General features: G+C 33.7%; 2 protein-coding genes and 1 long non-coding RNA gene across 3 annotated transcripts; 1 reads left to right on the top strand and 2 right to left on the bottom strand.

Moving 5' to 3' along the window:
* Positions 1 to 35721: 35721 nt before the first annotated feature.
* LOC139851544 (uncharacterized) lies at positions 35722 to 40073 on the top strand. The gene is made up of 3 exons (XR_011760648.1): positions 35722 to 36066; positions 37615 to 37852; positions 39193 to 40073. It is a non-coding gene; the product is annotated as an uncharacterized lncRNA (long non-coding RNA).
* Positions 37044 to 40102, bottom strand: LOC139851543 (GDSL esterase/lipase LTL1-like). The gene is made up of 5 exons (XM_071840626.1): positions 39785 to 40102; positions 39556 to 39683; positions 38756 to 38998; positions 37603 to 37855; positions 37044 to 37517 (listed from the first exon to the last, which is right to left on the bottom strand). The coding sequence occupies exons 1-5, from the start codon at positions 40026 to 40028 to the stop codon at positions 37279 to 37281; spliced, it is 1107 nt and encodes a 368-aa protein (XP_071696727.1). The 5' UTR covers positions 40029 to 40102; the 3' UTR covers positions 37044 to 37278.
* A 19948-nt stretch (positions 40103 to 60050) lies between these two features.
* On the bottom strand, positions 60051 to 63619 carry LOC139852426 (GDSL esterase/lipase At5g33370-like). Its single transcript, XM_071841720.1, has 5 exons — positions 63373 to 63619; positions 62800 to 62927; positions 62055 to 62297; positions 61424 to 61676; positions 60051 to 60384 (listed from the first exon to the last, which is right to left on the bottom strand). The coding sequence occupies exons 1-5, from the start codon at positions 63617 to 63619 to the stop codon at positions 60152 to 60154; spliced, it is 1104 nt and encodes a 367-aa protein (XP_071697821.1). The 3' UTR covers positions 60051 to 60151.
* Between the last annotated feature and the right edge of the window lie 8470 nt (positions 63620 to 72089).

Below are 72089 nucleotides of genomic sequence, written 5' to 3'. Positions count from 1 at the left end.
AATGAAAATAATAATAATGAAAATAATAATAATGAAAATAAAGTTGAAAACTACCTTTGAAGTTTTTTTAAAAAGAATATGCCCAAGACGGGACTCGAACCCGAGACCTCTCGCTAATCCGCTAACACTACAAACCATTCTTCCATTTACTTTTTTTCTGTTTTAATACCCATCCTTTATTAATATAACCCATATATATTTCATTTAACTCTATCAATTCGTGTTCCTTCTTCTTCTTCTTCAATTCAAACGACCGGGAAAAAAATCATAACAACACTTAATGGTTTGGATTTGAAACATTAATCTATTCATGATTAACAGAAAACAACAAAACAAAAAATAAATAAAAGAGTGCCTCTGCTGCTGCTGCCGTTGGGTTGGAAAAGAAAAAAAATTGATTACGATTTAGAAAACGTATTAGCTCCTGATTCCTAAATGAAAAAGGTTTTAAATCATTCCTATAAACTTTAGGAATCATCAATTTTAACAAAAACATTAACACGATTACGAATTTCTTGATGAACAAAAACAATTGACTTTTTATTTTGAAACTTTGACTTCGAAATTTGAATTCGTTAGAACGAATTGGGACTTAAAAGTTTGCAGATAGTTTGAGTAATTGATTCCTAACATGATTGCATTTAAGGATTTTTAATTGGATTTCAAAATCGAGCTTTTGAATGTTGAACCAAGAATAGAGGTATGAACCTGTGTTCTTTATTTTTCTAATTTTTCTGTGTTTTTCTTTCACGAATTGCAGTAGGAGATTTATATAATATGTGCAAGTGATCGATTTATTTAACCACAATAATTGTATCGAAGTTGTAGTGGAGTTTATGGTTGACAGAATTCGAATTAAGGATAAAAAAATTAAAAGAAGATCACACGATGGTAATAAAAAATTAAAAGCTGATATATAAAATCTGAAAACAGACATGGAATCACGATGGCTAAAAAAAAATTAATACTCTTGACCTAATTAGGTATGTGTCTCTTTTATTTTTTATTTAATTGATAATTATATTAATAATAATAATTATTATATTAATAATAATAATAATATTAATAATACTAATTATATTAATAATGATTTTTAATAATAATAATGATAATAAGAATGATAATAATAGTATTATTAATGATAATGATAAAAGACTGTATTATTTTTATAATGAAAATAATATTGATATTAATGATAATGATATTTTATTATATTAATGTTCATGTTAAGTATTAACAATAATACTAATAATAATGTTAATGATATATTATGTTAATGATATTACTAACCATCATAATAGATGATAAATAATAATAATAATTTTGATAACAATAATAACAATATTAACAATAGTATTGTTTTTGACAATACTGATAATGATAATTGTAAATGATAATGATAATATTTGTTAAATATAACAATAAAGTAATAATATAACAACAATATCATTTTGTATACAGTTTTACATTTTTAGTTATAATTAAGTCGTATTATATTTCAAGTTTATATATTTATTTAAAATTATTTGTTCGTGAATCGTTGGAATTTGTCGAAGTTTAGATGAAATCATGTAAGGATTTTTGTTTAAATTAACTCAAAAATTTTCGGGTTGTCACACTAAATTTCCTGGGTAGATTGGTCTCTCTAGTCGATCTCCTTAGGTTTTGATTAGGTGGAACATTGCCCTCAAGAGAAGTGGAATTATCCACTGGTGTTGCTGTAGGATCCTTATCACTATCACTATTAGCATCACTACCAGAGTCATTAGTAGGTTGCACAACAGTTGTAGGACTAGGATCACTACTACCTTCACCATCATTTGATTCTCTCTCCTCATCATTGGGTCTTGAGATGTTAAGGTCATCAAAAAACATTTGATCAAAAGAATCTTTATTACTCAGATTGTTTTCATTTTCAATGACACTTGATGAAAATTTTTTGTTTTGGAAGGGAAATACAGTTTCATAAAACTTGACATCTCTTGAAAAAATAACATTTTTGTTTTCAAGGCTGTATAGTTTGTAACCCTTTTTTTGATTTGAGTAACCAACCAAAACACATTGCTCAGATCTATGACTTAATTTATCAAAAGGTTTTAAAATGGTAGCATAGCATAGACAATCAAAACATCTTAAATGAGAGAGATTAGGAGACTTGTTAAACAAAAGTTCATAAGGAGAAGAACCAGAGAGAATGGAAGAGGGAGTCATGTTTATCAAGTAACAACAGTCAAAACACAATCACTCCACATATTTAAGGGTAAACCACCCTAGAACATAAGAGCCCTGGACACATTTAGAAGATGTCTATGTTTCCTTTCAACAATCCCATTCTGTTGAGGCAACAATCCCATTCTGTTGAGGAGTATAGACACATGATGTTTGATGTAGAATGCCCTTATTTTTTACAAAGTCCTCCATTTGATTGTTAATGAATTCAGTACCATTATCAGACCTTATGATCTTGACTTTTGACTCAAATTGTGTTTCAAGAAAGGAAACAAAGGACTTTATTTGACAAAAGACTTCATCTTTAGATTTGATTAAATATATCCAGACAGCCCTTGAATAGTCATCAACAATAGTTAAAAAATATTTGAACTCTTCCCTGGTTTGAACCCTAAAAGGTCCCCAAAGATCAATGTGAACAAGGTCACCAACCATAGTTGACTTGTGATCACTTTCATGAAAGGTTTCTCTAGTTTGTTTAGCCTTGTGAAAGATATCACAAGGTTCAGAGTTAATGATAATGCTAAAAACGAACATAAATTTCATAGCATTATCCCTCAAGAAAGACAAGCTTTTAGTTGCAACTGTTCTATTTACAAGTGATATTCGTTTAAACAATAAAAGGTGAAGACAAAAGACAGATTCGACAAATTGAAGACGCAAACGACCAAAAAGCTCAAAAGTACAAAATACAATCAAAGAGGTTCCAATTATTGATAAGAAACGTCTCGAAATTACAAGAGTACAAGATTCAAAACGCAAAATACAAGATATTAAATTATTCGCAAGGACGTTCAAAAATCCGAAACCGGGACCAGAGTCAACTCTCAACGCTCGACGCAACGGACTAAAAATTACAAGTCAACTATGCACATGAATATAATATAATATATAATTAATTCTTAAAATTAATATATATATTATATTATATTATAAAACCGTCGGTAGAAGAAAACAACCAAATGTGAGCCTCCCCAGCTGGCCATGCGATCGCATGGCCTTGAAGAGCAAAGCTCATGCGATCGCATGAGCTCCTTTTTCAGTTCACAGGCCTATAAATTCGCAGTTTGGTGAACGTAATATATATCCATTAATCCATCCTCTCTATATCTATACGTAATATTTATATTTATAATTTATATTTTAATTTTAATTTTAATTTTAATTTTAATTCTAATAATAAGGGTATGTTAGCGAATGTTGTAAGGGTGTAAGTCGAAATTCTGTCCGTGTAACGCTACGCTATTTTTAATCATTGTAAGTTATGTTCAACCTTTTTAATTTAATGTCTCGTAGCTAAGTTATTATTATGCTTATTTAAAACGAAGTAATCATGATGTTGGGCTAAAAATATTAAAATTGGGTAATTGGGCTTTGTACCATAAATGGGGTTTGGACAAAAGAACGACACTTGTGGAAATGAGACTATGGGATATTAATGGGCTTTATATTTGTTTAACTAAATGATAGTTTGTTAATTTTAATATAAAGATTTACAATTGGACGTCCCTATAAATAACCATATACACTCAATCGGACACGATGGGCGGGATATTTATATGTACGAATAATCGTTCATTTAACCGGACACGGGAATGGATTAATAGCCACTTGAATTATTAAAACAGGGGTGAAATTATGTACAAGGACACTTGGCATTATTGTTAACAAAGTATTAAAACCTTGGGTTACACGCAGTCGATAACCTGGTGTAATTATTAAACAAAGCAATAAAATCTTGTTACAGTTTAAGTCCCCAATTAGTTGGAATATTTAACTTCGGGTATAAGGATAATTTGACGAGGATACTCGCACTTTATATTTATGACTGATGGACTGTTATGGACAAAAACCAGACGGACATATTAAATAATCCAGGACAAAGGACAATTAACCCATGGGCATAAAACTAAAATCAACACGTCAAACATCATGATTACGGAAGTTTAAATAAGCATAATTCTTTTATTTCATATTTAATTTCCTTTATTTTATATTTAATTGCACTTCTAATTATCGCACTTTTATTTATTGTTATTGTATTTAATTGCACTTTTAATTATCGCAAGTTTATTTTATCGCACTTTTATTTATCACAATTTCATTATCGTTATTTACTTTACGCTTTAAATTAAGTCTTGTATTTATTTTTAATATTTTACATTTGGTTTTAACAGCGACTTAAGTTTTTAAAATCGACAAACCGGTCATTAAACGGTAAAAACCCCCCTTTATAATAATAATATTACTTATATATATATTTGTATTTTTATAAAATAAAACTAATATAGCGTTAAGCTTTGATTAAAAGACTCCCTGTGGAACGAACCGGACTTACTAAAAACTACACTACTGTACGATTAGGTACACTGCCTATAATTATTGTAGCAAGGTTTAAGTATATCCATTCTCTAAATAAATAAATATCTTGTGTAAAATTGTATCGTATTTAATAGTATTTCCTAGTAAAATTTAAGCTATTTTATATACACCTCGCATAACATCAAGTATTTTTGGCGCCGCTGCCGGGGAACAAAATCTAGCTTAAAAGCCGGAAGCGCAACGCTAAATATAAAAAAAAAAAGATTTTTAGTTTACTTTTATAAAAAAAATACACTTTTGTAAAAATACGTTTTAAATATTCGAAAATATAAAAAGAAAAAGAAAAATATAAATATTTTTAAGAGTTTGTAAGTTATATAAAAATTTTCTTTATCTTTATTTTATAAAAAAATAAGTTTTATTTAATTTATATAAATATATTACATAATTTTTTATTAAAACGGCAAAACAAAAAAACAAAAAAAATAAAATAAAATAAAATAAAAACACACGAGTCCAAGTACTGTAGCAGCCCAGTGTCTGGCCCGAAACCCTAGCCCATGCGATCGCATGGCAGGGTAACTTAGAACTCATGCGATCGCATGAGCCCTGCAGACACGCCAGAATTGACTGAAAACTGCAATCATTACGGTTTTATTATTAATTATTTATATAAACCCTAATTAGGTTATTCTTAATTTATTAATTAGTTATTAGTTTTATTTAATTTGTATTATTTAGTTAAATTAGTTTAATTAAATTATAAAATTAATAGTTTTATAAAATAAATAATATAAAAATAATATTTTTATAAAAATTGTACTTTTTACAACTTTTAGTATATTTTTATATTTTGTCCCTTTTTATTTGTTTTAGCATAATATTTATATTTTTCGCTCGTATTTAGTTTTAAACTTAGTTTTTGCCATAGTTATTTTTACTTCTAGATTTTTAGGCTTTGCTGTAAAATCCCTTAAGTGCTTTTTCTTTAGACTAAGATTTAGGTGCTTTAGAATTTTGCGACGCCTTTTTAAGTTTTAGTTTCTTTTTAAGTTATTGCCATTTAGGATATAGTTTTACTTTTAAGCTTTAATATTTTTAGACGCAACTTTTAGTTTTTAGTTTTTAGTTCCTTTTTAAGTTTCAACGCGCTACTTTCTTATTTTTATTTTTCGACGCCTTTTACCTATGTATCAATTATCACTCCAATTAGTAATCTCAATTTACAATTTTAATTTTAAGTTAGTGATAGTAATAAGGTTGGGTTAGTCGAGTATTTTAAAGTTTTATAAGTCACTCTTTTTCTTTCTTATTTTTCGACGCCTTTTATTTTTCAATTCTTTTCTTTTTCGATTTTTTTTCGACGCGCTCTTTTTCTTTCTTATTTCTCACTATTCTAGTTTTAGGACATAGATTTTTATTCTACTTCTTATCTAAATTTCTTAAAATTACGAAAATTTATTTTAAGTGGTTAAATTGATAGACATCAAAATTTTCTGGTTCGTAGTAATAGTTGGATTTGTACGTGGACCGGGTTATTGGAGCCAAACAGTCCTCAATTATATTGAGACCAAACGAATCATGCCCCTCTGCTGCATCTTTTGGCTATTCGAAATGTGGGCAAAATCAGAAAAGTCTATTAATTGGATAACTTATATAATTTTTCTTTCCTTTTAAAAACTAATAGGATATTCAGTGAATACACCGAGCAAGACGTTCACCACCTTTTGTACGTTCACCACCTGTAACTAGATCAAGACATCTAGCAAATATTACTGCCGTTGATTTTTCTTTAGAATCATCATCCAGTCGACCAAGTACTCCAATTCAAATTTCCGATAATCCATTTTTTGAAACCGACCTCACAATTGAGAATCCGGAAAATATTCAGGGACGATTCGTAGATCCTGAACCATTAATTTTTCCTCCGGAACCACCAATTATTCAAACAGAGATTGTTGAGAAACGAACCATTAAATCAGAATCCTCTAATTATGCAAATTCAACAAATTCAATTATGGAAGTAACAGAACCTTTAAGTATGGAAGACCGAATGAGAGCTAAACGCACTGGTCAAGGTCACGCAATTACTCATCCAGACATTAATGCGTCAGATTATGAAATCAAAGGACAAATTCTACATATGGTGACTAATCAATGCCAATTTAGTGGTGCGCCGAAGGAAGATCCAAATGAACATCTTCGTACCTTTAATAGGATCTGCACACTATTTAAAATAAGAGAAGTGGAGGATGAACAGATATATCTCATGTTATTTCCCTGGACTTTAAAGGGAGAAGCCAAAGATTGGTTGGAATCGTTACAGAAGGGGCAATTGATACATGGGATGTTTTAGTTGAAAAATTTCTTAAACAATTCTTTCCGGCATCTAAAGCCGTAAGACTTCAAGGATAAGTTGTTACGTTCACACAGAAACCGAATAAAACTTTATATGAGGCGTGGACAAGATTTGGAAAGTTATTAAGAGGATGTCCGCAACATGGTTTAGATACCTGTCAAATAGTACAAATATTCTACCAAGGATGCGACATCACTACAAGGAAAGACATCGATATAGCAGCTGGTGGTTCTATTATGAAGAAAACCGAAACTGATGCTTACAAAATTATTGATAACACTGCTTCCCACTCACATGAGTGGCACCAAGAAAAAGATATCGTTAGATCATCTAAAGCAGCTAGAGCCGATTCTAGCCATGACTTAGATTCCATTTCTGCAAAGATAGATGCTGTTGAGAGACGAATGGAAAAGATGACTAAAGATATCCACTCAATACGAATTAGTTGTGAGCAGTGTGGAGGACCACATTTGACAAAAGATTGTCTCAGTATTGAATTAACAATGGAACAAAGAGAGAATATTTCATACATAAACCAAAGGCCTGGAAATAATTATCAGAATAATTATCAACCGCCAAGACCGATCTACAATCAAAACCAGAATTATAATCGAAATATTCCATACAACAACCAACAAGGTCCTAGCAATCAACAAGTATCCAATAATACTTACAACCAGCAAAGACCTAATTTTCAAAACAAACCACCACAACCCGATGATAAAAAGCCAAATTTAGAAGATATGATGACAAAGCTAGTTGAAACTCAAACGCAGTTTTTCACATCTCAGAAACAAACGAATGAACAAAATGCTCAAGCATTTAGAAATCAACAAGCTTCTATTCAAAATTTGGAACAAGAAGTAAGTAACCTAGCAAGGTTAATAGGTGAAAGAAAACCGGGAAGTTTACCTAGTGATAGAAATGCTAACCCCCGGAATGAAACAGCTAAAGCCATTACCACAAGAAGTGGTACAACACTTAAATCACCTGAAATACCTGTAACTTCTGATGAAACTATTCCTACTCCACAAGAACCACAACCTGATCAAGATAAGGAAAAAGAACCGGTAGTTGAAAAGGTTAATGAAGATAACACAGTTAAGGCTAAACCTTATGTTAAACCATACCAACCACCACTTCTTTACCCGAGTAAAATGAAAAAAGAAAAACTTGAAGCCAAGCAATCCAAATTCTTGGATATGTTTAAACAGATAAATGTAAATCTTCCTTTCATTGATGTGATTTCAGGAATGCCTAGATATGCTAAATTTCTGAAAGATCTAATCACGAATAGAAAGAAAATGGAAGAACTCTCGGCTGTTACTATGAATGCTAATTGTTCAGCAGTGCTGTTGAATAAGATACCAGAAAAACTATCTGATCCAGGAAGTTTCACAATTCCATGTTTTCTGGGTAGTCTTAGTTCAATAGAAGTATTAGCAGACTTAGATGCTAGTATAAATCTAATGCCGTATTCACTATACACTAAACTAGACCTTGGAGAATTGAAACCAACAAGAATAAGTATACAACTAGCCGATAGATCAATAAAATATCCTAGAGGGATAATGGAGAACATGCTAGTTAAAGTTGGTACTTTAGTATTTCCAGTAGATTTTGTTGTTCTGGACATGGAAGAAGATTCTCAAGTTCCTCTCATATTAGGAAGACCATTCTTAAACACGGCTAAAGCAATGATAGACGTGTTTGGTAAAAAAATTGACCCTAAGTACAGAGGACAAGAGTGTTACCTTTTCAGTTGATAGAGCAATGCAACAACCGCAATCTGCAGATGATACATGTTATTATATTCAAACTATAGATTCACATGCAGAATTGTTAGAAGAATTTCCAGAATTACAAGGAACAGGAGAATGTTCTTTAGGAGAAAGTACTGAACCAATTGATGAAGCTGAAATGTTAGCTACACTAATAGCTAATGGATATGAACCAACAACAGAAGAAATTCAAATGCTAAAAGAAGAAGACAGATATCGATATAAATCATCGATAGAAGAACCTCCGACATTAGAGTTAAAGCCACTTCCAAACCATTTGGAATACGCTTATTTACATGGTGAATCTGAATTACCTGTAATAATATCGTCTTCTCTTACTGAAAATGAGAAATCACAGCTCATTTATGTGTTGAAAGCTCATAAACCAGCCATTGCATGGAAGATTCAGGATATTAAAGGAATAAGTCCTTCGTATTGCACACATAAAATCCTTATGGAAGAAGGTCATAAAACGTATGTGCAATGCCAACGAAGACTAAATCCTAATATGCAAGATGTAGTTAAAAAAGAAATAATTAAACTGCTAGATGCAGGTTTAATTTATCCAATTTCTGATAGTCCATGGGTAAGCCCAGTTCAATGCGTGCCTAAGAAGGGTGGCATGACTGTTATCACAAATGAGAAAAATGAGCTTATTCCTACTAGGACTGTAACAGGATGGCGTGTTTGTATTGATTATAGAAAATTAAGTGACGCCACCAGAAAAGATCACTTTCCCTTACCTTTCATTGATCAAATGTTGGAAAGATTAGCCGGAAATAGTTACTATTGTTTTCTTGATGGTTTTTCCGGATATTTTCAAATTCCAATAGCACCCGAGGACCAAGAGAAAACCACGTTCACGTGTCCTTATGGTACTTTTGCTTACAAACGCATGCCATTTGGACTTTGCAACGCCCCTGCAACCTTTCAAAGGTGCATGATGGCGATTTTTCACGACATGATAGAAGAATGCATGAAAGTTTTCATGGATGACTTTTCTGTCTTCGGTGATACATTTGAAACATGTCTAGCTAATCTTGAACGAATGCTTATTAGATGCGAACAATCAAATCTAGTACTTAATTGGGAGAAATGCCATTTCATGGTTAAAGAAGGCATCGTTCTTGGACATAAAATTTCAAAAGAAGGAATTGAAGTGGATAGAGCTAAAGTAGATGTAATTGCTAAACTTCCACATCCCACCAATGTTAGAGGAGTTAGGAGTTTTCTAGGGCATGCCGGTTTTTACCGACGTTTCATAAAAGATTTTTCTAAAATTGCCACTCCTATGAATAAACTCCTAGAAAAGGATGCTCCATTCATCTTTTCAGATGAATGTATCAAATCTTTTAATATTCTTAAAGAGAAACTCACTAATGCGCCGATCATGATAACACCAAATTGGAATCTACCGTTTGAACTTATGTGCGATGCAATTGATTTTGCAATGGGAGCCGTTTTAGGACAAAGGATTGAAAAAAGATTTCAACATATATATTATGCTAGTAAGACGTTACAAGGAGCATAAACGAATTACACAACTACTGAAAAAGAACTCCTTGCTATTGTCTTTGCTTTTGACAAATTTCGTTCATATCTCGTTCTAGCAAAAACGGTGGTCTATACCGACCATTCTGCTCTTAGATACCTATTTTCGAAACAAGATGCCAAATCAAGATTAATCCGTTGGATCTTACTCTTACAAGAGTTCGATATTGAAATCCGAGATAAAAGAGGAGCAGAAAATCTCGCCGCTGATCATCTTTCTCGTCTTGAAAATCCCGGATTAGAAGTTCTAAATGAATCGGCCATACAAGACAACTTTCCTGATGAATATCTATTGAAGATAGATTATAATGAAATTCCATGGTTTGCAGACTATGCAAACTACTTAGTATGTGGATTCCTTGAAAAAGGATTGTCGTACCAAAAACGAAAGAAATTCTTTAGTGATATAAAACATTATTTCTGGGAAGATCCACATCTGTTTAAAAGTTGTCCCGATGGAATAATACGCCGATGTGTATTTGGAGATGAAGCTAGTAAAATCTTAAACCATTGTCACACAGGACCAACAGGAGGGCATTGTGGGCCTCAACTAATAGCAGGAAAAGTTTATGATGCTGGATTCTATTGGCTTACAATTTACAAAGACGCACACCTTCTTTGCAAATCCTGTGATGCTTGTCAAAGGGCCGAAAAAATAAGTCAACGTGATGAAATGCCACAAAATATCATTCAAGTATGTGAATTATTTGACATTTGGGATATTGACTTTATGGGTCCATTTCCAAAATCTCATAATAATTTATACATTCTCGTAGCCATTGATTATGTATCTAAATGGGCGGAAGCACAAGCTCTCCCAACTAACGATGCACGAGTTGTAGTCAACTTTTTAAAACGTCTTTTTGCAAAGTTTGGAACACCGAAAGCTTTAATAAGTGATCGGGGAACTCATTTATGTAATAATCAACTTGAGAAAGTTCTTAAAAGATATGGAGTAACTCATAAAATCTCCACTGCTTATCATCCACAAACAAGTGGACAAGTTGAAAATACCAACCGAGCTTTAAAACGTATTCTAGAAAAAACCGTAGGATCAAATCTGAAGGAATGGTCCATTAAATTGGAGGATGCACTCTGGGCTTTTAGAACAGCCTACAAAGCTCCAATTGGAACCACACCTTTTAAACTCGTCTACGGAAAAGCATGTCATCTTTCAGTAGAAATTGAACACAAAGCATTTTGGGCTTTGAAGACATGTAATCTTGATTTACATGAAAGTGGACGTCTACGGTTAAGTCAACTAAACGAATTAGAAGAATTAAGACATGAAGCATAAGAAAATTCATTAATCTATAAAGAAAGAATGAAGAAATGGCATGATAAAAGAATCAGAAGTTCAAAAGAATTCAAAGAAGGAGACAGAGTTCTTCTTTTCAATTCACGATTCAAGCTATTTCCTGGAAAATTGAAATCAAGATGGTCTGGACCATTCATAGTCAAAAGAGTTTGCCCATACGGAACAGTAGAATTAATAAATTCAAATGGGATTGAATTTAAGGTTAATGGTCACAGAGTTAAACACTACATAGATAGTCCAATGGAAATCGACAACGAAGTAAATCACAATTTCGATACCACAGCTAACTAAGTGTGGGGAGAATCATGTCTTTAAAGGATATTATGTATTTCTGTTAGAGTTAGATTGTCTGTTTTCGTGTAGTTCTTGAAAATGGAACCGGAATGGTCTTTCCCTAGCAGACCCTAAAGAACTAGTCTTCTCCCCCCATTCTGAATTTTTATTTTTTTTAGGAAATGAAGACTTCCTGTGAACTAAACCATGGTCTAATGCTACACGCTTTGATCACTAAACGTAATAATGACACACTTCCGAGTGAACTAGTATCAGTAATCAGAGAAAGATTGGACGGAGTAAGAAAAGAATCCAGATGCGAAGATAATAAGTTAAAATTTGGTAAAGGAAAATCAAAATCCGCTGCGAAAAGAAGAGCACGACACCTAGAAAGATGTCACAAATGCGGAAAATGGTCACATGGAGGTAAATGTTCAAATAATCAAACCTATTCAAACACCGAATTTGTTACTTTATGCAGAGACGGACCGTTCATATGTCTAGAAGAAAAAACACTGAATGCTCGAGGTTACGCCTATGTAGCTATGGAAAACCAATTAAACCGACTATCTTATGAGTGGGATAGATCGTATCACTAAGAATACTATCTCACAGGTAAGTCTGTACAGTTTTTATTTTTTTTATTTTTATTTTTAACCTTTTGATAATAAACGCTAATTTGTTCGCTATAAAGTATTAAATTGGTATTCGATGAAATTAGGTTTGGCGATCGAAATTATTGATATCATTCAAAAATTTATTACATCACTGCGAAATTTAACGTTTATTCTTAAGGTATAAATATCTTTAATCAATCAACCCAAAATATTTCAAAAATTCGTCATGAGTTAAATTAGGTCATGGAACCGAAATTACTTTACCGAAAAGAGGGGCGCATATTTTTGATAATATTTGATTGATTAAAGTGGGATAAAAAGCCAAAAAGTTTTTTAATTTTATTTTTACTTTGTTTTTAAAATTAATATTAAAATAATATTGTAAACTTGTTTAAATTAAATCAATATATTTAAAATTGTAAATATTTGAAAAATTAATATAATTAATATAAGTTTGTATGTATAAAAACAAAAATATAATATAAGTTTGGTGTGAATTTATAATATAAATTTTTAATTAAGTTTGGTGTGAATTTTTAATTTTATGCATTTTAAATTTAAGTTTGATGTGAATTTAAAAACAAAAATTTACTTTATTTTGCTAAGTTAAAAATATGATTTTTAAAATTCGTCGTAAGTTGAAGACTAGGTCTTTGAACCGAAATTGCTTTACCCGAGGGAGGGACGAGAACTTTTATTATCATTATTTTTAATCTTATTGAATTAAAGTATGCCAAAAACATTAACAAACCCAAAAATCTTTACTTTTAAAAACCGCGCTTTAAATTGACAAATTTTAAATTTTTGCCGAGGAACGGACTAGGACAACGATCCGAAACACCCTCGCTCCTAAAGGAAAACAAAATTTTTAGAATTTAATTAATTATAAGTTTTATAAAGTATAAGGTTTTATATAAAAATAAAAAATGCAAAAGTACTGTACCCGGGACTCCATGCGATCGCATGGAGTTAGGCCTTTGTTTCCATGCGATCGCATGGGGAGTAAAATCAGGCCTGATACAAGCAGTCGCCTGTTCTGTTCTTCAACACACAAAACACACAACACATACGAAAACACTTCCAAATCACCTCTAAAATTCGCAATTTTCCACCGTAATTCATTATTTTTCTTGCTCTAATCATGTCTAGATTCTCATTCTTCAGCAAAATGGTAAAAATTACACCCCTAAACTCTATAAATTCCTAGTTTTTGTGATAATTACCAATTTTTTACCTAATGCAATTTTGTTAATTTTTAGTGTAATTAGTATTAAATTGTTAGTATTTTATGCATGTATAACCTAGATTGATGCTATTTAACATGATTTGAAGCCAAAAACTTCAAAAATTTTAGAAATCTAGGGTTTGTGTTCTTGAGCAATTTGGGGCTTTTTGATATAAACAGGTTATGGCCGATTTTCGTCATGAATTATTGCTAAATTGAGTAGTGTAACATGTTTAGGTAGTTAAATGATCCAAACATTGATCCTAAACATGATTTTTGGAGATTAAAGTGGACTTTTTAAGTCCAAAATTCATGAACTTGATTAATTTGATGTAATTGCCATTTGAGACTTGTTTAATTATTAGTAATGACTATTTTGACATGTTATTTGAGTTAAAAGCTTATGAACTTTGTATACATTTTCATATGTGCTTATTTGAAAAGTGTAGAATTGTGAAAAATTGTGAAAATGTGTATAAGTTTAATTTTGATTTAACATGTTATAGTGATTGTTTTAAGTTGTTATTTTGCTAACACTAATGCATATTTGGATGCACAAATTTTGTGTTTAATGTGTTTTGCAGAAAGCCGATACTGGAGGTTCAGGAGCATCATCATCTAGACGACCAGCACCAGCACCAGAACCAGAACCAGAAATGCAACACGAACAAGAACCACAACAAGAACCACAACAACAGTCTGATCAGCACATACCATATTATGATCTGGTACAGTTTGTTGATGAATTCATAGTATTCCCAATGAGGCCGCCAGTAGAATTCCTAACGATTCCTGAGCACACTCTGCATCCTAATCTGAGATTTGATAGGAGATGGAGAGATTACGAGACATATCAAAGGAACAAATTCAAATTGGTAACAAAAAATGTAGAGGTGCCAAGGGTAATCGATTGGGTTCCTTTGGAAACGGTCCATCTAGCTGACCGTGTTAGACAGCTTTTAGTTCAAAGGTATGGCAGTTCTTCTTTTACAGATTGGGAACGTCTTTTCACCATTCGTAGACCTGTATATAAGGAATGGTGTGTTGAGTTGATGAGTACTGTATCACTTGATACAAATATAGTTAGAATAGATGATAGAAGATTTCTTAGGTTTATCCTTGGCGGTAGGATGTACAGAATGTCCATGCTGGACATGGCCAGGGCTTTACAGATATATACTCCTGGTGAGTTGCTACTACCCGATTGTACAAACTTGATTCATTATGGTGAAAGGGTAGATAGCAACTTTGACGCTGACGCCATTTGGAGGCGTATGTCACATTTTGATGTTTTTACACGAGCAGGAGGACACTCCTATACACATATTGACAGAGCCGAGCTTCGTATTATTCATAGATTTTTGGCTAACTCGATTACACAGAGAGGTCATAATAAAGAAAAAATTACCTTACATGATTTATTCTACTTAAAGTGTATTCGGGATCCTAGAAGCTTTGTCAATATCTGATAGTGCTCCAAATGAACATATATTTAGTAGCAATATCCTCCCAATATGTAAATTATTTAGTTGTAATTGTCCTATTTTAAGTTGTAATCGTTTATATTAAATAAGTGCGAAGACAAAAGGCGTAAACGAAGATTTGAAGACAAAAAGGTCCAAAATGCTCAAATGTACAAGATTCAATCAAAAAGGTTCAAAATATTTATGAAGGACGTCTAAAAATGACAAGAGTACAAGTTGCGGAACGCAAAGTACACGATATAAAATAATACGCGAAGACGTCCGAAAATCCGGAACCGGGACCCGAGCCAAGAAGAAACGCCCGACGCAACGGACCAAAAATATCTAGTCTACTATGCACAAGAATAAAATATAATATATAAATAATTATATTAATTATTTATATATTTATATTTATTTTAAATTATGTCGACGAACAAGAAAACAAAAATGATTGAGCTGGATTCTGGTGGCCATGCGAGTCGCATGGCCAGAAGGCTATTTCCCATGCGAGTCGCATGAGGATCAGAATCAGGCCTGGTCTATAAATTTGCCATTTTTCGTCCGAGTTTAAGAACACACCACACCAACATAATAATAATAATACTCCATAAGATAATAAATATATATATATATATATATAGTATAGATTAGTGTTATATTAGATTAGTTCGGGTTATGTAAAGGTTATTTTACGGGTTTTTGAAGTCGAAATTCTGTCCGTGTAACACTACGCGATAAATACTCAATGTAAGTTATGTTCTCCTTTTTAAATTAATGTCTCGTAACTAAGTTATTATTATGCTTATTTGAGCCGAAGTAATCATGATGTTGGGCTAATTACTAAAATTGGGTAATTGGACTTTGTACCATAATTGGGGTTTGGACAAAAGAACGACACTTGTGGAAATTAGACTATGAGCTATTAATGGGCTTTATATTTGTTTAACTAAATGATAGTTTGTTAATGTTAATATAAAGATTTACAATTGGGCGTCCCTATAAATTACCATATACACTCGATCGGACACGATGGGCGGGGTATTTATATGTACGAATAATCGTTCATTTAACCGGACACGGGAATGGATTAATAGCCACTAGAATAATTAAAACAGGGGTGAAATTATGTACAAAGGACACTTGGTATAATTGATAACAAAATATTAAAACCTTGGGTTACACTCAGTCGACATCCTGGTGTAATTATTAAACAAAGTATTAAAATCTTGTTACAGTTTAAATCCCCAATTAGTTGGAATATTTAACTTCGGATATAAGGATAATTTGACGAGGACACTCGCACTTTATATTTATGACTGATGGACTGTTATGGACAAAAACCAGACGGACATATTAAATAATCCAGGACAAAGGACAATTAACCCATGGGCATAAAACTAAAATTAATACGCCGAACATCATGATTATGGAAGTTTAAATAAGCATAATCCCTTTTATTTCATATTTAATTGCACTTTTAATTTTCGCACTTTAATTTCTGTCATTTTAATTATCGTCATTTACTTTACTCTTTAAATTAAGTTTTTAGTTATTTTTAATATTTTGCATTAGCTTTTAATTGTGACTTTAAAATATAAAATCGACAAACCGGTCATTAAACGGTAAAACCCCCCTTTTTATATTTATATTTATATATTGTTATATAAAAATAAAGTGTTTCATAAGCCCGTCTCCCTGTGGAACGAACCGGACTTACTAAAAACTATACTACTTCGCGACTAGGTACACTGCCTATTGTGTTGTAGCAAGGTTTTGGTATATCCATTTTGTAAATATTTAATTAAAACTTGTTAAATTTTGTAGCATTCCGTATTAAAAATATACACTATTTCGTACCCTCACGCTACACACACCAAGTTTTTGGCGCCGCTGCCGGGGAGTCGGCGAAATATTTATATCATTTTTAGAAAAACAATATAAAATCCTAAAAATTAAAAAAACTTAAAAAAAAAAAAAAAAAAAAACCGAAAAAAAAAAAAATATATTTTTATATAGTTTTAAGATTTTTATTTATAAAATTATCAAATATTTCTATTTTTAGTTTTATAAAAATATTAAGTTTTTATTTAAATTGTATATATATTTTATTTAATATATAAAACAGAAAATATAAATAAATATAAATAATACGGTTGAACCTGTCATTTGACCCCCCTCATTTGAACCGGCTCTGGAGGTCATGCGACTCGCATGACCCTTAGCCTGAACCCCATGCGAGTCGCATGAGGGGTCTGACAGGGCCACATACAACACTACTTTTGCATTAAATGCGGTATATTATTTAATTTTATTATATTTAACCCTAGTTAGTTTATTTGTTTAATATAATTAGTTTTTAGTTTTATTTGTATTTTACTTTTAATTAGTTTTATTAATATATAAATTGATATCTTTAATAAATAATAATATAAAAATTATATTTTTATAAAAATTGTACTTTTTACCATTTTTTATATATTTTTATATTTTGTATCTTTTTATCGTTTTAGCGTAATTTGTGTATTTTTATTCGTTCGTGCTTAGTTTTAAGTCTAGTTTTTGTCATAGTTTTAATTTTTATTTCTAGAATTTTTAGGCTTTGCCGTAAAATCCCTTAAGTGCTTATTCCTTAGACTAAGATTTAGGTGCTTTAGAATTTTGCGACGCCGTGTTTCGACGTTTTTCTTTCTTATTTTTATTTTTCGACACTTTTCGACGCGCAATCTATTTCTTTCTATTTTCTCGACACTCTAATTTTTAGGACCTAGAATTTTCTCTATTTCTTATCTAATATCTCAAACGGAAAGAAAAATTATATAAGTGGTTAAATTAATGGACGTTGACATTTTTCTGCTTCGTAGTAATAGTTGGATTTGTTAGTGGCTGAGTTGTGAGCTTCCGATTTAAAGGGTTCTGGCTCCCTGCTGCATCTTTTGGCTATTCGAAACGTGGGCAAAAGCAGAAAAGTCTATTAATTGGACAACTTATATAAGTTTTTCTATTTTTATAACTAATAGGATCATTTGTGAATGTAGCTAAAATTTGGCCGTCGCAATAAAATGGAAAATTTTGAAAACAAGGCCTTGGAAACTCTTTTTGAACTCCAAAATCAATTAAATCAATACTCTCAACCGAGTGTTGATGACAATTCGTTCAGTCAATCTTGGATCACAAATGACGAAACAATAACTGGTTGTGAAATCTGTGGAGATTATCACTCAACATGGGAATGTTATTATTACGTTCCTATGGAAAATTACGTACCCACAGAACCTGAATGGAACGATTATGAAGAACGCAATTCAAACTGGGATTATTCCCAAGAATATATCCAAACTCAACAACCAGAAGACGAGGAAAATTACGTGTCCGAAAATTCTTTAGACAATATGAAAATCAAACTCGAAGAACTTGATGCTCAAAAGGAACAAATGAGAGAGTTTGTAAACCGGCAAGCTGAAACTCTATCAGATTACACACCTGTTGATCTGAGGAGTCGTGTGCAAGAAAATCTCAAATCATCGAATTTTGATGAATTCGGGAGCTCCGAAATCACCAACTATCCCGATGATACTTTTTATTCAGTCTTACCAAATTCACAACATATCGACACATTAGCCTCTACCGACGAAATAATCAATCCATCAATGGAGGATGAAGAAGAAGAAAGGGTGACAAATTGGTACTCTTGGGAAAACGATAACGTTGAAAATTTTACCCCCGAGGCCAAACCGAACTTTACCATCCCACAACTTTCCAACCCAATATTCTCAATAGACAAATCATCTACCGAAGATGAACTAAGAACTGTAATAGATAATGACACCTCAAATTTTACCCAAATGGGTAATAGAGGTGAAAACTTTGATCCCGAGAATGAACAGAAGGAAATGTTAGGAATTAACCACCCTATAGGAATATGTATGTCAGTGTATAACGATCCATTTGACCAAGAACCAGAAAAGAGACATATCCATTTACTAAAAGCTACACTTAAAAAAGAATTAAGTAGTGACAATCGGGCGAGTCTAAACTTTAAACCCATTGATATATTATACACCACCCGAGATGTAAATAACTGGCTCACTACTCTAATTCGTGGAACTTATTCTACCGACTTCACATGTCGTCAGCTAAGTGTGGGGAAGTTTAACCCCACTTAATGTTAAATTAGGGGTTCGGGTTAGTGCATAACTCGTTAATAAACATGCATGATAACTTAGGGTAAAATACGCATTTTCAAAAATTAGCAAACAGTTCAGAAAAGCAACCATTTTTGAAGAAAAACATGTGTGATAAAACAAGAAGGAATGAACGGTGAGGCGCGCCATCTATCATTCGACGAGCTTTGTAAGTACAAACTAGGTATTCTTAATCACTTTTCTACACTAATCACCCTCATGAATTTATAATTAGAGTCTGATTTCATGCAAATGAGGGCATTGCATGATCTTAAGTGTGGGGAAGGGTTATAAATTCTCTCGGATTTTACACTTGGTTTATTTGCCAAATTTTGTGAAAATTTGAAAAATTTTCAACTAAATGAAGTCAAAATCATGTTTATACATATTTATGAACGATGAAAATTAGGTGTTAATACCGAAATTATCGTTACCTCTAAAATGACATAAATTGAGAAACAACCTAAAACGCCTGAATTCATTTAAAATGGAATAAAGGAGAATAAAAAGGCAAAGAAATAAACTAAGTGTGGGGAGAATGTACCAAGTTATTCAATTAAAAATTATCTATCACATGTTTCTGTAAAGTTATTGCAGGTGCTTTTGTTTTGAACTAAATTAATAGTTTTACCCGGTTTATTGTGATACTTTTGAAAGAAAGATGGATCTACACGATGAATCAATTCCATCATTAAAAGGAAGTAAAGTCTTCCGAAAAAGACACGCGCTTCTTGATTTAGGTCATGAAGTTGTCGTCCAGACCAGCTGTAGGTTGACGAAAAATCTAGAAAAGTCATCACTAAAATCGGCTGGAAATCCACGGACCTCAGCATCAAACAGGGTCGCCAAGTGGTCAGATTTATCCTAACCATGAGAAGGATTTATCTCGTACAATGGGGGGGCACCGTGCAAATTAGCTTGATAAGACTAATGAATCAGATCCCCAGAAAGGATAATCTCCTTTAAAGATCAAAAATCAGCTTTTAAGCCTGATATTACTCAATCCTTGAGATTGACCTTAAAGATTGAGAATTCAAACTCATGGAATTCGATGATATCTAAACTCGAGCTTGAACGAGAAAATATTTTGATAAAAATTACAAACCGATTTGTTTTCTGAAAACCCATTTTCAATGCGTTCATTACCATTGAACGTAAAATCCTAAGAATTCACCTGGAATTCATTAGGTCACCTGAACCAAATCGGGTGTCAACCGTAAGAACGGTGGTTGCATAGCATGGTCGAAGACAGGACCTTGTGCCAGACCGAAAAATCAAAGGATGATCTTTACTATTGCTCCTACCAAGGATAGTTCTAGCATCCGACACGTTAATTAGACCATGAACAAATGCATGTCATTAGACATTGCCTTAACAGTTTCTTGTTCATCGCTTTCCTTTACAACCGGACGGTAGTTTACCGAAAGGTAATATACGGAACAAGTAAACTGGATGTGTGCTTCCGATACCGGGATAGCAGTGGATTACACGAACCTAAAAGTTTTAAGCCAAAATATTGATCCACAAATATATTTTGCAACACCGATGATGGATCAAATCAGAAAACTTGTCTAGGGTAAAATCTAGCTTGAATTTTCAAAAGATCAAATGTTTTCATAAAGATCCAATTTCCTTAAGGATCTACATTTTTATAGTCATGTGGGACTGTAAATCGCCTTTCAAATGTGCACTTTGCTTTGGAAACCGAAAGTAAATCGGCTATTTGATTGTAAGTGTCGTTGACCTAAACCCAAGGCAACTGTGGATGACACACCCACCTTTAACCATGGTTCTATCGTTACTATCATTGTTTATACCGCCGTATCAAAATCACTGATGTATAAAGTGTGAAGAATAAAGAAGTGATTCGTGTGATGTATTATAATTTTAAGTTATGTATTGCTTGAGGACAAGCAACATTCAAGTGTGGGGATATTTGATAGTGCTCCAAATGAACATATATTTAGTAGCAATATCCTCCCAATATGTAAATTATTTAGTTGTAATTGTCCTATTTTAAGTTGTAATCATTTATATTAAATAAGTGCGAAGACAAAAGGCGTAAACGAAGATTTGAAGACAAAAAGGTCCAAAATGCTCAAATGTACAAGATTCAATCAAAAAGGTTCAAAATATTTATGAAGGACGTCTAAAAATGACAAGAGTACAAGTTGCGGAACGCAAAGTACACGATATAAAATAATACGCGAAGACGTCCGAAAATCCGGAACCGGGACCCGAGCCAAGAAGAAACGCCCGACGCAACGGACCAAAAATATCTAGTCTACTATGCACAAGAATAAAATATAATATATAAATAATTATATTAATTATTTATATATTTATATTTATTTTAAATTATGTCGACGAACAAGAAAACAAAAATGATTGAGCTGGATTCTGGTGGCCATGCGAGTCGCATGGCCAGAAGGCTATTTCCCATGCGAGTCGCATGAGGATCAGAATCAGGCCTGGTCTATAAATTTGCCATTTTTCGTCCGAGTTTAAGAACACACCACACCAACATAATAATAATAATACTCCATAAGATAATAAATATATATATATATATATATATATATATAGTATAGATTAGTGTTATATTAGATTAGTTCGGGTTATGTAAAGGTTATTTTACGGGTTTTTGAAGTCGAAATTCTGTCCGTGTAACACTACGCGATAAATACTCAATGTAAGTTATGTTCTCCTTTTTAAATTAATGTCTCGTAACTAAGTTATTATTATGCTTATTTGAGCCGAAGTAATCATGATGTTGGGCTAATTACTAAAATTGGGTAATTGGACTTTGTACCATAATTGGGGTTTGGACAAAAGAACGACACTTGTGGAAATTAGACTATGAGCTATTAATGGGCTTTATATTTGTTTAACTAAATGATAGTTTGTTAATGTTAATATAAAGATTTACAATTGGGCGTCCCTATAAATTACCATATACACTCGATCGGACACGATGGGCGGGGTATTTATATGTACGAATAATCGTTCATTTAACCGGACACGGGAATGGATTAATAGCCACTAGAATAATTAAAACAGGGGTGAAATTATGTACAAAGGACACTTGGTATAATTGATAACAAAATATTAAAACCTTGGGTTACACTCAGTCGACATCCTGGTGTAATTATTAAACAAAGTATTAAAATCTTGTTACAGTTTAAATCCCCAATTAGTTGGAATATTTAACTTCGGGTATAAGGATAATTTGACGAGGACACTCGCACTTTATATTTATGACTGATGGACTGTTATGGACAAAAACCAGACGGACATATTAAATAATCCAGGACAAAGGACAATTAACCCATGGGCATAAAACTAAAATTAATACGCCGAACATCATGATTATGGAAGTTTAAATAAGCATAATCCCTTTTATTTCATATTTAATTGCACTTTTAATTTTCGCACTTTAATTTCTGTCATTTTAATTATCGTCATTTACTTTACTCTTTAAATTAAGTTTTTAGTTATTTTTAATATTTTGCATTAGCTTTTAATTGTGACTTTAAAATATAAAATCGACAAACCGGTCATTAAACGGTAAAACCCCCCTTTTTATATTTATATTTATATATTGTTATATAAAAATAAAGTGTTTCATAAGCCCGTCTCCCTGTGGAACGAACCGGACTTACTAAAAACTATACTACTTCGCGACTAGGTACACTGCCTATTGTGTTGTAGCAAGGTTTTGGTATATCCATTTTGTAAATATTTAATTAAAACTTGTTAAATTTTGTAGCATTCCGTATTAAAAATATACACTATTTCGTACCCTCACGCTACACACACCAATATCCCTTACTGTGTTGCTTTTTATTTATCTAAAATGGTAGAGGGATTGCAGGACGGGAGTATAATAGGAGGAGGTATTTTTGTTACTCTCATTGGAGAGTATTTAGGTGTTGATAGGAACCAAGGAGGTCCATTACAGCTTTGTAGAGAACAGGTTGAGCCCTTAGGATTGAAAGTTTATGTGGGTGCTAAGGTATTGAAAAGTAGACGTAACCAGGCAGTACCCTATGAGGGATCTCATCCTCAGGTAGAGAGAGGCTCAGACGAGGAAATGGAGGAGGCGGAAGACATTAGGGATGTCTTTCGAGATGCTATTCTTGACGTCCACGTTCGTATAGATGAGGAAGCAATGTCGAACGAGGCCAGACATAGTATGTATGAGCAGTGGAACTCCGAGCGAGTATACGAGGATTATAGGCGACGCCAACATGATAGCTGGTTAGTTCATCAGCACCAAATCATGAGCCAGCTATCATATCAGGTACTAAATAACTATGTACCTACTCGACCTGCTCATTTTCTGCCACACAGCCCCGATATCCGACCACCCTTTAACCGGTATGACTATAACCAAGCCTATCAGAACACCTATAACCAACAATGAAACCCACCTGATGAGATGAACTGGAACCCCTATCCAGACTGATTTAGTTCCATTTGGTTATTTATATGATTTTTATGTTTTTATCTTTTTACTTATTCATGTTTAAACTTATGTTATTGAATATACTTATGTAATCTTTATCATTTTTATTATTATTGTGTACTAATATTTCACATTTAGGATTTGAAAGTGGGATATTAAGTCCCATTTCAAATTGTCATGCATGTTTATATTTGTATGTATGTATATTCTAAATTGTACAAAACAGGGTAAAACAGCGCATTTTCAAAGACTGGCATTAAGTTCAGCAAAAGCTACTAATTTTGAGGACAAGATGACAAATAAATGTGATGTAACAACAGACGGAATGAACAAATGATATGCACCATTTATCATTCAGCAAACAAACGCCAATATGTTTGGAAACTTTGGTAAAATTTAATCATTTTTACGCTAATCACCCTCAATAATTTAAATTGTTACTGATTATTTGCAAATGAGGGCATTGCAAGATCTTAAGTGTGGGAAGGGGTTAAATTCTTTCGGATTTTAAAATTTTTACTTTATACACTTGGTTACCATTAGAAATACTAGTAAAGTAGTAGTTGTATTAGAATCTAGTGCTCTCTGATAATAAAGAATAGCCCTAGTCTTATATACTGACTACCCAATTCTAGTAAAATTTTTCAAAATTTTCAATTAAATGAACTCAAAATCATGTTTATACATATTTATAAACGATAAAACTAGGTGTTAACACCGAAATTATTGTTACCTCGGAAAGGACATAAATTGAGAAACAAACTAAAATGTTAAAATTCATTTAAAATGGAATAGAGGATAATAAAAAGGAAAATAAAAGCCAAGTGTGGGAAAAATTACCAAGTTATCTTAAACATATGTCACATATTTCTGTAACAAATAATTGAAGATACTTTTGCTTTGGACTAAACTAAACAGTTTTACCCGATTTACTGTAATATATTTGAAAGAAAGATGGATCTACACGATGAATCAATTTCATCGTTAAAAGGAAGTAAAGTCTTCCGAAAAAGAAACGCGCTTCTTGATTTAGGTCATGAAGTTGTCGTCCAGACCAGCTTTAGGTTGACGAAAAACCTAGAAAAGTCATCTCTAAAATCAGCAGGAAATCCACGGACCTCAGCATCAAACAGAGTCGCCAAGTGGTCAGGCTTATCCTAACCATGAGAAGGATTTATCTCGTACAATGGGGGGAACCGTGCAAATTAGCTTGATAAGACTAATAAATCAGATCCCCAGAAATGATAATCTCTTTTAAAGATCAAAAATCAGCTTTTAAGACTGATATTACTCAATCCTAGAGATTGACCTTAAAGATTGAGAATTACAAACTCATGGAATTCAATGATATCTAAACTCGAGCTTGAACGAGAAAATATTTTGATCAAATTATAAACCGATTTGTTTTCTGAAAACCCATTTTCAATGCGTTCATTACCATTGAACGTAAAATCCTAGGAATTCACCTGGAATTCATTAGGTCACCTGAACCAAATCGGGTGTCAACCGTAAGAACGGTGGTTACATAGCATGGTCAAAGACAGGACCTTGTGCCAGACCGAAAAATCATAAGGGTGAGCTTTACTATTGCTCCTACCAAGGATAGTAATTGCGTCCGACACGTTATAGACCATAATTAAAAGAATGTCAGGGGACATTGCCTTAACAGTTGCTTGTTCAACGCTTTTCTTTACAACCGGACGGTAGTTTACCGAAAGGTAATATTCGGAACAAGTAAACTGGACGTGTTGCTTTCCCAATACAAGGTTAGCAAGTGGGTGACACAAAACCGCAAGTTTTGAGCTAAAATTTTCAAATCTGAAACCCACCAAACCCACAAAAATATTTTCAAACACCGGTGAAGGGTTATTCCGGAAAACTTATCTAGGGTAAAAGCTAGATTTAATTTTCAAAAAGATCAAATGTTTTCATAAAGATCCAATTTCCTTAATGGATCTAAATTTTATAGTCATGTGGGACTGTAAACCACATCGTTACTACCATTGTTTATACCGCCGTAAAGAAATCACTGATGTACAAAGTGTGAAGAATAAAGAAGTGATTCTAGTATTTCAAGACTATATTGCTTGAGGACAAGCAACGCTCAAGTGTGAAAATATTTGATAATGCTAAAAACGAACATATATTTCATAGCATTATCCCTCAAGAAAGACAAGCTTTTAGTTGCAACTGTTCTATTTACAAGTGATATTCGTTTAAATAATAAAAGGTGAAGACAAAAGACAGATTCGACAAATTGAAGACGCAAACGACCAAAAAGCTCAAAAGTACAAAATACAATCAAAGAGGTTCCAATTATTGATAAGAAACGTCTCGAAATTACAAGAGTACAAGATTCAAAACATAAAATACAAGATATTAAATTATTCGCAAGGACGTTCAAAAATCCGGAACCGGGACCAGAGTCAACTCTCAACTCTCGACACAACGGACTAAAAATTATAAGTCAACTATGCACATGAATATAATATAATATATAATTAATTCTTAAAATTAATATATATATTATATTATATTATAAAACCGTCGGCAGAAGAAAACAACCAAATGTGAGCCTCCCCAGCTGGCCATGCGATCGCATGGCCTTGAAGAGCAAAGCTCATGCGATCGCATGAGCTCCTTTTTCAGTTCACAGGCCTATAAATTCGCAGTTTGGTGAACATAATATATATCAATTAATCCATCCTCTCTATATCTATACGTAATATTTATATTTATAATTTATATTTTAATTTTAATTTTAATTCTAATAATAAGGGTATGTTAGCGAATGTTGTAAGGGTGTAAGTCGAAATTCTGTCCGTGTAACGCTACGCTATTTTTAATCATTGTAAGTTATGTTCAACCTTTTTAATTTAATGTCTCGTAGCTAAGTTATTATTATGCTTATTTAAAACGAAGTAATCATGATGTTGGGCTAAAAATATTAAAATTGGGTAATTGGGCTTTGTACCATAAATGGGGTTTGGACAAAAGAACGACACTTGTAGAAATTAGACTATGGGCTATTAATGGGCTTTCTATTTGTTTAACTAAATGATAGTTTGTTAATTTTAATATAAAGATTTACAATTGGACGTCTCTATAAATAACCATATACACTCAATCGGACACGATGGGCGGGATATTTATATGTACGAATAATCATTCATTTAACCGGACACGGGAATGGATTAATAGCCACTAGAATTATTAAAACAGGGGTGAAATTATGTACAAGGACACTTGGCATAATTGTTAACAAAGTATTAAAACCTTGGGTTAAACGCAGTCGATAACCTGGTGTAATTATTAAACAAAGTAATAAAATCTTGTTACAGTTTAAGTCCTCAATTAGTTGGAATATTTAACTTCGGGTATAAGGATAATTTGACGAGGATACTCGCACTTTATATTTATGACTGATGGACTGTTATGGACAAAAACCAGACGGACATATTAAATAATCCAGGATAAAGGACAATTAACCCATGGGCATAAAACTAAAATCAACACGTCAAACATCATGATTACGGAAGTTTAAATAAGCATAATTCTTTTATTTCATATTTAATTTCCTTTATTTTATATTTAATTGCACTTCTAATTATCGCACTTTTATTTATTGTTATTGTATTTAATTGCACTTTTAATTATCGTACTTTTTAATTATCGCAAGTTTATTTTATCGCACTTTTATTTATCACAATTTCATTATCGTTATTTACTTTACGCTTTAAATTAAGTCTTGTATTTATTTTTAATATTTTACATTTGGTTTTAACTGCGACTTAAGTTTTTAAAATCGACAAACCGGTCATTAAACGGTAAAAACCCCCCTTTATAATAATAATATTACTTATATATATATTTGTATTTTTATAAAATAAAACTAATATAGCGTTAAGCTTTGATTAAAAGATTCCCTGTGGAACGAACCGGACTTACTAAAAACTACACTACTGTACGATTAGGTACACTGCCTATAATTGTTGTAGCAAGGTTTAAGTATATCCATTCTCTAAATAAATAAATATCTTGTGTAAAATTGTATCGTATTTAATAGTATTTCCTAGTAAAATTTAAGCTATTTTATATACACCTCGCATAACATCACTTAATATCTTGATTTGAAAGATCAATTTTGTCTTTAAGTTTCTTCAAAACATTTTCAGAGGGGTGACCTAGTCTGTTGTGCCACAAGTTTTTAGACAGGTAACATTTATTAGCAGATAAATAATCATTCACATATTCATGGCTACTTACATTAAACACATAGAGACCATCATAAACATCACCAATCCCTACAATTATCCCTAGCCTCAAGTCCTGGATATAGCATTTAGTGTGATCAAAACCAACTATCAGTTTACTGTCCTTAGTCAGTTTGTGAATTGAGAGAAAACTAACACAATATTCTGGAATTACCAACATATTAAACAGGGTTATGTTCTCATTAAGTTTTAAATCACCAATTTTCTTAATAATGGCCTTAGTTCCATTAGGATGTCCCACAGTTAGATTTAAGTGAGAGACATCAATGATGTTTCTTAATCCATTTTCAGACCCAGTCATGCGTTGAGAAGCACCATAATCAACAATCCAACCTTTACTTTCACCTTTTGTAAAATTAGTTTTAGGATTGAAGAATTTGTGAAAGTTTTCATTAAATTTTCTGCTATTGTTTAAAACAGTACCTACCATGTTCCCAGTTGCAATATCAGGACCAGATTTCTCATTAATTAGACTCAACAGCTTCATCATTTGTTCATTTGTCAGGTTCATGTTATTTCCAGATACAGACCCAGAAGTATCACTCATAGAACTATGATTAGCAACATGTTTACTATTAAATTTGTTCCCATTGGGTCTTTCTTTCCAACCAGGGGGAAATCCCATAATTTTGTAGCATCTGTCAATAGTATGCCCAATTTTGTTGCACTTTGTACATTTATAATTTGGATTGAGTGGAGCTCTATTAGAAAAATTATTTGAGTTGTTTCCATTTAAAGAACTGTTTTGATTTCCTCTCCTTTGAACATTATTATCAGTTACAACATTATTAGAAGAGGAAATGTTTGAATCAGTTTGAGCAAGAAAGACAGATGTTTGTGGTTTATTTTCAGAATTGGTTAACCCTCTATGGGATTCCTCCCTAGACAATACAGAGTTTGCAGTTTTAAAATCAGGTAATGGATCCCTTAACAGAATATTACACTTAACATTCATGTAACAATCATTTAGACCCATCAAGAATTGCATTAACTTAAGCATATTATTATGTTTGACATTTTCATCAGCAGCATCACATGTACATTTTTTCAAATTTGCCATGGCGTCATATTGTTTCCACAAGGAGTTCAACTTATGATAATATTCAAACAGAGAGCTATTTCCTTGTTTTAGTGTGCTAATATTAAAGTGTAGGTTAAAGATGATTGACCCATCTATCTTATCATAGGTTTCCTTTAATTCAGTCCAAACAGTACTAGCATTTTCAGAAAAAATTAAACCAGCATACAACTCATCAGCAATAGAACCAAGTAACCAAGACAACACAACAGAGTTACATCTATCCCACTGTTTAGACAGAGCTTCATCATTGGCATTTTTAACACAAGTACCATCAACAAATCCAACTTTATTTTTTGTACCAAGAGCAAGTAGCACATATCTTGTAGAGACCCGTCCTAATCCATCTGGACGAAATCTTCAACATCTGGTTACATCGCGAGGTACTTGACCTCTATATGATACATTTTACAAACATTGCATTCGTTTTTAAAAGACAAACTTTCATTTCAATGAAAGTTGACGGCATGCATACCATTTCATAATACATCCAACTATAATTGACTTAATAATAATCTTGATAAACTCAACGACTCGAATGCAACGTCTTTTGAATTATGTCATGAATGACTCCAAGTAATATCTCTAAAATGAGCAAATGCACAGCGGAAGATTTCTTTCATACCTGAGAATAAACATGCTTTAAAGTGTCAACCAAAAGGTTGATGAGTTCAATAGTTTAACATAAATAATTATTTCCATCATTTTAATAGACCACAAGATTTTCATTTTCATTTCTCATAAATATACGTCCCATGCATAGAGACAAAAATCATTCATATAGATTGAACACCCGGTAACCAACATTAACAAGATGCATATAATAATATCCCCTATCATTCTGGGAAATCCTTCGGACATGATAAAAACAAATTCGAAGTACTAAAGCATCCGGTGCTTTGGATGGGGTTCGTTAGGCCCAATAGATCTATCTTTAGGATTCGCGTCAATTAGGCGTGCACTAATTCTCAAAATTAGTGATGTTCCCTAATTCTTAGGCTACCAAGCAAAAAGGGGCATATTCAGCTTCGATCATTCAACCATATAATGTAGTTTCGATTACTTGTGTCTATTTCGTAAAATATTTATAAAAGCGCATGTATTCTCAGTCCCAAAAATATATATTGCAAAAGCATTAAAAATGGAGTAATGAAACTCACTCTACAATATTTTGTAGTAAAAATATTCATACGACGGTACTGAATAATGCAGGGTTGGCCTCGAATTCACGAACCTATATCATTTGTATATTTATTAATATATATAATCGAAATTAAACAAATTCATATATTATAACTTATGTTATATATTATGTATATTTAATTTGTGTATACAAAAATGATTAGTGTTTAGATAGTTATATTAATATATATTCAGTTAGTTTTATATTAAAAATACTTGATTTGTTATATATGAATATTCATATAAAATTCGTTAATATGATTAATACATACTTTTATGTAATATTACCTATAAATATATTTTTATATACATAACATTTATTTAGTAAAATAATATTAATAATGGTAAGTAAAAGTTATATTTGATAATAATAATAATATTAAAAATAACAATAATAATTATGGTAATTTTACTGTTAATAATAGTTAGGATAATAGTTTTAATAGTAATAATAACGATACTCATATTATTGATAATAATACTTATAATAATCTGACAACACTACTAATAATGATAATATTAATAATACATAATAATAATACTCATACTTATAGATTGATGTTAATGTTAATATTTATGAAAATAGTAATAGTAACATTAATAACACTTCTAATTAACAATAATAATAATAATAATAATAATAATAATAATAATAATAATAATAATAATATTGGTAATAATACTTAGAGATATGATAATACTTCTACTATATTACTAATAATAACAATCATAAAAATAACAACAATAATAATAATAATCATAATAAGAATATTAATAATAATACTAGAGATAATAAACTACCTCACAAGCTTTTAAAAAAAATTGCTGTCGACGCCCGGGCTCGAACTTGAGACCTCTTGCTTAACCAATAACGAACATAACCATTTGTCTGCCTTATGTCTTTCTGTTTATTATTGATTTTTAATTCCCTTTATCTCTTTTTTTGTTTTTACCTTCTTTTTCATTTATCATCAAATCTATTTCATTATTACCCTAACAGCCATCATTATTTATCTAACCTAATAGTTATCCTCTAACCTCGACCATAACCCCATTGTCATCGTTAACATCCCAGCTTGATATCATTATCACCTTCCATTATCATCGTGATTCATCATTGTCGTCACCATGTTATCATAACAACTATAGTAACAAAAAGAAAATTCGAACAATAGGAAGTAAATAGGATCAACGGTAGTTGTAGGGGATGGTAAACAGCAACAAACGAATGTGATTGGGTTTGTGAATTTACGAATGAAGTAGAAACAGATTGGCTAACAATAACAATTCAACATGTGGGTTTATCTCAGCCCAATCAGGAAAGCTAGTTCTCAGCCCAACTAATTAATAAGCCCGAATACTAAAACATGGGTTGCTGCTATTTTAACACCATACGACATAGCAGTCCAGTTAATAAGTTAAAAAGGGTTTCGTTTTTTTCTGTCGATGGGAAAAAAAAACAACGAACAATTTGCTGTCATCTTCTTTATAGCTCATCACCATTATCTTCTCTATTACACCGCAATTTTCATCATCAATCATTATTTTATTTTTCATCATCAACGTTCATCTTTTGCAGGTGGTGAAAAGAAGCACAACAATAAATAAAAAGGGTTTGATTTGGGTTTTCTTATTACAGAAACAGAAGGAACGACAAGGGTTTGTTGAGGGTTCGATTGAAATAATAAACAGAAAATAAAGGAGTAGTAGGGACAGAAAAAAAGAGAGTAGCAGCACCGTGGTTTCAAGATGATATTTGTATTAGAGTGGGTTTCGATCTAGGGTGCAGGTAGTGATGAGAGTGTTCAATGAGGGTTTTAAAATATTAGTCTTGAAGAGTAGCAACAAGTATGGTTTGAGTGGTGGTGTTAAATAACAGAAGTAATCAAAGGATAATCGAATATATTGATGATAGTTATGGTGGTGTTTAAGTGGTGACCAAAGATGGTGGTTGTCAAACACTTAAACAGGAGAGAGAGAGAGAGAGAGAGAGAGAGAGAGAGAGAGTGAAGGTTGATGATGGTGGTTTAGGGTGTTGTAGTTTAAAAAGAGAAAGGACAGGATGGTGTTCTCGAGCATGTTAGCTGCAGTACAGTTAGCGGCCAAAACAGAATTACATCAGCTGAAAAATCAGTTTGCAGGTGGCTTGATGGTATTGTTGATTTGCAGCTGAACTAAAGTAAATTGCAGCAGTTAATTATATGGGTGGTGGCGGTTTATGCAGACATCAAAGCAAGGAGAGAGCACGACTGTATAATGGTGTGTGGTTTTGGTTTGAATCGGAAACAAAAACTAGCAGCTAGCGTAATAATAATTGAGGTTTGAGGTAGCAAACAAGCTCGATCTGTAACAGAAAACATGTAATATTGTGTAACAGTTAGTGGGTCTGATCGGATAGCAGTAGGGCTGCAACATAGTGATCGAATGGGGTTGTTTTTAGTTTGAGTTTCAAATGGGTCTGATGAAAGCAAGTGGGTATTCACGTATTTGAGTGAAGGTGTTATGGTGGGTTTCACGGTGATCAACAATAGTATGGATGGGATTGCAAGTGTGGTTGTTCAGGAAAAACAAAAATAGATGAGCAGTTGGAAAAGGTTCGGTTTGATAAAATGGCAGTGGGTTTTAGTTCTTTTGATGATGAGTAGAAGCTAAAGACCAAGATGGAGATAATTGGTGATGTATGGTGTCCAGTGGTAATGAGGGTGATTGATGGTTTACATGTTGAAGGATGTTTTATTTTGGTTGATATCTCCCATATCTGTATGTAATCGATATACATATATAGAATATGTATGTTCTCATAAAAGTAGTAGATAGTGGAGAGTGATATATACAATTGTTTTCTCTGCATATCCATATCTATATTTCTATATTATATGTATATAGATGGTGGGTGAAAAGCAAAACAAACAAATGCACACTATTACTAATTGATGATGTAAATCATCACGGGTATGTTTTATAGTGAAGATATGGACATGATATATTGATTAATAGAAAGACAGAAGAAAGAAAAAAAATATTACATCTGATAATGATGTATAACAAATTACAATAATTTATTTTTATATATAATAATTAATATTAATAATAATTAAATATAAATATATTAATAATACTATTAATAAATTAGTAATAATAATAATAGAATTAATAATGAGGATATTAATAACAATAATATCAAAATAATACTAATAATAATAATTAATGTAATAATAATATAATAACTATACTTTATTAATATTATATATACACTTTTATTTATATTTATATCTATTTATTGAATTTCTTATTTACACACAATTGTTCGTGAATCGTCGGGAATAGTCAAAGGTCAATTGAATATATGAACATTGTTTCAAAATTTTCTAGACTCAACATTACATACTTTGCTTATCGCATCGAAATCATATAAAGATTAAGTTTAAATTTAGTCAAAAATTTCCGAGTCGTCACAGATCTACTCCATATTTTATAGTTTTCTGTTCCTTTAAGTTTGAAGGAGATTAGAGGTGTACTAGAAGTGTCACTAGGGTGCAGGTACAAAGGATCACCAAAGTCAAGTTTATTATTAAGTGTAAGTGCAGTTTCATCAGCCATACTAACAGATAAGCAAAGTAATCAAGAAACCAGAAGCAAAAAAAACAGGTTTCAACACACACGGAAAACAATAACCAGATTGGCAAAAAAGAGGCCAAGCACACAACAAACCAAAAATAAGAAGAATAAAGGAACAGGGTCAGGAATCAACCTAGTGCTTGATCAGGTATTCATGAGTTTCTAGGAACTCAGATCAAGAGTTGGGCACTGGGATTCGGTCAATAAAGGGAGAAAAATAAATAAAGCAGAGAGTAAAGAAAGATACTCCCCTACGAGGGTAAAGAACCCTAGCACAACAGCGGAAGACGATGAGGGATGATCAGATCAATCACAGTAGCAGATATTAGCAATCGAACAAAGCCTTAACCCTAATTTTGAAATTAGGGTTCCTGCAAAGAGACCGGACGAATCACCAATCAATCGTAAGCCTACGCTCTGATACCATGTTAAAATTAGAGCAGCAATCAACAAGAACACCACCAGAACACTTTAATGAATAATCAAAGTTATCACTTGACACAATACGAACGGATCAAAGGGTTTTATCTCATAAACCGGAGATAAAACTAACAAGTGCCAAAATTACAGAGTATTCAAGGACACAATTGATAACAAGATTGAATGAAATTAACCAAACACTATGAACCAAAATTAGGGTTTATAATCAAGTAGCAGCGAACAAGAATGAAGAGGAGCGTGTGTGTCTGCAGCAACCCTAGCCCACACCATCACTTAAATAATGTCAGAAGAAACAAAGGCAACCATGAAGAATCACTAAATGACAGAACCAATCCCTTAGCTTTAATATCTTGACAGCACAGACATCTAGAACTTTGCACAAGAAGTCCTTTTAATAGAAAGAGTAACCTACACAGACAAAATAGAACAACCCACAAATAAGATCAAGAAGAACCAAAAAGGAGTTTGATAATGCAATAAAGTATTAATTTTAACAGTTGGGCTTATTGAACATAGCATCTACCCATTGTACCTGGCTAGCCCAATCCAATTTTGGTATGATGATCTCTCCTTAAACCCTTTCCAGCATGAGGTGAGCTTAATACGGAGTAATATTTTTGAATGCGGGCTTTAAGTAGATCCATCGGGTTTTCCTCAAACATGTTGGGTCCTCGACAAACTGAAAGGGGTCCATTGGTCATAAGTCATAAACGCGAGTAATAGAGATGGTCCAATATATCTTGTGTATGGGTCGAAACGGGTCGAGCTATAAATATCCCAACCGAGCTTGTCCTCCGAGCACCGATATCTCTGATTCCATTACCGTCGTATCATCGGAGGTAACTTATTCATTCAATCGATATTTGTTCTCATTATCATGTACCTAATTAATTAGATCCTTAACTTCTGTAATGTATGTATCTCGTTCGTTATTAAACACTGATATTGTCCTCATATTTTGTGATTAACTATATGTAATTACAAGGTATGGCTTCTATACTATGATGTAGCTATTCAGATTTGTATATTCGATGTTAGATAATTTTGATTGATTTGTTTAAATATCCTATCCTATCCTATCCTATCCTATCATATGCTAAGAGTTTTTATTAAGTAATAAATATTTTCAAAGACCCTTTAATCACCATTAAATTAACTAATTACTTCACCACACTTTTTGATTCAATGAACATAAATCATCTACAAAATAGGTCATTAATCATTAATACCCTTCTAATTAAAATAAACGCGGGAACTTGTAAGGACTTTTTGATTCAATGAACATAAATCATCTACAAAATAGGTCATTAATCATTAATACCCTTCTAATTAAAATAAACGCGGGAACTTGTAAGGAAATTAGGGGTTTCCAAGATTGGGAGTTACCAAATACACACTTTGAAGACCATGAAATTGAACCCAAAACCTCCCATCCTCTGAAATTTATATCCACGTACAGAGTTAATTAGATTCATGAAACCCTAAATATTCATTCAATAAGATCCCGATTAGGCAACAACGAACTCTCAATTCCTTGAAGAAGAAACCCTAAACGTTATCCTTGAATAAGAAACCCTAAACGTTGGCGATGAAACAAACCCAAAAGGGGCTGCTTTGTCAACATATTAGGGTTCGATTGAAACCTTAAAGCATTGATGTTTGATCCCCAATTAAAGAACGAAGGTATGATGTTTTATATAATTTTTCGATCAAAATACACTGGGTATAATTAATTCAGTCTAATAATAGTATTATTAGTTACCCTATCAAAAAATCCATATACGTTTGAGCCACAAAATGTTAGTGGCTATACTTAACCAAACTTCATGAATATGCAGTATGTTAGCATTGATCAGATGTGTTATTTCCTGAATTTAATGAATCAACAACGTTGTTGTGCTTCAAAAGTTTAGTTGTTTATGGAACAAAGGAACTCTTAGATTTAGCAATTCTTTAAATATCGTTTTTCCTTGATTTTTTTTAAAGAAATCTTCAATGGGTCTAAATATTTAATCAAACGGCCGCGTACGATAGATCGGTGTATTCAAACGGGTCTGTTGGGCCGCGTACATCAATATTGAATTTATATTTTTACTCATTTGAACTTTGAAAATGCTTTAATGTTTATTTTTTTGTGAGATCGTCTTACATATCATTATTCAATAAATCCCGCCAAATCGCGGGTCTTTAACTAGTCTATATTTATTATCAGTTTTCTTGTGCTGTTTGATCAAATCAGGTAAATGCATTTTGATATCATTGTATTCAGGAAATGTGCTTTAGAATCAGTACTTGAGGTTTAAAATATAAATTATGATTGCATTTTGATATAATTGTATTCAGGAAATGTGCTTTAGAATCAGTACTTGAGGTTTAAAATATAAATTATGATTTCAATTGTAATAAATTATTTTTTTTTTTTTTTTTTTTTTTTTTTTTTTTTTTTTTTATAAAGAGGTTTTCCATGTTTACACTATACAGAAAAGGACAAGTATTTTTACTCATGTGTATGAGGCCTAACCAGTGTGACAATTTAAAAATTTGTTGCTAGTGAGGTTTGAACCGAAAACCCTTATAAAGATGATAACACTAACTGTTTAGGCATCTTAGAGTGGTTTAAGTTAAAATACATTTGCTGTTATAAAATAAAGGAGGGTCATTTTATTTGATTCTTCTCCAGATACAACGATATGATGGTGGCACAAATATTGTACAATTAATTGACTAAAAGTTATGAGTCTTCAACCTCTAGTAAACAAATAAACTTCATAGAAAATTACACTTTAAAAATAAAATCTCAAAACTAAGAGCATAATACAATTATGAATATCAATTCAATATATCAAATTAAAATAGATGCATGGTGCAGGATTCGAGCTCATAACTGATTTGCAATCACACATTAGTAGCAGCATCCAACTTCATGATAGTGCTAAGATTCATGGGTGACATGTAGTCTGTTGATCCTTCTAATATCGATTGTACGATAAATCTGTTTGCTCGCTCAGAAGGATGAAAAGCATCCCAAAATGCGTATATATCTCTGTTTGCACACACATTTGATAACTGTGTGCATAGTCCTAGTCCATTATACGGTCCTTGTCCACAACAAGCTACCTTTGATGTCACAAATCCTGTTCGACCAAAATACATTAAGTACTTATTCATCAAAGTCATGATTTAGTTAAGATATGTGCTTAATGGAATATGTGAATTTACCAAATCTTGCAGGGTCAGAAATAAAGTCAATGCTACTTTGTCGAATATTGGCACCAATGAACACGTGGTCTCCAATCTCACTATTGAGACTATCAATTAAATCTTGCAGTTGAGGGTTGAACAAACTTGCTGCCCGGTTTAATTCGGGTGAGCAGTTACCATTCGCACTTCGTTGAGCTAGTTCAGCTGGCACACATCCTAATGGTCCTGTACCCGTAACCAAAATTCTTCGCAATCCAAGTTCATAAAGGTTCTGCATTTTTCGATAGCACATATCTACAAATTAGCCTAATCTGCATATTATTGCTAAAGTTGCATGCATACACTTCTTCTTATACTGTAGTATAGATAAAAGACAATTATATGTTTCGCATTTACAAGTGATAACATTATTTATACAAAGTAAAATAAAGGTGAAATATGTAACTTAAAATGGTCTTCCACAATCTTTTTACATGTTTATAAGGAAGGTTGTAAAAGTTGCTACTCACTAGTCGGGACTGGCCGGCCGGGACCTTGTAGGGACTAGTCGGCCGTTGACCACAGTTTTGATTGACTTTGACCAAATTTAAGCTGATAAATCTGATTTTGACTGATTTTGACTTGTTGACTTTGATCGACTTGGGCCTATTCGGATTGGACTAGTCCCCAAATCTGACTAGTTGGCCTAGTTGACCGACTTTTGCAACACTGTATGTAAGTCTAAATTAGTTTACAGTTTATAGGTTGTCTAACTCATTGGGCAAAAAGAAACTGTGTATGAACTGAATTACATGCAACAGTAGTTACACATTTAGTTAGCAATGACTATTTGTTGTACTATCTGATCTAATTAATTAATTATTGGCTCATAATTTTAGCTTGACTAGTATTATTATTATCTTGACTCATTTGAAAAAATCTTCATGAGTTTGATTATCATTAAATGCATTAACAATGAAAAATTTATGCAGCACATGGAGAGCTGCATGCTACTTTTATTAATTATCAATAATAATTATATATGACATGGACATATTCAACCACCCCTGCCTTCCCCATAGACTTGTGCAAATCAATATCCATATACTAGCAAAAGATGATACAAAATAAAAATAACCTTTTTATTTTATTTTACTGCAATATCCATATACAAGGAGTAGTGTGTGCGTACCGTTAGAACTTTACGGTATTCAGAGATCAAGTAAACAACATAATCTGGGAGAGCATATTGTCTAGATCTTGCTGAGAATGGAACTAAATAGTAGTTGTTCACAAAATCATTTCCTCCCAATGTGATGAGTGTCAAAGCTTGACTTACAAGACTTTGAGTCTGCTCAGGGCCAATTATGCCACTCAACCTTTGCTGATACTGTTCAAAGTATTGCATTTGTTGTGTGATCCTTATTATGTTAACCTGCATAATATATTATAGGCTCACCATCAAAATCATTTGAATCAAGATTTACTAATTCTAGATAAAAAAAATCAACAATATGTCTTAATTTTTGCATTTTAGTTATTCAACGATAATGGTAAAAAGTTATAATTACGCGTCTATAGTGGGTGTCATTTTAAATAACATACTATATACTATATTTTCACATGCAGGGAAGCATACATGTTACTATCGCTATGGAGACGTTGCTTTCAAATCTTCGTAGTCCACGTCATTAACAAGTATGCATAATCTTTACCAAATCTATATTTCTTTAAGCATGCGTGTAAAGAATTACGTGCATGCATGTAAACAATTAAGCATTATAGTTTTACAATACTTATGAATTATGAGTGTGAAGAATAGGTTACTTAAGAATACTGATCTGTTTTAATAAACAAAATCTGTTTTAGGACTTATTAGGAGTGTTAAAGTATGCATATTGATCTGTTTTAGTACAAGTTGTTATAAACATACTTTTATTAGTGATCTGTTTTAGTAAACAAAAGCTAATATTGGGTAGAAAATGAACTCACAAATTGGACCCCTGTGTCATTCAGTATGCCAACACCAGCCGAAGCAAAATTCGCACCGACAAGTAATTTTTCGCCTGTGAGTTCCGGACTCAAGTATGGCAATGTTGCCTCTTCACCAATGGCTTGACCTGAATTAAACCAACATTATTCAATATTCATCTATAAAATTAACAATTAAAGATTAATTAATGATATAGAATCTAGCAAAGAATTAAAACTATAACTCAACTGATAAGATCAGGAATGTTGTATCCGTTGGAGAATCGGCCTGTAGGTCGATGAGTCGGATAGTCAATCCCATAAGGAGGTGCATCGGCCCGTGCAGAAGTTGCTAAATAGTTATTGTTACCATTATCGACTAACGAGTCACCAAAAACAAAGAATGCTCTAGCCTCAGTTTCATGAACAACGTTACTCAAAGCTGCTAATATTAGAAATAAGAACATAGCTAATGATGGTTTTGAGCTTGCCATTGTTCTCTATTAGTGACTAGAGATGGAAAAAATTTGTATCTTATATTTTTTATATATATAAATAGTAATGTATAAAAGCATACACAAAAAAGTGTGTTTTATGAAGAACATGGAAGGGGAATGAGGTCTATAAATATACATTTTTCGAAATAAATGATTGTAAATTGTAGTCAGTGTTGAGCCAATCCCAACTACACAAGGTTGTAGTTGTTCTGGTGTATTAAATTGGACAGTTATTTGCCAGAGATTATTGCATAAATGTACAGACATATTATGTCAGTCAGCCCCTACATACTGTCACCAAATCTTACTTTCTTGATTTAAGTTACCATGATGTTTTACTTAGTAGAAACAAAAAAACAGTTTCAGTCATTCAGTGCATGGACATCGTACACGGAAACAAGCCGATTTTGTATTTTAAGTTGTGAAGACTTGGGTTGAACATACATGCCATGTCACCAAGATGGTAATATCTTGAATGTCATCCGATTAAATATACTTGTGCCCTTAAGTTGATTGGGTTATAATTTTTTACCAGAGGTGGGAACTGGAGAGTGGTCAAGTGGGCGGGTTGGACGAATAGAGTAATGGGCGAAACGAAAAAGAGTACATACTTTTTAGATAACTTTGACAATTAATGTGTCAAGTGTGACAATAAGAGCAGTCCTATCGTTTAATGGTGGGGCTCGTTCTTCAACCACGAGTTGCACCATATGCACTAACTTGTGGTTACCTCCTTAAATACTCGTTTAAAGAGTGTTTTGTGTGTTTAGGTTGCGGGTAAGTAGTAGTGACGTGCTTCCCGTGTGGTGGTAGTTATGATAGTAAGTAAATTAAGAAGTGTATTATGATGATATTATAGAAAATACAGTACTTAATAGTAATTTAGAAAAAGAAAATCATAGAGGAGGTTTTGTATGTTTGAATATACTTCAGTACATATTAAACAAAAATTTTTTTTATTTTAAAGGCAAACTCACACACCCAGCTAAATCTAACTCGAATATATACACCATGAATTGTCCTAAGCAGGACTCGAACCCTCAACCTCAAGGTTGTAAGGGTGATTAAACAAAAATTATTCTAACTTCTGCTATTGGAATAGCTACATAAAAAGCAAATCAGTCTATTCTGTGATAAATTATATGAATAGAAAACAATGACCCCCCAAATACACTTGAAATCTACTAGACATTTAAGATGCATAGGATTCATATTTATTGGCTGACATAATCTGGTGTTCAAGATACCTAAACCTATTAAGAAACTAAATTACAGTAATACTATAGAAGCATAAGACCACTTTTAATAACCCTAATTGTTACGTGGTGGCAAATGGTGCACTTTTTGAGTGAAGTGGCAATGTATCGGAGTGAGTGAAGTGGCAATGTATTGGAGTGAAGGTTAATAGTGGTGAGTGTTTACTTTGGTGGAAAGATTTTGGGTGATGTGGCAAAATTTGACTGGAAGTTTCGTGAAAAAAAAATAAATTAATAATATATATAACTATGTGCCGAATCTTGATTGGTGGCTGAAAAAAATCAAACGCCTCTTTTTTTTATTTTTTTTTTATTTTTATTTTTTTTTCCGTCAGTCAGATTGTGCAATATCATCTAACACCCAGATTGTGACGCTTCTTTATGACTGATCTAAGAAGTTTCAGGTTCAACCTTATTAGAAGCATATCCTAATAGTGTTGTTAACCCTGACTGCGAGGTGTAGTCAAATTGTGTAATTTTTGGTGAAAAACTGGCTTTTGACTATGACGTGTATTTGACCTTCATTAGCCCTAAATGTCAAATTTGTGTCAAATATTTGTAGAGTGATATGGCAAAATCTTATTGAAATTTGAGTGAAAAATAAATTAATAACAAAAATATATTAATATTTAAATCATTGATTGGTTGAATTGGAACTATCGCTCCCGTTCATATTCGTCAAAATCATGACTAACGCTTACAGTCACGTTGGGTTAACCGGCATCACTTTCCGTCAACGATGCCAACATGGCTGACGCTTCCTCTTTGACGCTGAGTAAATACCGGTCTAAGAGTCAGGGAAAGGGTCGGAAAAGGTCGGTCATAGGATAACACGGTAGGCCGCATATATGTGAGTGAAAATGTTCTCCCTCATAAATTAATTCACTAGTGACAAATGGAAACCGTATATTAAAATCAAGTAATTTATGTGTAATTTACGTATAGGGATAATTGATTCAAAATGCATCGAACTTTCATCAAAATCCTATTGTATGCATTCAACTTTCAAAAGTTCTATTGTATGCATTAAACTTTGGTTTTTATCCTATTGTGTGCATTCATTTACCCATTACTCCGGTAACCGGTTGTGTTTTGGGTTTTTTAGCATTTTCCAATTAAATAAAATGTAAATGAAATGACGTGGATACAAATAAACAGCTTCTTCCATACTTCTCATTTTGGCTCCCAAAAAAACTTTTCATCTTCGCTCCAAAAAAACCCTAGCTATATACTAACTGCTCAATTTCTGTATTACAACAAGCTCGTTTGCTGCTCAATTTCACTATCATCGCTGTAAGTGATAGTCATAAGGTATGTTTGCTGCTCAATTTCACTATCATCGCTGTTTTTAGGGTTTTTTTACACTTATATTAACTGCTGAAACATCAATTTCAGGATGGTTGGAACGCCAATTCCAGCACGAGGTTTTGACATTGATGTGCATTATAATGGTGCCTTTCTGTTTAAGCCGCTTAGGTACGATGCTGGTGAAGTTTTGCCAATCTTTATTGATAAAATTGAGTTTGATGAATTTTACGAGTTTTTGGAAAAGGAAACTGGTTTCCCATTTACTTGTTTGTATTTTACTATCCCTGGTACTACACTGTCAAATGGAGTAATGCGTTTAGAGAATGAGGAGGACTTACTTGTGTTGTATGACCTTGCTTACATGTATGGCAAAATAGATGTATATGTTGATTACTTTAGTGATGACTTAACTGAATATGTAATCAATAACTGTGATGACATAGATGAAGTTATAGATGAAAGTAAGGGGGATGAGAGTGTAAGTAAAGTTGTAGGCATAGATGATACTAAGGTGGATGAAGTTGAAGTTGTAGGCTTGGATGAACCTAAGGTGGATGTAGTTGAAGCTGCAAGGATAGATGAAAGTAAGGGGGGTGAGAGTGTAAGTGAAGCTGTAGGGATAGATGAAAGTAAGGGGGGTGAGAGTGTAAGTGAAGCTGTAGGGATAGATGAAAGTAAAGGGGGTGAGAGTGTAAGTGATAGTGAGTATGACAACTGGTTTCCCATTTACTTGTTTGTATTTTACTATCCCTGGTACTACACTGTCAAATGGAGTAATGCGTTTAGAGAATGAGGAGGACTTACTTGTGTTGTATGACCTTGCTTACATGTATGGCAAAATAGATGTATATGTTGATTACTTTAGTGATGACTTAACTGAATATGTAATCAATAACTGTGATGACATAGATGAAGTTATAGATGAAAGTAAGGGGGATGAGAGTGTAAGTAAAGTTGTAGGCATAGATGATACTAAGGTGGATGAAGTTGAAGTTGTAGGCTTGGATGAACCTAAGGTGGATGTAGTTGAAGCTGCAAGGATAGATGAAAGTAAGGGGGGTGAGAGTGTAAGTGAAGCTGTAGGGATAGATGAAAGTAAGGGGGGTGAGAGTGTAAGTGAAGCTGTAGGGATAGATGAAAGTAAAGGGGGTGAGAGTGTAAGTGATAGTGAGTATGACAGTGATTACATTGGTGATGAAACTGACAATGAAAGTGATAATGCTTCTATAGATCACTTATCAGATGGAGAAGAAGAGGTAAAAGAACTTAGACTTTTGAAGGCAAATGCAAAAAAAGTACCCAACAGAGTCCCAAAATCAAAGCTCACATCAAATAATGCTCAAGATGACAATCCACTCATGGATGCAATTGGTGAACATGAGGAGTTTATGGAAGATTTGTTGAAGAAGTTAAGTAATGATGAATCAGAAGCAGGTAGTGATCCTTTTAAAGCTCTTGTCACAGTTGAAAGGTTTCCAATACATGATGAGAAAACCTATTGGAGAATGAAGAAGCCTATAGTGGGTGAGAAATACTTAAATGCAAAACAGTTTAAGGATTGTTTAACCTATTATGCCCTTGCAAATGGTTTTTCACTATGGTATCATAGAAGTTGTGAAAAGGAAGTGATTGCAAAGTGTGGGCAAAGAGCACCTAGGCTGAAACAACCCACTGAATCTAAGAAAAGGAAATATAACAGATATCCATCTACTGCAAAGGGTGAAGAACCAAAATGCTCTTGGAGGTGTTTTGAAAGAATGATGAAAGATGAGGCTTCCTTTCAGGTAATATCTATGGTTGATCAACACACATGTGTTAGAAGTTTTAGGTTTGGTAGTTTGATAAATTACAAATGGATAGGTAGAGAGTTTGGTGACAAAATCAGAGCAAACCCAAATATAAGGCTAGTAGACATTGCAGACTTAGTGATGAAGAAGTATAAGTGTACTGTAACTCCTAATCAATGTAGAAAGGCTAAGACTTGGGCAATAACTGAATGTGAAAAATCTGTTGAAGAACATTATGGTCTGTTAAGGTCTTATGCTGATGATGTAGTGACCCGAACTTTTCCATGTTTATATATATTAATTGAGATTGATATTTACATGATTAAATGTTTCCAACATGTTAAGCAATCAAACTTGTTAAGACTTGATTAATTGAAATATGTTTCATATAGACAATTGACCACCCAAGTTGACCGGCGATTCACGAACGTTAAAACTTGTAAAAATGACATGACGATATATATATGGATATACATATGGTTAACATGAGATTATGATAAGTAAGTATCTCCATAAGTATATTAACAATGAGTTATATACATATAAACAAGACTACTAACTTAAGGATTTCGAAACGAGACATATATGTAACGATTATCGTTGTAACGACATTTAAATGTATATATATCATATATATTAAGATATATTAATATATCATAATATCATGATAATATAATAATTTAACATCTCATTAGATATAATAAACAATGGGTTAACAACATTAATTGAGATCGTTAATTTAAAGGTTTCAAAACAACACTTACATGTAACGACTAACGATGACTTAACGACTCAGTTAAAATGTATATACATGTAGTGTATTTAGATGTATTAAAATACTTTTGGAGGACTTCAAGACATATATCAAAACACTCATACTTAACGAAAATGGTTACAGTTACTTTTCCATTCTTTTCTTTCATCAAGAATTCTAGTCGTATTCTTACCCGTATTATACACAGCTTCAAAACGTACTTACTATGAGTATATACCAATAGGAACTAGCATGGGATTCCACTCTTGATTATGTCATGTATGACTAATCAATTTTAACTTCTACCATGAGCTAGTCAACTAACTAGAACTCCTTTTAACCCCACTCACCAATTACCACTCATCATTCACTCCATTTCACTTCCAATTCTCTTTCTAATCCTCTCTCAACACACACACACACACACACTATTATGAACGTATTTTTCCAGTAGTTAATCATCATCTTCATCAAAAATCACTTCAAGAATCAAGCTATAATCATCATAGGAAGAACACTTCAAGAACACTTCAAAAATCCCTTCAAGTTTACTAATTTACTTCCAAGCTTTCTAATCCATTCCAAGTAATCATCTAAGATCAAGAAACCTTTGTTATATACAGTAGGTTATCTTTCTTATTCAAGGTAATATTCATATTCAAACTTTGATTCAATTTCTATAACTATAAACTATCTTAATTCGAGTAAAAATCTTACTTGAACTAGTTTTTGTGTCATGACCCTACTTCAAGAACTTTCAAGCCATCCAAGATCCTTTGAAGCTAGATCATTTCTTGTCACTTCCAGTAGGTTTACCTACTAAACTTGAGGTAGTAATGATGTTCATAACATCATTCGATTCATATATATAAAACTATCTTATTCGAAGGTTTAAACTCGTAATCATTAGAACATAGTTTAGTTAATTCTAAACTTGTTCGCAAACAAAAGTTAATCCTTCTAACTTGACTTTTAAAATTAACTACACACATGTTCTATATCTATATGATATGCTAACTTAATGATTTAAAACCTGGAAACACGAAAAACACCGTAAAACCGGATTTACGCCGTCGTAGTAACACCGCGGGCTGTTTTGGGTTAGTTAATTAAAAACTATGATAAACTTTGATTTAAAAGTTGTTATTCTGAGAAAATGATTTTTATTATGAACATGAAACTATATCCAAAAATTATGGTTAAACTCAAAGTGGAAGTATGTTTTCTAAAATGGTCATCTAGACGTCGTTCTTTCGACTGAAATGACTACCTTTACAAAAACGACTTGTAACTTATTTTTCCGACTATAAACCTATACTTTTCTGTTTAGATTCATAAAATAGAGTTCAATATGAAACCATAGCAATTTGATTCACTCAAAACGGATTTAAAATGAAGAAGTTATGGGTAAAACAAGATTGGATAATTTTTCTCATTTTAGCTACGTGAAAATTGGTAACAAATCTATTCCAACCATAACTTAATCAACTTGAATTGTATATTATGTAATCTTGAGATACCATAGATACGTATACAATGTTTCGACCTATCATGTCGATACATCTATATATATTTCGGAACAACCATAGACACTCTATATGTGAATGTTGGAGTTAGCTATACAGGGTTGAGGTTGATTCCAAAATATATATAGTTTGAGTTGTGATCAATACTGAGATACGTATACACTGGGTCGTGGATTGATTCAAGATAATATTTATCGATTTATTTCTGTACATCTAACTGTGGACAACTAGTTGTAGGTTACTAACGAGGACAGCTGACTTAATAAACTTAAAACATCAAAATATATTAAAAGTGTTGTAAATATATTTTAAACATACTTTGATATATATGTATATATTGTTATAGGTTCGTGAATCAACCAGTGGCCAAGTCTTACTTCCCGACGAAGTAAAAATCTGTGAAAGTGAGTTATAGTCCCACTTTTAAAATCTAATATTTTTGGGATGAGAATACATGCAGGTTTTATAAATGATTTACAAAATAGACACAAGTACGTGAAACTACATTCTATGGTTGAATTATCGAAATCGAATATGCCCCTTTTTATTAAGTCTGGTAATCTAAGAATTAGGGAACAGACACCCTAATTGACGCGAATCCTAAAGATAGATCTATTGGGCCTAACAAACCCCATCCAAAGTACCGGATGCTTTAGTACTTCGAAATTTATATCATATCCGAAGGGTGTCCCGGAATGATGGGGATATTCTTATATATATGCATCTTGTTAATGTCGGTTACCAGGTGTTCACCATATGAATGATTTTTATCTCTATGTATGGGATGTGTATTAAAATATGAAATCTTGTGGTCTATTGTTACGATTTGATATATATAGGTTAAACCTATAACTCACCAACATTTTTGTTGACGTTTTAAGCATGTTTATTCTCAGGTGATTATTAAGAGCTTCCGCTGTCGCATACTTAAATAAGGACGAGATTTGGAGTCCATGCTTGTATGATATTGTGTAAAAACTGCATTCAAGAAACTTATTTTGTTGTAACATATTTGTATTGTAAACCATTATGTAATGGTCGTGTGTAAACAGGATATTTTAGATTATTATTATTTGATAATCTACGTAAAGCTTTTTAAACATTTATTGATGAAATAAAGGTTATGGTTTGTTTTAAAATGAATGTAGTCTTTGAAAAACGTCTCATATAGAGGTCAAAACCTCGCAACGAAATCAATTAATATGGAACGTTTTTAATCAATAAGAACGGGACATTTCAGTTGGTATCAGAGCGTTGGTCTTAGAGAACCAGAAAATTTGCATTAGTGTGTCTTATCGAGTTTGTTAGGATGCATTAGTGAGTCTGGACTTCGACCGTGTTTTCTTTAAAAATGATTGCTTAACATTTTTGTTAGAAACTATATATTTTTAACATATGAATATTATGTGATATATTAATCTCTTAACGTGTTTGATATTATGTGATAGATGTCTACCTCTAGAACAAGTCCCATTGACTCACCTAATAATAATGAAGAGTCAAATGTAAATTGGAATGATTCGTGGACTGATTCACAAGTTCCCGAAGAGGAACCGGAAGAAGAGTCGGAACCGGAAGAAGAATCGGAACCGGAAGAAGAAATAGAACCGGTGGGGGAAATAATAAAACGGTTAAGTAAAAGAGAATCCTCAACCAACCGACCAAGGTTAATTATGGTCAATGGTGTTTCCGCCAAGAAAGCAAAATATTGGGAGGATTACCAATTCTCCGATGAATCGGATTCCGACGAGAATTCCGATGATGTTATAGAAATTACCCCAACTGAATTTAAAAAGGCAAAAGAAAATAATAAGGGAAAGGGCATAAAAATAGAGAAATCTAATTCCAACCCCGATGAACTTTATATGTATCGTCAACCCCCGAAGTCCTTAAGTTGTAACAATGACCCGGGAACCTCTAAACCACCGGGTTTTTCTAAACCAATGTGGACAACGACGGTTCGTATTAGGGGAACATCATATATCCCTAGAAACTTGGCAAAATGAACCAAAATTGAACAAAAAGAAACGAGCGAGTCGGAATAAGATAGTTGTATTCGTGTGGTGTAATATATGTAATATAGTGTGCTTATGCTTTATGATATATGTAAAAATTGCTTGTATTAATAAGTATTTTTTTATGAATCTAACTCTTGTCTATTTTACAGTATAAAAACACAAAATGGATAGACAACCCAATATTTTAAGAGACCTACCCGGAGACATGATTGATGAAATCTTGTCTAGAGTCGGTCAGAATTCCTCGGCACAACTATTTAAGGCGAGATCAGTTTGTAAGACATTCGAAGAACGTTCCAAGAATGCCTTGGTTTATAAAAGGCTTTCGTTCGAAAGATGGGGGATATCACATTGGGAAATCCATAAGTTACGATGTGTTTACTTTGACGCATATATTGCGGGGAACCCAAATGCTATTTTACGCAACGGGTTAAGAAATTATTTTGACTCAGTATATCCGAATATAGGACTTCGTGATTTAGAAAAAGCGGCTAACATGCAACATAAAGAAGCATGTTATGCTTACGGGTTAATAATGTTCGCTTCTCACCAAAGTGAGAACAAGAACATCGGGCTACAACTATTAAACAAAACGTTCCCACAAGTGACGGAGTCGGTAATTGGGGTAAGAAATGAGGTTTTTAGGTTATTACGAGACTGTTGGTCATTACGTAACCCTTGTCCCTTTGACGACGTTACAACACGCTGTCTTATCAACGGCCATAACGGTTATGTTCCACAAGACCAAGGATGGGAAGTAGTCCTAGTAAAACCAGAATGCATGACTTGTTTCTGGACGTATGAATTACGTGTCTTTATTGCCTTTGCTGAACGACTTGTGTACTAGCTAGAATTATCTTCACAACTATCTTGTATCAAAGTTATTGTGTGCTATATTTCATGCTTTATGTAAAATAAGCGGTATTGTAAGTTTGTAAAATATTGTATAAAAGTTTGAACGCGAAATATTATTACAATCAGTTTTTCATATAGAATTGTAGTAGTTGAATTGTATATTAGCTACTAAGTATGAACTTAACGGGTAGGTACTACCCGAATTTAAACTTATAAAACGCTAATATGAAGAAAAAGCTTTTATAAATGAGTTCATATTATGCTACGAAATACTATTAACTACTCTTAATATTCTGTATGATTAACTTGTTCCATTTGACTATTTTGAAGGAAATGGCACCGACTACTCGACACACCGTGAATATGAATGAAGAGGAATTCCGTACTTTTCTAGCTTCAAACATAGCCGCAGTACAGGCTGCGCTACATACCAACAATAACCTTGGATCTGGCAGTACAGGAAATCGTGTAGGATGCACCTACAAAGAATTCACTGCCTGCAAACCTTTGGAATTTGATGGAACCGAAGGACCGATCGGATTGAAACGGTGGACCGAGAAGGTCGAATCGGTGTTTGCCATAAGTAAGTGTACTGAAGAGGACAAAGTGAAGTACGCTACGCATACCTTCACAGGTTCTGCGTTAACATGGTGGAATACCTATCTAGAGCAAGTGGGACAAGATGATGCGTACGCACTACCGTGGTCAGCATTCAAGCACTTGATGAACGAGAAGTACCGTCCCAGAACCGAGGTCAATAAGCTCAAGACAGAACTTAGAGGGTTACGAACCCAAGGATTTGATATTACCACGTACGAAAGACGATTCACAGAATTGTGCCTATTGTGTCCGGGAGCATTCGAAGATGAGAAAGAGAAGATCGACGCGTTTGTGAAAGGATTACCGGAAAGAATCCAAGAAGATATAAGTTCACACGAGCCCGCCTCCATACAACAGGCATGTAGAATGGCTCACAAACTAGTGAACCAGATTGAAGAAAGAATTAAAGAACAGACTGCTGAAGAGGCCAATGTGAAGCAAGTCAAAAGAAAGTGGGAGGAAAACGGTGATAAGAATCACCAATACAACAACAACAACAATTACAACAATAATCACAACAATTATCCCAACAATCGCAACATCAATCGCAACTACAACAAACGGCCCAACAACAACAACAACAACAACAACAACAACAGCAACTACAACAATCATCCCAACAACAATAATAACCGCAACAACAACAACAATCAGAAGCAGCTATGCCAAAGGTGTGAAAAGTATCACTCGGGGTTCTGCACCAAATTTTACAACAAGTGTAAAAGAAATGGTCATAGCACGGCGAAGTGTGAGGTCTACGGACCAGGGGTTAATAGAACGAAAGGAACAAATGGTGTCGGAACGAGTAATGGCGGAGCAAGTAGTGTCGGAGCAAGTTATGCCAATGTAGTTTGTTATAAATGTGGAAAACCGGGCCACATTATTAGAAATTGCCCGAACCAGGAGAACACGAATGGACAAGGCCGCGGAAGAGTTTTCAATATTAATGCGGCAGAGGCACAGGAAGACCCGGAGTTTGTTACGGGTACGTTTCTTATTGACAATAAATCTGCTTACGTTTTATTTGATTCGGGTGCGGATAGAAGCTATATGAGTAGAGATTTTTGTGCTAAATTAAGTTGTCCATTGACGCCTTTGGATAGTAAATTTTTACTCGAATTAGCAAATGGTAAATTAATTTCAGCAGATAATATATGTCGGAATCGAGAAATTAAACTGGTTAGCGAAACATTTAAGATTGATTTGATACCAGTAGAGTTAGGGAGTTTTGATGTGATAATCGGTATGGACTGGTTGAAAGAAGTGAAAGCAGAGATCGTTTGTTACAAAATGCAATTCGCATTATACGAGAAAAAGGAAAACCCTTAATGGTGTACGGAGAAAAGGGCAACACGAAGCTACATATTATTAGTAATTTGAAGGCACAAAAACTAATAAGAAAAGGTTGCTATGCTGTTCTAGCACACGTCGAGAAAGTACAAACTGAAGAAAAGAGCATCAATGATGTTCCCATTGCAAAAGAATTTCCCGATGTATTTCCGAAAGAATTACCGGGATTACCCCCATAGCGATCCGTTGAATGTCAAATAGATCTTGTACCAGGAGCTGCACCAATAGCTCGTGCTCCTTACAGACTCGAACCCAGCGAGATGAAAGAACTGCAAAGCCAATTACAAGAACTTTTAGAGCGTGGTTTCATTCGACCAACCACATCACCGTAGGGAGCTCCTGTTTTGTTTGTCAAGAAGAAAGATGGTACATTCAGGTTGTGTATCGACTACCGAGAGTTGAACAAACTTACCATCAAGAACCGCTACCCACTACCGAGAATCGACGACTTATTTGATCAACTACAAGGCTCGTCTGTTTATTCAAAGATTGACTTACGTTCCGGGTATCATCAAATGCGGGTGAAAGAAGATGATATTCCAAAGACTGCTTTCAGAACACGTTACGGTCATTACGAGTTTATGGTCATGCCGTTTGGTTTAACTAATGCACCAGCTGTGTTCATGGACCTTATGAACCGAGTGTGTGGACCATACCTTGACAAGTTTGTCATTGTTTTCATTGATGACATACTTATTTACTCAAAGAATGACCAAGAACACGGTGAACATTTGAGAAAGGTGTTAGAAGTATTGAGGAAGGAAGAATTGTATGCTAAGTTTTCAAAGTGTGCATTTTGGTTGGAAGAAGTTCAATTCCTCGGTCACATAGTGAACAAAGAAGGTATTAAGGTGGATCCGGCAAAGATAGAAACTGTTGAAAAGTGGGAAACCCCGAAAACTCCGAAACACATACGCCAGTTTTTAGGACTAGCCGGTTACTACAGAAGGTTCATCCAAGACTTTTCCAGAATAGCAAAACCCTTGACTGCATTAACGCATAAAGGGAAGAAATTTGAATGGAATGATGAACAAGAGAAAGCGTTTCAGTTATTGAAGAAAAAGCTAACTACGGCACCTATATTGTCATTGCCTGAAGGGAATGATGATTTTGTGATTTGTTGTGACGCATCAAAGCAAGGTCTCGGTTGTGTATTAATGCAACGAACGAAGGTGATTGCTTATGCGTCTAGACAATTGAAGATTCACGAACAAAATTATACGACGCATGATTTGGAATTAGGCGCGGTTGTTTTTGCATTAAAGACTTGGAGGCACTACTTATATGGGGTCAAAAGTATTATAAATACCGACCACAAAAGTCTTCAACACATATTTAATAAGAAACAACTGAATATGAGGCAGCGTAGGTGGATTGAATTGTTGAATGATTACGACTTTGAGATTCGTTACCACCCGGAGAAGGCAAATGTGGTAGCCGATGCCTTGAGCAGGAAGGACAGAGAACCCATTCGAGTAAAATCTATGAATATAATGATTCATAATAACCTTACTACTCAAATAAAGGAGGCGCAACAAGGAGTTTTAAAAGAGGGAAATTTAAAGGATGAAATACCCAAAGGATCGGAGAAGCATCTTAATATTCGGGAAGACGGAACCCGGTATAGGGCTGAAAGGATTTGGGTACCAAAATTTGGAGATATGAGAGAAATGGTACTTAGAGAAGCTCATAAAACCAGATACTCAATACATCCTGGAACGGTGAAGATGTACAAGGATCTCAAGAAACATTTTTGGTGGCCGGGTATGAAAGCTGATGTTGCTAAATACGTAGGAGAATGTTTGACGTGTTTTAAGGTCAAAGCTGAGCATCAGAAACCATCAGGTCTACTTCAACAACCCGAAATCCCGGAATGGAAATGGGAAAACATTACCATGGATTTCATCACTAAATTGCCAAGGACTGCAAATGGTTTTGATACTATTTGGGTAATAGTTGATCGTCTCACCAAATCAGCACACTTCCTGCCAATAAGAGAAGATGACAAGATGGAGAAGTTAGCACGACTGTATTTGAAGGAAGTCGTCTCCAGACATGGAATACCAATCTCTATTATCTCTGATAGGGATGGCAGATTTATTTCAAGATTCTGGCAGACATTACAGCAAGCATTAGGAACTCGTCTAGACATGAGTACTGCCTATCATCCACAAACTGATGGGCAGAGCGAAAGGACGATACAAACGCTTGAAGACATGCTACGAGCATGTGTTATTGATTTCGGAAACAGTTGGGATCTACATCTACCGTTAGCAGAATTTTCCTACAACAACAGCTACCATTCAAGCATTGAGATGGCGCCGTTTGAAGCACTTTATGGTAGAAAGTGCAGGTCTCCGATTTGTTGGAGTGAAGTGGGGGATAGACAGATTACGGGTCCGGAGATTATACAAGAAACTACCGAGAAGATCATCCAAATTCAACAACGGTTGAAAACCGCCCAAAGTCGACAAAAGAGCTACGCTGACATTAAAAGAAAAGATATAGAATTTGAAATTGGAGAGATGGTCATGCTTAAAGTTGCACCTTGGAAAGGCGTTGTTCGATTTGGTAAACGAGGGAAATTAAATCCAAGGTATATTGGACCATTCAAGATTATTGATCGTGTCGGACCAGTAGCTTACCGACTTGAGTTACCTCAACAACTCGCGGCTGTACATAACACTTTCCACGTCTCGAATTTGAAGAAATGTTTTGCTAAAGAAGATCTCACTATTTCGTTAGATGAAATCCAAATCAACGAAAAACTCCAATTCATCGAAGAACCCGTCGAAATAATGGATCGTGAGGTTAAAAGACTTAAGCAAAACAAGATACCAATTGTTAAGGTTCGATGGAATGCTCGTAGAGGACCCGAGTTCACCTGGGAGCGTGAAGATCAGATGAAGAAGAAATACCCGCATCTATTTCCAGAAGATTCGTCAACACCTTCAACAGCTTAAAATTTCGGGACGAAATTTATTTAACGGGTAGGTACTGTAGTGACCCGAACTTTTCCATGTTTATATATATTAATTGAGATTGATATTTACATGATTAAATGTTTCCAACATGTTAAGCAATCAAACTTGTTAAGACTTGATTAATTGAAATATGTTTCATATAGACAATTGACCACCCAAGTTGACCGGCGATTCACGAACGTTAAAACTTGTAAAAATGACATGACGATATATATATGGATATACATATGGTTAACATGAGATTATGATAAGTAAGTATCTCCATAAGTATATTAACAATGAGTTATATACATATAAACAAGACTACTAACTTAAGGATTTCGAAACGAGACATATATGTAACAATTATCGTTGTAACGACATTTAAATGTATATATATCATATTAAGATATATTAATATATCATAATATCATGATAATATAATAATTTAACATCTCATTAGATATAATAAACAATGGGTTAACAACATTAATTGAGATCGTTAACTTAAAGGTTTCAAAACAACACTTACATGTAACGACTAACGATAACTTAACGACTCGGTTAAAATGTATATACATGTAGTGTATTTAGATGTATTAAAATACTTTTGGAGGACTTCAAGACATATATCAAAACACTCATACTTAACGAAAATGGTTACAGTTACTTTTCCATTCTTTTCTTTCATCAAGAATTCTAGTCGTATTCTTACCCGTATTATACACAGCTTCAAAACGTACTTACTATGAGTATATACCAATAGGAACTAGCATGGGATTCCACTCTTGATTATGTCATGTATGACTAATCAATTTTAACTTCTACCATGAGCTAGTCAACTAACTAGAACTCCTTTTAACCCCACTCACCAATTACCACTCATCATTCACTCCATTTCACTTCCAATTCTCTTTCTAATCCTCTCTCAACACACACACACACACACACTATTATGAACGTATTTTTCCAGTAGTTAATCATCATCTTCATCAAAAATCACTTCAAGAATCAAGCTATAATCATCATAGGAAGAACACTTCAAGAACACTTCAAAAATCCCTTCAAGTTTACTAATTTACTTCCAAGCTTTCTAATCCATTCCAAGTAATCATCTAAGATCAAGAAACCTTTGTTATATACAGTAGGTTATCTTTCTTATTCAAGGTAATATTCATATTCAAACTTTGATTCAATTTCTATAACTATAAACTATCTTAATTCGAGTAAAAATCTTACTTGAACTAGTTTTTGTGTCATGACCCTACTTCAAGAACTTTCAAGCCATCCAAGATCCTTTGAAGCTAGATCATTTCTTGTCACTTCCAGTAGGTTTACCTACTAAACTTGAGGTAGTAATGATGTTCATAACATCATTCGATTCATATATATAAAACTATCTTATTCGAAGGTTTAAACTCGTAATCATTAGAACATAGTTTAGTTAATTCTAAACTTGTTCGCAAACAAAAGTTAATCCTTCTAACTTGACTTTTAAAATTAACTACACACATGTTCTATATCTATATGATATGCTAACTTAATGATTTAAAACCTGGAAACACGAAAAACACCGTAAAACCGGATTTACGCCGTCGTAGTAACACCGCGGGCTGTTTTGGGTTAGTTAATTAAAAACTATGATAAACTTTGATTTAAAAGTTGTTATTCTGAGAAAATGATTTTTATTATGAACATGAAACTATATCCAAAAATTATGGTTAAACTCAAAGTGGAAGTATGTTTTCTAAAATGGTCATCTAGACGTCGTTCTTTCGACTGAAATGACTACCTTTACAAAAACGACTTGTAACTTATTTTTCCGACTATAAACCTATACTTTTCTGTTTAGATTCATAAAATAGAGTTCAATATGAAACCATAGCAATTTGATTCACTCAAAACGGATTTAAAATGAAGAAGTTATGGGTAAAACAAGATTGGATAATTTTTCTCATTTTAGCTACGTGAAAATTGGTAACAAATCTATTCCAACCATAACTTAATCAACTTGAATTGTATATTATGTAATCTTGAGATACCATAGACACGTATACAATGTTTCGACCTATCATGTCGACACATCTATATATATTTCGGAACAATCATAGACACTCTATATGTGAATGTTGGAGTTAGCTATACAGGGTTGAGGTTGATTCCAAAATATATATAGTTTGAGTTGTGATCAATACTGAGATACGTATACACTGGGTCGTGGATTGATTCAAGATAATATTTATCGATTTATTTCTGTACATCTAACTGTGGACAACTAGTTGTAGGTTACTAACGAGGACAGCTGACTTAATAAACTTAAAACATCAAAATATATTAAAAGTGTTGTAAATATATTTTAAACATACTTTGATATATATGTATATATTGTTATAGGTTCGTGAATCAACCAGTGGCCAAGTCTTACTTCCCGACGAAGTAAAAATCTGTGAAAGTGAGTTATAGTCCCACTTTTAAAATCTAATATTTTTGGGATGAGAATACATGCAGGTTTTATAAATGATTTACAAAATAGACACAAGTACGTGAAACTACATTCTATGGTTGAATTATCGAAATCGAATATGCCCCTTTTTATTAAGTCTGGTAATCTAAGAATTAGGGAACAGACACCCTAATTGACGCGAATCCTAAAGATAGATCTATTGGGCCTAACAAACCCCATCCAAAGTACCGGATGCTTTAGTACTTCGAAATTTATATCATATCCGAAGGGTGTCCCGGAATGATGGAGATATTCTTATATATATGCATCTTGTTAATGTCGGTTACCAGGTGTTCACCATATGAATGATTTTTATCTCTATGTATGGGATGTGTATTGAAATATGAAATCTTGTGGTCTATTGTTACGATTTGATATATATAGGTTAAACCTATAACTCACCAACATTTTTGTTGACGTTTTAAGCATGTTTATTCTCAGGTGATTATTAAGAGCTTCCGCTGTCGCATACTTAAATAAGGACGAGATTTGGAGTCCATGCTTGTATGATATTGTGTAAAAACTGCATTCAAGAAACTTATTTTGTTGTAACATATTTGTATTGTAAACCATTATGTAATGGTCGTGTGTAAACAGGATATTTTAGATTATCATTATTTGATAATCTACGTAAAGCTTTTTAAACCTTTATTGATGAAATAAAGGTTATGGTTTGTTTTAAAATGAATGCAGTCTTTGAAAAACGTCTCATATAGAGGTCAAAACCTCGCAACGAAATCAATTAATATGGAACGTTTTTAATCAATAAGAACGGGACATTTCAGATGACCTGTTAAATAGCAACCCAGGTTCAACAATTAAAATTGGAGTGACTCAAAACCCAGATGAAAGAGTGTATTTTGACAGATTCTATGTGTGTTTGAATGGTCTGAAAGAGGGATGGAAGAATGGATGTAGAAAGGTAATAGCTTTAGATGGATGTTTTTTAAAGAGCCCAAATCAAGGTGAGCTGTTAACTGCAATAGGAAGGGATGGGAATAATCACATATTCCCTGTTGCAAGTGGGGGTCAATCTACTGTTTGAAAGTTGTGTAAGGTTTTGTAATGTTTTAATCTTTTAAAAACTGTTTTAGTTATATTGCTTTTGTAAAGTGGTGATGTAATGTCTTTTGGCTGGGAAAATTGACTAAAAATGGCATAGTATGTATCAATTTGACTCAATTTTCCCTTTTTGATGTTTAGTATGACTGGTAATGTGATAGTCTTTTGTATAGGGAAATGGCAGTCTTTTGTAAAGTGGTGGTGTAAACACTTATTCCCTAATTTTAATTTATGAATGTTTAATGTATATTGTGTATATTGTGTATTGCATTTGCATTTGGATTCTGCATTACATGTATTGTAAACGCTTGCATTCTGCATTTTGTTGAATCAGTTATATTGCATTCTGCATTCTGTCAATTTGTAAACACTTGCATTCAGTTATATTGCACTGCATAAAAACACCGCACTTGTGCGTATAAACACTTACAATGCATACAAACAGCAAATTGGAAGCCAAATGACTATGTCATAACACTAGTACATTACATAAGGAAACCAAAAGGAATTACATTAGAACAGATTCAACAACACACTTTCATTATTCAATACAAACATACCTACTTAAAGATCAAAATACCTACTGCTATAGATAACAACACCACAATTCCTATCAATATTAAAAATAACCTATCATAAATATCCAACTTGGACTTCAACTTCACCACCTCTTCCTTGAGTTTCAGATCGTCAGGTTGATGGTTACAAGTGTTTAACTCCAATGTTTGCAAATGAAGATCAAACAACAAATCTTTGTAGTACTGGCTTGGAAGCTCCTCATCAATAAAGTGAAATACTTTACATTTCCTTCGTTTATCCTGTAATAGCAACAACCAATTGGGGCAAATTTATAAGAACGAAAATTAGGGCAAAATTGAAAACTTACAAAATTGGGACAACTAATGAATCTTCTTCCTGGATTCTTGATAGTCCATCCCGTATTCTCATACATTCGATTACCACAATCACATAATTGAATCTCTTGTGTTGGAGGCGTGCTGATTCTGGACGAAGAGGAATGACGACGAGTTATGCTTCTGCGATTTTCCATTAGGGTTTTTTTAATTTGGAGATAATAAGTAAATGGGGGTATTTATGGTTATATAAAGGAGTGATTATATCTATGTGGCAAATGACTAGGATTTGACTAGGATTAAAAAAGAGTGACTTGTTACACATCAGCAAACAACCGGTAATGGGTAAATGAATGCACATAATAGGATAAAAACCAAAGTTTAATGCATACAATAGAACTTTTGAAAGTTGAATGCATACAATAGGATTTTGATGAAAGTTCGAGCATTTTGAATCAATTATCCCTTACGTATATATAGGAGTTGAGAAAGTTTAATGTTGATGGGATTTGACGCTTTGACGTGTGAGCGTTTAGGGGAGTTCTTCATTTTATGTTTTTTGTTATCGGTCGTTTTTCTCTCGTGTTACGTTTTTGTATCGTGAGAAGTTTGTGGTTTGTCTTGATTTAGTTGGTGCTTCTCTTGGTTAGTGCTTGGTTTCGGTCTAGTTTTTGTGGTTGTGCTTGTAGTTTGTGTTGTTTCTTCGTTGGGCGGCTTTGTTGCCTTTGGTTGTAATCGTTTTTGAGGCCTCATCTTTCCGATGATCGTCTCCGAGTTTTATATAAGTTTCAGTTTTTTTTGCCAAAAAAAAAAAAAAAAAAAAAGACTACTCTACTACTCCGTAGTTCACAGGGGCAACATCCATTCACCCACTGTTTTTTCTTTTTGTTATTAAGATATGTGTACTATAATTTCACTTTTTCCCTTAATGATATGTAACATAAGGTTCAAATCAAACATATGAAATTGCTTTTTGACTATTATATATGGTTATAACTAAACGATGAATCTCATGCACCATGTGCTGCAATTAATATTGTATTTATTGTAAGTAACTTTAATGAGCAAAAGATACTTTATGCATAGTTGCATCTGGTAGCAAAGAGTATTATCAAGAAACCTGCTAACCTTGCACTTCTTTTATTAAATACATGTAACACTTAACTTCAACATATTACAGGAAATACAAAATAATTAAGAATGACCTAAATAAACAACGCTAATTATTATTACAATGGAAATGCAAATGGGAAGCTAAAAAAATATATATTTTAAAAGTGAATATTAAGGCTTAATATCCATGGCTAATATAGTGGTAAGATTCATCGGAGTCATGTAGTTTAGAGTGCCCCCAATCATTTGCTGCACAATGATTCTATTGGCCCTTTCTGAAGGGTGAAAAGCATCCCAAAATGCATAGATGTCTCTATTTGGGCATAAGTTTGACATTGGTGTGCATAATCCCAGTCCATTGTATGGACCTTGTCCACAACATGCTACTTTTGATGTTACAAACCCTGCAAGAACCAAAATAGTTCACACTTAGTTTTTATTTCTTTTTCAACCCACATATACTTAGAGGTGCGCTACACAGGGGCGGAGCATAGTGTGGGCGGGGCGGGGCGGGGCACAGAGGCGAAACTAGGATTTTTTTCACCGGGGGCAAAAATTTTTTTTTTAACCGTAGCAATTTTTTTGGACAAAATTTGAAGATTTTTGGGCAAAAGTTGAAGATTTTGGGGCAAAATTTGAAGATTTTGGGGCAAAAGTTGGAGAATTTGGGGCAAAATTTGAAGGTTTTGGGGCAAAATATGTAGGTTTGGGGGCAAAAAAAAAAATTCACCGGGGGCAAAGTCGAAAAACCCAAAATTTTTACACTGAAAAAAAAAATCCACCGGGGGCGCCCGCCCCCCTGCCCCATACCATCTTCGCCCCTGGCGGGGCACCCGCCCCACCTGGATTTTTTTCAGAAAAATTTTACACTAAAAAAATAAAAATTATATTAAAAAATAAGGTTTTTTTTAGTGTTCGCCCCACCTATCATTGAAAAATTTAATAAATTTTTATACCCGCCCCATCTATGATCGGGTTCAAGTTCTGCCACTGGCGCTACATAATCAGGTTGTACTGTGACCGCCCTTTTACCTAGCCACCTTAAAATATGCTGCTAGTGAGGTTTAAACCTGAGAATCTCTTCATGATCCCAAATATTGGATTATCTAAGATGGTTTTTAACAGACGTAACATGGTTTTACTTATTTAAAGACACTTTTATATTTAAGGACCGTTTTTAGGATAAGAAATAGAACATGGTTTATTATATTATAATATAATATAATAATGTATAATGTATGATAGAAGACACCATATGTTAAACAAGGTACGCAACCCACTTATATGAACATTATCCTCTGGCGTATTATATCCCCATCTTCTATGAGTTTTTTAACTTTTGTTTTCACTATTTTGCAACATGTCTGGTCGACCTATAAGTGATGTGCTTGAATTATGTGAATTTTATAGATTTGAATTAAAGTGAAAAGATGATTTATATACCATAAGCTTGAGGATTCGATATGTAATCCATATGCATTTTCATCGTATTAGCAGCTACGAAGATGTGACCTCCCTTTTCATCATTCAGACTTTTCAACATCTCGTTAAGTTGAGGATTGAATAAGTCCGAAGCTCTTTGCAACTCTGTTGAGCATTCCCCTGCTCGACTACGTTGTGCCAGCTCTGCCGGCACACAACCCATCGGCCCTGTCCCCATCACCAATACCCTTCTAGCTCCCACATCATACATTCTCTACATATATATATATATATATATATATATATATATATATATATATATATATATATATATATATATATATATATATATATATTATAATAATAAATAGATATAAAATAAAAATGTACCAAAATAAATGAATGATCAATCATTTAGTCATGGCATGAAATGGTAAGAAAGCAAAAAATAATTGATGTACATGCTAAAGCATTAATATCCACATGAAGAAATGTTTTAAATTTTAGACCATCCCACCAACGACAATCACACTATCAATTGTAATGTTCAAGATGAATTCTGATCCACCATGCTCCATTTAAACCCATTCCCCATAGATATAATTCATAATTTCACTATAATTTAATAAAATAAATTAAAAGGATTACATACCGAGAGAACGTTTCTGTATTCAGAAATGACATATCGTACGTAATCAGGTAAGGAGTATTGACGAGATCTAGCCGAAAAAGGAAGCAAGTAGTAGTTATTAACAAAGTCGTTTCCACCAAGCGATATTAGAACCATCCCTGTGCTGACCAATTGACTAGCATCATCTGATCCAATTATTGACTCAAGTCGTTTCTGGTACTGTTGAAAGTACTCTAATTGTTTCCATATTCGTATTATATTTAACTGTCATATATAAACACAAAGTAGTCAAAGTTAGACAACTAATGAGATGATAATGGACATGTATAGGTAGTTTAGCATTATTGTCCTAAAAGAGTCATGTTCCTAAATGAGTAAATTTAGTATCATGTTCTTTGTTACTGTCTTACTGACATATGCAATATTTTATATTGATTGCTGCAGATGCCTTGTGTAAGAACTAGCTATATTTGTCAATTGTCAAGTGAAGGAGATAAATTTAATTTTTTGAAAAATTAGAGAAACACCACCAATGTTTTTCTCATTTTTATTAGTTAAATAATGAACCATCCCAATATATCGTATTGGTTGAGAACCTGATATCCTCATTAAAGGTCTTAGGTTCAAACATAAGTAGCATAATATCTAGGGTGGCCAAAGAAAAGGGTCTGAAACGGTCACGGAATAATTTAACTTATTCCTTTACCCATTTACATTTACACTATTAGTTAACTAAAGGTAAAAGAAAAGGTATATAATGGCATACAAATTGAACTCCAGTATCATTGAGGATTCCAATTCCTGCAGAAGCAAAGTTGGCACCATGTAGTAACTTCTTTCCCCTTAACAAGGGACTCAGGTATGGCAATGGGGATTCCATTCCCATATGTTCGCCTTTGAAAAAAAGTCCTAAAGTTAGTAAGCTTTTAAAGATCTTGAAAAGATTAAATGTGAAGCTTAATCAGGGCAGAATTTTGAAAGTTACTGTGTATTATCAAAGGGACTGACAAGTGACAACCTTAATTATAATTTTTATATAAGAATATTGTAAAAAGGCTTATAGCCATGAGCCAATTCTGAAACATACTAAACTAGTACACCCACATTACCATATAGCCAATTTTGATGCACTCATTTAAAATACAAGTATTATTGGAGTTTTTTGAAAGATAGCTCAAGAATGATAACATTAGTTGTACTTGTCTATATAAAAAAAAGTGCAGCCAAGTGGATTATATGTTCTTGTATCTATATTTTCTTATACAAAAATATAGAGCCAATATTAATAATTAATTAATAATGATTATATTGTACAAGTTAACGATAATGAGAACGCAACTGATAAGGTCAGGGATGTTAAGGCCATTAGAGAAGCGACCAGTGGGACGATGAGTGGGAAAGTCAATGCCATAAGGTGGCGAGTCAGCTCTGGCAGTAGTGACCAAAAAGTCATTGTTGCCATTGTCGACTAGCGAATCCCCAAACACAAAGAAAGCTCTAGCCTCAGCTCCAAGAGGTGCTATGACAAATGCTACCACCACCAACAACATAACAACTAAACTGTACAAAGAAAATGAACTCTCCATTGATTATAAACAAAAACTAAGAATACTGAACAAGTTCGCTCGATGAATGTGTGAATCAACCCCAAATTGATCTCCTTTCTTATAGGAGTTACCGGTGGTGGAAGCTAGGACAGAATTAAATGGGCAATTCCTACCACCATGGGTCAATGCAAGCATCGATACAAGTGAAGTTAGAATATGGATGTGTGAAAAGTATGCTTTTGGGAATTGAAGTTGTCACTTTTTAGGAATGGTGTAGTGCAATTCCAATGTTGGTCCATAACTATGAAAGAACAAAGTAATTGAACAGGACTTGGTACAAATTGCTGCTCCACAAATAGTCTACTTTGTCCTAAGTTGCCTTTGCGCGATGACAATTGTAGTGATCACATGTAAGCTACCATCTATTTGTTTGGTTGTATGGGCGTAAGTTATGGTGCATAGTCATGTGCATATAATTGCGCGCCTGAAAGATTTGCGCCAACAAACTTTGCATTGTCCACCTTCCCGAAATGATGCCAATGCATGATTCTTTGTAATGATGTTTACTAGTATGTAGCGTAATGCGTCATTAGCGCACCAAACCTGGTGCACATTCCTCACATGCTTTTGTGGTGCGAATTTTTTAATGACTGTATAATCTTCTTATTCGATTCAGACTCTAAATGGTCAAATCTTTAACTGGCCAAGATTCTTTGATAGTTTATAGACAAAGATCGCGCCTCATTTATTGAAAGGACAACTCTTCATCCTCTAGAAACTAAGAGTAAATATAAACCCCTGACCTTTTATTCAAAAGATCTAGATTCTCTTGCACATTAAAACTCATAATCGGTTTTTGCTTATATCACACTACAACGTTTTCTGTTTGGCCCTTGAATCGTCTAACCAATTCACCTGTAAACGGTCGGCATTAACCCCCGTATTGTGTCTATTTGATCAATTTAGGGTTAGTCACGTTTTTCGAATAGTTAAAGCCCGACTCATTCTGAATATACACTATTACACACAGGTAAGTAGGCCTCTAAGACATCTTCATATTTTAAAGCTCTCACGCTCACCCTATCTTACCTTGATTACCAGCCGTAGAAAAAAGAAAATGAAGCTAAGCCTAATTGTTCATTGTGTGACTATTGACAGATATAAACTTTAATAATAATATCTCAAACGATAAGAACAAGAAAGGTGGGTACGCGCGTTGCAGCTTTAAAAGTGTTAGCGATTTAACTTTTAAAAAAATATTAAAAAAATATTATATATTTTAAACCGTGTAATAGCGAGTGTATGTATTCATGTATTTGAGAAAAAAATTAAAATGATGAATAGTGGGAAATTAAAAAAAAATTACTATTGATGAATAGGAGTCGGCCAATATAGTATATATAAAGTGAAAGTGGGGAAAAAAAAGATGAATAGTGGTCGACCACTATTGATGAATAGTGACCGACGGTTCGCTGCTTGAAAAGCGTTAGCGATTTAATTAAAAATAAATTTAAAAATATTATATATTTTAAACCGCGTAATAGCGAGTGTATGTATTCATGTATACTATCCTATCAACTTTCTCCAAATGATAAAGACATAATAGGGCAAAAAAAAGACAAAAAAAAAATATTAAAAATGATGAACAGTGCTCGACTAATAGGGATCCGAAGGAAAAAAAAGGTGAAGAGATCCACCAAAAAAAAAAGGTGAATAGTGATCGACCACTATTGATGAATAGTGGCCGACCAATAGGATTTGAGCATTCCACTATGATCCTTAGTATATATCAATAGTGGCCGATCAATAGGATTTGAGCATTCCACTATGATCCTTAGTATATATAGTAATGAAGTGGAATATAATTTGGTTTATACAAATTTTCATCGAGACACACCACAACACTAGAGTGAACAAGTGAAATAAAGGCTGAAACGACGAAGGTTGAGTTACTTTATACTGAGTACACCTACAAAACAAAGTAGCCATATCCCACCATGGTGCCAAATGATATCATATCTCGCGTTATGCGCAAGGACGGAGGTTACTTAGGGGAGAGAGGGGGGGGGGGGGGGGGGGGGGTTCTTGCCACCCCAAGAACTTTTGTACTTAATAGTAATTTTCGTATTTTGTAGGGACTGCATATGAAAATTCTACTTTTGGCCCCTGATTAATCAACGTAGATTTATGTTTGACTGTTTGAGGCTTTAAAATATTTGGGCTTTAATAGATTTGGCCCACTACTTGCTGAGGTTTTTAATCTACAAAGTGAAAACGAAAAGTTTATTGTTTGTTCCTCAATCTTTGCGCAGCATCATTTTTTTTAAACCTAATTTTCATTTACTCTTGGCATCTGGGGTATGGCTGGAGATCAAAGTATTGCACTACATCTTACTACGGTTGTTATTCGGCCCCTGGTATGTTAATTTTCAAGCTCCGTGCCTGGTTATGCGCACATATAATTTCGTGCAAATGATGTGTATATAATTGCTCACCTAAAAGCTTTGATTTACTAATTTTCATGCATAATGATCTACTGAAACCAACTAAGGCATGGATTATATAAGGTTAATTATACATTTTGATAAAGAATTACCTTAAAAAGGAACGAAATTACGACCGGAATTACATGCATACAACTTATTGTTCCCATCATAGGTCTTTAGCAACTCACCGTTTATCTTTACAATGTGAGTATATTTTATGAAGGTGATCGTTTGATATGCGTAATTGTATAAGATTGTTATGTTGAGTGATATTTATGCTCTATAAAGATAATAAAGGTCTAACATATCAGATTGAATGATTATGTTTTCCTGAAATTATTTGACTTTGTCTATTTCTTATTTTTAAGGTTACACGCAAACAATTCATTCATAGTACATTACAATGGCAAGGTAAGTTAAGCTGCAATGAGTAATTCTTTATTTTTTTAGTATTATATTTGTTTTCTCAGTTTTGATTCATTTTGTAATTTGAGAGCTTGATAATATTATTAAAATAAAAATTAAATTAATTTGTATTGTATATGATTATTAATTTATAAGTATACGCAGTTCCTGGTTATTATAATCTTGTCCCATATTTGGTTAGAGTTGTCAGTGTCTAAAATGTGGAAAATACATAGTTTGTATGATTAACATGTCATTATATGTTTTTATAAGTAGTTAGGTGAATCTTGAAACCTACCAGAAATTTTTTTCACCGAAGACGATTTTTTTTTTTTTTTTAAAGTGTTCACATTTACTGCAATTTTTTTTCCTTCCATTATTTCTCAAAAATACAACCTTTTGGGTCATGGGCTTTGAGTTGGAGGTAAAATCTGGAGGTTTTTGGGCAAAATATAGAGTCATGGAGGTTTTTGGGGGCAAAATTAAATTTTAAGCCTGATAATTTCAAATCTACCGGGGCCAAACTCAAAAAAATTAAAATTTAACACTGAAGATTCCAAATCTACTAGGACCCGTGCCCCTACATAATTTGGCCCCTGCTTGAAACCATTACATTGTACGACATATTGTAAGGGGGCATTTACCCCCACCGGTTACTGTCTCCGTCCTCATTGGTTTCATCAATTTTAATCAGTATACGTATAAAGATATGTCAATGTGGGATGAAATTTAATGTGAAAGTTGTTTCCTTATGAGCTGAGTTGCTACAAGTCGTGACAATATGAATGAGGATTGTGATTGTTGAGCTACCAAATGTATTTATTAGGCCTCTAGTTGATTAAATAGCCGATAAATCACGGTGGCCGGAGAGTAGCGTAAATCCAAGTTTTTCCGGTAATTGTGAAATCAGGTTATAGATGTGGTGGCTAGCCATGTGTACAGGCTGGGGCCACCTTTAAATTGGTGAATTGTGTGTATACATGGTCCTATCTATGTTGTGTCGAAAAGCAAATCTACAATAGATATGTTACAATTATTATTAATATAAATAAAATAAAATATATTTTTTTGAATAAGAATATAAATATTTTTCAGAATTAGAATATGAACTTTATTTGTTAAATTTCATGTTATTACTGAAGATGTAATTCGGACCTTAGATCATACGTTGTATCTAGATTAATGGCGGAAACACTAACTAGAATGAGTCGAATACGTATTAGACTAACGGGATCGAATTAACCAATGAATAATTGATAGAATCGATGCCTAAGACTGTGTATTCGGTTGGTAAGGGTTTTGGGACGATTAGCAGCAAGTAATTCGATGGCCTAAGGGTTTTTGGTGTGTAACCTATCACAAAACCACGAAACCCGTATTTATACTAAATACAGTGACCATCGGCCGGTGGTCGGGGACCTTCGGCCGATGGTGACAGTCCCTCGACCGATGGTCCCTACCATCGGTCGATGGTCTTGAGCAGCCAACCAACTGCTTGACCTATTCACGACATTATACTAAGCATCATAAACACAAAGTATAAATGTCCACGTACATATATGACTGAAATATCAAGTACATAACAAATAGAACAATAAACGTAATAGAACTCGGGATTTATGCACCAACAAACTCCCCCTAAGACCTAGTTCTATTCCATAAGTCTTCAGTCATCATACGGATCGATCACCATGTTGTTCAAGTAGCACAGCTTAGCCACTTTAACATACTGTTCAGCCTGTACCCTGTTTTCACGACGATAAAGCATACGGTTATAGTACAAAGTAAAAATATCAGCTTCGGTACAGTTCCTTAACCAGATCGGATCCAACACACGAATACAATCGATATCATCTTCCTTCAGCTTATCTAAAACAATCACAGCTTCCTCAGAACGATCATCATAAAACCACCAACGAAATCTCTGACTCCAATTCTGCGGCAATTTTCTTAACGGAACCTTCTTCATAGTCTTTGCCGGCTTATACTTCAAAATTTGTCGAGATACTCCACTAACAGGATCAACCCTGTACTTAATCCTCGGATACTGTGGTCTAAAATCCTTCCAGTTATTCGAATTGTACGCGATTCGAATTTTCTTAACCAACAATGATGAGCGATCGTTCATTCCACAATACAACATCTTTAACCTGGCAATCTGCATAAGCTCAAAATACGGCAGTGACTTGAACTCATGACCATGTTTGATGTAGTCAACTCCAAACTCTCGTTTAATTGCAAACATGTTGAATTCTTCAATGTATGCCCAGGCCAAGATCCTTCCTTTCGCACCTTTCCTCAAATTTATCATCTTCAAATACTTTGGCTCAAGCTTCGGTTTTTCACAATACTTTCGAATCCTCAAGATATCACGCCAGTCAGTTTCTAACTTCGCAGCAACCTCATCATTATACTTGACTGGCAAGAACCCTTCAGGCAAAACCTCAGTTCTCTCTTTCTCTTTACACCTTCGATTCAAAACTTCGTCATCTGTTCTAAATAACTCCTCAAAACCAGGAAGATCTTCATTCCTATCATTCATATACGTAGGATATTCTTCAAAAGTAACATCTTCCATTAAACCATCAACTTCCCCATCATCGATATCCTTAGAAATCTCAGGGCCAAAAGAATCATCCTCTGATGGAGGATCATCGGACTGTGCGTCAGCAGCTTTAGCTTCTTCTTGCTCTAGACGCACCAGCTCGTCCAGCTCAGCTCTGGTGAAGTTGTGAGGGATCTCCCCCTCCTCTAAATCATCATAAACAACAGAATGCTTGAGCTCATCCTGTTTAGACAAGAATTCACTAAAACTATAATCAATTTGTAAAGGAATTACTGACAGTGCTGTTTCTTTTGAAGTACCAGGAGCCACCACCATTTGAACATCAGTTTCTCCTTCTGGCAATTCAACCAGATCAAACTTCTCTTCCCAAGCAGTAATCCTAGCCAAAGCCGACTCTGCCACCTTTCTAGCTTCAGAAGCTTCTTTCTTTACAGCAGTTAACAACAATGATTGATCACCAACTTTCTTCTGTAACAAATCAACCTGAGTTCTCAACCTAGTAACATCCTCAGTTTTCACACGATTCTCTTCTCTCAACTCCTCCACTTTCGCATCCATATCCTTCTTCATTCTCAGATTATCAGCCATAGCTTGAACATACAAATCATTCAGATTCTGAAGCGCAGATGAACTAACTCCTCCTTCTGCTCCTGTATGTGGTGCCTCCGGAGTTGGAGTAGACACAGTCTCTTGAGACAATTGTTGAACAATTGGCGGTGATTGATGTTGCGGTTGAGTTTGTTGCCGTGGCTGACTTTGTTGCTGTTGTTGACTTTGTGCTTGAGTAGGTGCAGTTCTTTGTGTAGCACCTGTAGCAGAACCACCTGGATTCTTCAAAACCAACTTAAACCTCTTGCTCGGTCTCATCTTTGTAGAAACCTGAGAACCTTCATCTTCTACCAGACGTCTCCTCTCACCTCTAGGAGCTTCTTCACCAGTACCAGTATTAACATCAACGTGCTCATCAGCCAAACCTCCAGTACCAGAACCACCTATACCCTGAGTATTCATCGGCTGATCAACCTCTTCATCACTGTTTGCTAGCTCAAAATCAGGCTCATGACCAGATAGACTGTTCTCATTCCTCCACTTCTTGCCTGGTGGACATTGATAATCTTCCCTCGCAAGATGACACACCAGCTTTCCATCACTAGCACTCTTCTTCTGATTTAATCGATTAAACGTAAGATCGGTCATATGTTTCAGCTTGATGACGTCCTTCTTTGATCTCGGCAGATCCATAGTTTGAGCATTAATCATTATCTGCAGGAACCTCGGATAAATCAAGTATTGTAGGCTCGTAACATTCTCCATCAACAGATCAAAGATAACACCCGAAAAATTGAAATCAGCTTTCAGAATCAAGGCAGCAAACATTCCCTGATAAATCTCACTCAGCTCATCAAATCCGCCTTGTAACGTACTCAAACACTTAACAATCACTAAAGACAGATATTTGTACGGTGGAGAGAATCCGCTTCTTTTGATCGTAGCACGTGTAATATCACCAGCATACTCACATCTCAGCACACATCCAGTAATCTTAGTCTTCGACAATCTCTTGGGCATTTTCTCATCATCCTCAAACAAAAACGTGTTCCGAATAGTATACTCAGATATCTTAACCTCTTGATCACATACTCGACTTACTATCACAGGCTTATTATCAACAGTTTCCACTCTAGCGTTAGCCCAGAATTCTCTCTGATGAGAATAGTAAGCAGTACATGGCATTGACACCGCAGCAAATATCCTTGAACGCTTCAAAAATTCAATCACAGTCTTGTACTTGCTAGCATTTGGACCTTTGTCATTTAGACACGCCATCAGATTAGAATTAGGGCTCGCCTTCAACCCTGGAAGACTAGCAAATGTGGGTCCTCCTGATGATTCAGTCTCAGAACTGTGGACAGCTTGTTCTTGATCCATTTGTGCACCTGACATGATTAACAAAAACTGCAAACACAATTCTTAATCAGCGTTAAATTCACGAGTAATTAAGTATCACTGATTTATCATCATAGTACATATCACATTAATACGATCACGGTTACATAATCACATGTTCAAAGTTAGATCATTACAGACATAAGATACCGTATCAATGCTAACAGGCTAGCATTATCAAATTACACAATAATCTGAAAATCATCAAACATAAACATAACATCAGAATCAATCATCCCATTATGGAATCCTCTGGCACTAACTTTCTTCATGTTGAATCACACCAAGTTTCTCAAACAAGTTATACAGTAAAGCTGCATATGGGAATGGTTCTTCTGATTCAAGAAAATCTTTCATCACATGAATGAGAAAGTGTCCCACATTCACTTGAATACCCTCTAGTAGGCAATATAGAAACAAGACTTCAGTACCAGACAGCAAATGATCTCCTTCTCTCCTAAAAGTCACATTTCTTTTGATGATTCTCAAATGTATCTCATATTGTGGCAAGATATCTTCATCACTAACCTCAACTCTACCAGTATACACTACCTTCTCTGGCTTGCATATCCTAACAATAACATCTGACAATCTGAATCTACTGGGAATCTTTCTGATATCTTTGCTAGGGTACAGTATCTTAACCCCAGTATGAGGAACGTTTAACAGGTTTGAGAATTCCTCTAAAGTCCACCTATACTGTTGATTAAATAGACCCGAGTGTACAAACTTCTTCTTACCATCCTCTAAAGCAACATTGGCGTAAAATTCTCTGAGTAGAGCAGGACAGTAATAATCCCCAATATCTATGAACGCCTGACACCCAATCTGTTCCCAAGGACTATAAGTCTGTCGAGTCGCAATGACCTTTTGTTCTACTAAGATTGGTCGATATCTAGCTAGGATTCTCCTACGGTCGATGTTGAACATCCATTGACCAACAAATGAGCCACCTGACATTCTAATACAAACTACAAACACTAGCATTAGATGGGCATCACAGAAATTATCAGAGACCAATCATTCAATGAAAATTAATCAAAATAATCTACCATCGGTCCAACAGAATGACCATCGGTCGATGGTGGAGACCATCGGTCCGATG

This window comes from Rutidosis leptorrhynchoides, chromosome 6 (genome assembly GCF_046630445.1).
Source record: "Rutidosis leptorrhynchoides isolate AG116_Rl617_1_P2 chromosome 6, CSIRO_AGI_Rlap_v1, whole genome shotgun sequence".
NCBI classification, from domain to species: domain Eukaryota; kingdom Viridiplantae; phylum Streptophyta; class Magnoliopsida; order Asterales; family Asteraceae; genus Rutidosis; species Rutidosis leptorrhynchoides.
The sequence above is the reverse complement of the archived record's forward strand: the minus strand, read 5'-3'. Positions and strand labels throughout refer to the sequence as shown.

Bases quoted from the DNA above. Each gene is read 5' to 3' on its own strand.
- LOC139851543 (XM_071840626.1), bottom strand. From the start codon at position 40,028: ATGGCAAGCTCAAAACCATCATTAGCTATGTTCTTATTTCTAATATTA. The intron at 37,856-38,755 runs GTACGCACACAC...CGAAAAATGCAG, and splicing joins AATACCGTAAAGTTCTAACG to AACCTTTATGAACTTGGATT. The intron at 37,518-37,602 runs GTAAATTCACAT...TTGGTCGAACAG, and splicing joins TTCTGACCCTGCAAGATTTG to GATTTGTGACATCAAAGGTA.
- LOC139852426 (XM_071841720.1), bottom strand. From the start codon at position 63,619: ATGGAGAGTTCATTTTCTTTGTACAGTTTAGTTGTTATGTTGTTGGTG. The intron at 62,928-63,372 runs GTTGCGTTCTCA...TTTTTTTCAAAG, and splicing joins TAACATCCCTGACCTTATCA to GCGAACATATGGGAATGGAA. The intron at 61,677-62,054 runs GTATGTAATCCT...ATATATATGTAG, and splicing joins AATACAGAAACGTTCTCTCG to AGAATGTATGATGTGGGAGC.